Source organism: Peromyscus leucopus, chromosome 20 (assembly GCF_004664715.2).
Source record: "Peromyscus leucopus breed LL Stock chromosome 20, UCI_PerLeu_2.1, whole genome shotgun sequence".
NCBI classification, from domain to species: Eukaryota; Metazoa; Chordata; class Mammalia; order Rodentia; family Cricetidae; genus Peromyscus; species Peromyscus leucopus.
This window is the reverse complement of record NC_051080.1, coordinates 46,048,003-46,119,195: the sequence shown is the minus strand read 5'-3', so window position 1 is coordinate 46,119,195 and position 71,193 is coordinate 46,048,003. Positions and strand designations below refer to the sequence as shown.

The following is a 71,193-nucleotide window of genomic DNA, read 5'->3' as shown; positions in this document are numbered from 1 at the left end:
CCCATTTATTAATTGTTGTGCTCAGTGTCTATGCTGCTGGTGTTATATTTAGGAAGTGATCTCTGGTGCCAATGCTGTTCAAGAATACTTACCCACTTTCTCTTTTATTAAGTTTAGTATAACTGGATTTATGTTGAGGTCTTTGATCTACTTGGACTTAAGTTTTGTTCATGGGGACAGATATGGATCTATTTGTAATCTTTTACATATTGACATCCAGTTATGCCAGCACCATTTGTTGAAGATACTTTCTTTTTTCCATTGTATAGTTTTGGCTTCTTTGTCAAAAACCAGGTGTTCATATGTGCATGGATTAATGTCAGGGTCCTAAGGACATTTCTTGCACTATGATATGCCCATGAAACTATGGGGGCCAAGGAGTAGAGTGTGGTGGTTTGGGTGATAAATGCCCCCCTTAGTCTCCAGTATTTAAATAACTAGCCCTAAGTTGGTGGCCCTGTTTGGGGACGCTTAGGTGATGTGGCCTTGCTGAAGGAAGTATGTGGGGTTTGAAAATATAAACTTGTGTTTGTGTCATGCTCGATGTTGGACATGTGAGCTCTTAGCTGTTCCTGCTGCTATGGCTAGCGCTTGCTGCCATGATTCCAAGCTATGATGGTGATGGTGATGATGATGTGGACCCATCTCTCTAGAACACCATAAGCTCAAAATAAGCCAGCCCTTCCTTCTATAAGATGCCTTGGCCATAGTGTCTCATCACAGAAATGGAACAGTAACTAAGACGATCGCTCTTGCTGTTTCCTAGGCACTGGATGGACACCCATGCTAGCTGGCTTGTGAGCCTCCAAGCCATTCTGCTGTAGGAGTGCTGGGATTACAGATGCATATTTGCACATCTGACTTCTTATGTGACTCATCGGGTTTGTCCTGAGAGCACCTTCACTTGCTGGCCATCTTGTTCTGAACTGGCATCTTGTTCCGTGAGATACGGTCCCACACTGTAACCCAGGCTCACCTGGAACTCACTATGTAGCTCTAGCTGTCCTCAAATGCACAGCTTCTGCCTCAGGATCCCAAGTGCTGGGAGCATGTGAACTATGTGTTCACATATTGTTCAGCAAAGCCTTCCCTCCCCCAAATAAGTAGTGACTTCCCCTAAAGAGGAGGAGTTGATCAAATGGTCAGTCACTGGTTAAAAGTATCCTGACTTTGACACAGATAAGCAAAAAAATACAAGTTCTTTACATGTTAGTGTCTTATGGTTTTTTTGTTTGTTTGTTTGTTTGTTTTTGTTTTTTGCTGTGAAGAGATACCATGACCATGGCAACTCTTATAAAGAAAACATTTAATTGAGGTGGCAGCTTACAGTTTCAGAGGTTTAGTCCATTATCATCATGACAGGGAACATGGCGGCATGCAGGCAGATGTCGTACATCTTGACCAGAAGGCAGCAGAAAGTCAACTGACTGTCACACTGAGGGAAGCTTGAGCAAAAGAGACCTCAAAGCCCACCCCCACAGTGACACACTTCCTCCAAGAAAGCCACACCTCCTAATAGTGCCTCTCCCTTTGGGGGCCATTTTCTTTCAAACCACCACAGTTAGTATGCATTTAAAATATTGCTAAATTGTTTTTTGAAATATGAAATAAATACATCATGATTAAGGAAGGATAGTGTCCAAGGGGTCCCTCCTGGTCCAACCTGTTCTCAATGCAAACATCCTCCTGGTAAAGTCTACTGACAATGCAGCCTTCTGCTGCATGAGACATTCCATGTCATTGCCAGTAACTCTGTTAGCAAGTCATTAGAGGTCATGCACATGACTCTGTACTGAGTGTTCTGTACAATTGAAAAAGAAAATCAAATATGAGGTGGACTAGAGGGAAGAAATGGAGGTTGATACAATTATATTCCATTATATACACATATTAAATTCTCAAAGAATATAAAAAATGAAGTTCTTGCCCTAAAGAAAATACCTTGTTCACAAAGGTCAGCAATAACTGTTACATCAGACAAGATAGTTAAAGGCCCACAAGAAGGCCCAGACCCAACCTGGTAGAAACTCAGGAGGTACCGAATTGTCTGGCTGGCTGAGAGATCTCACTGACCTCACCCTGACTGTCATTATAATTTCTCATTTACCTGCTGGAGCTTGACACTCTATGGCCAAAGTGATCCAGAGAGTCAATAGAGCCAAAATGCTTGCTTTAAACTGGGCTCTGTAAATTAGGTGTCTTTGGGGGAGAAGTGTTTTACTTTGTAGCTCAGGCCTGCCTGCCTGAAGTTTACCATGTAGTCCAAGCTGGACCAACCAGGATCCTCCATCCTCAGCCTCTCAAGTGCTGGGATCACAGGCCATATCAGACATTTTCAGAACATGAACCCGATCTTCTCTGTTCGGCTACCTGGTCTTGAGCAGGCTTCTGTTTCTGTTTTCTCCTCTGTGAAAGGAGTAATGGATGAGCTACATGACAAGCTTAGAAGATTTACTAACATGAATCACTTAAGCATCATGTCTACCACCTCAGATAGTGTCTTGTTTACACACACACACACACACACACACACACAATTTAGCTGTGGACCTCTTACCACTTGGCCTAGGCTGGCCTCCAGTGCCCAGCCTTCACCTCCGTCTCTCTAGTAACAGAGTATAGGCTGTACCACTGTACCCAATTCTATTTCCCGTTTTCCTTCTAATCTATGATCACTCTTTCGTTTTTCTTGTTTTTGATTTCTGAAACAAGGTTTCCCTGTGTAGTTCCAGCTGTGCTGGAACTTGCTCTGTGCACCAGGCTCATGGATCCCTGAGAACTGGAATTGCACATGGTTGTGAGCTGCCATGTGGGTGTTGGGAATTGAACTCAGGTCCTCTGGAAGAGCAGCAGGTGCTCTTAACCTCCAGGCCACCTCTGCAGCCCCCTTTCTTTCCCAAAGGCTGTGAACCAGCCAGCCCCTTCCTTTCATTCCCTTTTCTCTCCCTCCCCATTTTCTTCTTTTGTTGTTGTGTTTAATTTGTTTTATGTATCTGGGTGACCTGAACGCATGCCTGTTCACCATATGTGTGCCTGGTGCCCTAGCATGCTAGAAGAGTGTGTTGGATGCCTGGGAACCAAGTTACAGTTGTGAGCCACCATGTGGTGCTGGGAACTGAAACCAGGGCCACTTACATCCCAGGTAAACATTCTACCAACTGAGGTACACCTTCAGCCCGTCAGAGTTTTGGGGGTATTGTTGTTGTTGATTTTGTTTTGTTTGTTGTTGTTTATTTTGTTTTGTTTGTGTGAGTAACAGAGGACAGCTTGGTGGAGTTGACTCTCTCCTGCTGTGCAGGTGCCTGAGATTGAACATAGGTTCATAGCCCTGGCAGCAGGTGCCTTTACCAGCTCAGCTATGTCCATGGCCTTGATACCGTTATTAACAATCATTTAGGCAGCAGAATTAGTTCACTGAAGCTAAGCTACTTATAAAAGAATATAGAGCAAACCACAATTCAAGCAGAGAAGTTGACTTCAGAGCCTGTATTTTCTAAGCCCCCACCACAAATGCTAGGCTATCTGCCAGGCAACTGTTTTGAGATAAGAGAGCTACAAACCTATCTGACTATGTATTGTACTACCTCACAAACAATGTACTGCTATCAGACAATGCCTGGCAACAGAATGCAAATGAAATTAATTTTCCAAGGGTTTGCTAACTTCCGAAGAACACAGGCAGACATAACATGAGACTTATGGGTCATGTAAATTGCATTTAATTTGTAAAACTGGATTATCAATTTGGCCTCTGACGTCGATTTCTAAATCAGTCCTCTTAAATTAACAGTGAGTAATCTGTTGTTTCTTGAAGTAACAAAAGACGTCAGAGTATTGCTTATGACTCGCTTATCACAGAAACCATCCAGGTCACTCAGGAAAGTTAAAATGCTGACCTACATCCAGTGACACACACAGCCACTGAAATAAAACAGGACAGTTGTCATTTCCCACACTTGGAGCTGAAACCAGGCTCTGATCCCCTTTGTTGACCATGCATGCTGTCTGTAGGTCGATGTGAATCTGGCTGATGGCTGGTGCTGGTATGCAGGAAATCACTATGCCAGAATGCCATATGACCCTATTGATCTGGCCCTACATTTTGTATAAATAAAAACATAATAAAAGTAATCCTTATCCAAGGTAAAAACCAACCCAAGAAAAGGAATTACATTTATAAAATAAAGGGATACTGATGGTACATGCTTTTAATCTTAGCACTTGGGAAGCAGAGGCAGGTGGGTCTCTGAGTTCAGGTCAGCCTGGTCTACAGAGTGAGTTCTAGGACAGCCAGGGCTACACAGGGAAACCCTGTCTCAAAAAAACAAAAAAAAAAGGGGGGGGGAATACTCTTTTTACATATTCATTTCAGAAGGAACAGTATATAACATGAACTTTATTTATACCTGGTAAAGTATTTTTTAACAATATTTACTTTTATGTTTTTACTATAAATTACTATCAATATTTGTGGTATGTGTGTGTGTACATATATGGCGCATATATGGAGTGCATATATGGAGACCAAAAGACAACTTGTGGGAGTCAGTTCTGATACTGTAACACATGTGCACATATGCATGCATGTGCGCGCGCGCGCACAAACACACAGACACACACACACACACACACACACACACACACACACACACACACAATCTCTAACGTCTCAGGTTGCCCACACTGCTCTCTATCTCGCTATGAAGCAAAGGATGACCTTGAACTCCTGATTCTCCTGTTGCTATCTCCCAGGTACTGATTACACATGCAATATTATACCTGACTACCAGATTTTCCATTTTTTTTTCTTTTTTTTTTTTTTGGTTTTTAGAGACAGGGTTTCTCTGTGTAGCTTTGCGCCTTTCCTGGAGCTCACTTGGTAGCCCAGGCTGGCCTCGAACTCACAGAGATCTGCCTGGCTCTGCCTCCCGAGTGCTGGGATTAAAGGCGTGCACCACCAACACCTGGCCATTTTTTTGTTTTTTTGTTTGGATGTTTTTTTGTCAGTACTAAGGCTCCAACCTGGGGCTTGTACATACTAAGCGATGTTTTACCTCTGAGCTGCACACACTGCCCTCATGATGCTTCAAAATGTCAATATTTTCTCAAAATGTATACATTTCAGGTTTCTATAGAATAGGGAATACTCTAGTAATTTTTTAAGTAATAAAAATTTGCATTAACAACCCCCCTCCCATCAACAGGGTCTTGCTATGTAGTCCAGGCTAGCCTTAACTTCTGACACTGTCCTGTTTTATGTTGCTATAACAAAATATCACAGACTGGATAATTCATAATGAATAGAAATTTATTGGTGCATAGTTCTAGAGATTGGGAAGTCCAACATGAAGGGGCTGGATCTAATAATGACACTCTTGCTGTGAGATCTCCTAACAGAATAAGGAGGTCTGGAGAACAAGAGGAAGGTGGGGGAACTGAACTTGTCCCCTTAGAAGGACCTTGTTCCCTTCATAATGGCATTCATTCAACCACTCTATCCTTCTGATCTAACCACCTCTCATTAAGTCCCACCTCCTAATACTGTTACATCAGGGCTTAAGCATTCAGTCACAGCCCTCATTAACTGATTTCCCCCCTCTCTCAATTCCTATTGGTCACATTTACTTATGTGACTACATGAGATTTCTATTAGAGGACAGTGATTTTAGGCTTACCTATTACCTATTTTTGAGTGACTTACCTTTATCTAAATTGATTTAATCTTTTCTATCTGTTGGCACAAAAGCAAGTAGGTTTGAATCAATGAATCAGAATGATCTAAGTGTGAATGTAATTATGATTTTAACCTTGGGGCTTTCTATTTAATAGTATTTTCACTGGCACTACCTGTGGATTTCTGTATGAGTAACCTGACTTGGCAAAATAATCCAAATCCCAAACCTCAAACATCATTAAATATGCTGCTCTCATTAGACAGTTATCACTCCATTAGTTCTCTACTGTGTTGTCTATTCCAATGTCGCCCAATTTTCACGTTTCCATGTGTCCATTCAAAGGTAACATTATTCTTTCAATTAGAATACCCAAGTACTCATCACATGGCTACATAGTTTCAATTAATGTTGCTGAATCCTTCCTGGTGCAAAGGTTGGATTAGGCCCTAGTCCAGTGCCCTACCGCCAGGAGAGGTCAACATTCCAGACTTCAGCTGTTCATCGTTTGAACCTCTGCAACCCCCTACCCTCCTACGCCACTGAAATTGTGCAATGGAAAGTCTCAAATAACTTCCCAGACCCTTTCCTCCACCAATGACTGCATTTGGTTCTCAAATGCTCCCCCGTCAAAACTCAGTCTATTTTCTTCCCACCTTTGTAGTGTTTTCTAAAATGGGAATAACTTTCAAAATTGTCTTCCCCAATGCCTATGTGATAAACATCCAAACAATATGAGGTTGGAGTTTATCAACATTATTCCATTTGCTAACACTTAGAAGCCTCTTTTCATTCTGTTTCAGGGATATGACAACTCATTCCATATTAGAATAAACACCCTGCTGTGGGATGTCTTTCTGTATGCTGTGAATATATGTTGCTCCCATTGGCTGATAAATAAAGCTGTTTGGCCAATGGCAAGGAAGCGGAATAAGGTTAGGCGGTACATTCAAACTGAAGATGGAGATAAAGAAGGGTGGAGTCAGGCAGACACTGTGAGCCACGGCCAGGAGAATGAAGATGTGGGAGAACAGGTAATGCCATGAAGCCACGTGGCAAAACATAGATTAATAGAAATGGGTTGAATTCAGTTATGAGCTAGTTAATAATGAGCCTGAGCCATAGGCCATACAGTTTGTAATCAATATTAAGCCTCTGAGTGATTATTTTATAAACGGCTGTGAAGCCTTGGGTAGGAGAGATTTGTCTGGACACCGAGGACGGGTGGGACAGAGAAACTTCTGGCCTCAACACCCTGCTCTTAAATGGCTTGATATTACACTATTCTAATTCTCTATTTCCTCAGCCAGTCCTCTTGGCCTTTTCTGCGCATGCCCCTTCCCCCTAGCATTTTTCTAGGTATTCTGCTTATCTTCCACCTCCTAATACTACAACATTTCAATCGTGTCTATAATAAAGACTCCCAAACTCACATCCAAAAGGCTCTACATCTCCCATTTCCAAGGACTACCTGAATGTGGGTCTTCCTTTGAGACAGGATCGCCCATCATCCAGGCTGGACTAGAACTGGTCTTAAATTTATGGCAATCTTTCTGTTTTTTACCGCCCCCCTCCTTGTGCTAGGTTTACAGGCATGTACCACTATATCTGTTTTGGCTGATTTGGGGGATGGTTGGTATCACTGTTGTTTTGAGACAGGGTCTTACTGTGTAGAGCTGGCTGGCCTTGAACTTGCCTGCTGCCCCTGCCTCCCCAGTGCTGGGATTACAGGTATGAACCAACATGGTGAATTTCTTAGTAAGATTTTGCTTGTTTCTGCCAACCATTCTATCTGCCTCTTTGCAATCCACTGAGTGATCTTTTAAAGCATCTTTTTACTTGGATGTGGTGACATGCTCCTAACCCCAGCAGTAGGGAAACAAGGGCAGGAGGACCGGGAGGTCTGGGCTATGAGTGAGACCACGAATCAAATAAAAACAGTAGCATATCATGCGTATTTAGTCACGTGTATGATACGACACTATGAGTATGATATTCTATATTATGTCCCCCTTTTTTTGGTTTTGGTTTTTTTCAAGACAGGGTTTCTCTGTGTAGTTTTGTGCCTTTCCTGGAACTCACTTTGTAGACCAGGCTGACCTTGAACTCACAGAGATCCACCTGCCTCTGCCTCCCAAGTGCTGGGATTAAAGGTGTGTGCCACCACCACCCTGTGGTGATATTGTGTTCCCCAAAATATTGTGCACCCTAATAAACTTAATTGGGGTCAGAGAACAGAACAGCCACTAGATGTAGAGGCCAGAAAATGGTGGCACTCACGCCTTTAATCCTATCACTTGGGAGACAGAGATCCATCCAGATCTCTGTGAGTTCAAGGCCACACTGGAAACAGCCAGGCATGGTGACTCACGCCTTTAATCCCAGGAAGTGATGGCAGGAAGCAGAAAGGCATATAAGGTGTGAGGACCAGGAACTAGCTGTTAAGCTTTTAGGCTTTGGAGCAGCACAGTTCAGCTGAGAGGCATCCAGTCTGAGGAAACAGGATCAGCTGAAGAATTGGCAAGGTGAGGAAGCTGTGGCTTGTTCTGCTTCTCAGATCTTCCAGCGTTCACCCCAATACCTGGCTCCAGGTTTGATTTTATTAATAAGATTCGTGCTACACTGCCTGGCTTATGTCCCTATTTAAAAGGCTTCTAGAATGAAGGCCAAGTTCTAACCCCTTCCTGATCTCACCTTAATGGAACTTTTCATTCTCCTTTGCAACCAACCATGCCTCTAAAGTGGAGCTGGAAAGGCCTCTCTCAGTTTCCCAACCCACCCATTCCTGCGCCTTCCACCCCTTTCCTTTGCCAGAACACTGGCTCTCAGAATCCCGTTTCCCTGGAACACGAGCCCTGGGATTCACTCGGAACTGTTTCCTAGGGAACCCTCAGTTAGCTGAAGTTATTTCTTCCTTCTACTTAGTTCCTTGCAACACTTACCTTGTTATCTGCCAACAATTTGGCTGTTTTATACATGTTCCATTTCTCCTGCTCAATTCTAAGAAAATATCAAATGATGTGTTCAGGGGGGAGGAGCCTCCTTGGGAAGTTGCTGGGTTCTGATCAGAAGTTACAAAAGTGAAGGAGGCTGGCATGGTGGCTCATAACCTCGAATCCTAGCACTCCAGCGGTTAGGTCAGGATTGACATGACTTCAAGGCCAGCATAGACTACATATTAACATCCTGTCTCAAAAAAGGAAGAGGGGAGGGGAGGAAGAGGAGGAAAAAGCTAAGATATGTCAAGAAAAATAGGGAATAAGAACAAACTCAGGAATTGAGCCCACAGCTCCCAACTTCCACCTTAATGCTCTCTACTTTTGAAACATTCTGGCTTTACCAGATCTGCAAGAGCTCTTGATGGTTTTTAATCACCGTGCCGCTTACAAGTTAAATGGAGTGAAAGAATGGGGGGAAGGGGGGGTTCGGAGTCTGTCTTACTGTAAAAGATCTTAACCTTGGAGGGGCATCATAAGCACGGCACAGGCCTGTAATCTCAGCCCTAGAGCTGAGAAGGAGGCTAGTTAAATTGGAGGTCAGTTTAAGCTACATTGTACAGCCCTGACTGCCCATCCGCTTCCATTCATTTCTGCTGAGTGTGGCGTTGCAAAACTAGCAGGGGAGGTCTGAGTGACAGCTAGTGCTAAAATGGCCTCTGTTTGTTTTGCTTTTTTGAGACAGGCTTTCTCTGTGTAGTTCACGCAGTCCTGGAACTTACTCTTTAGGCCAGGCTGGACTTGCACTCAGAGATCCACCATCGTCTGCCTTCACCACGCCCAACTAGAAAATGGCTTTTATTTCGTCCTCCTACCCCACAAGGTGAGGACCGAACCCACGACCTTCTACTTGTTAGGCAAACACTCTACCACTGAGCTAAATCCCTCACCCCAGGAAATGGCTTTTAAACATGAGGGGGGTGGGGAACAAAAACAAACAAACAAAAAATCCAAAACCAAAAACTTAAAAGATACATAGGTCATCTTGATTTGGTAATAAAAGTTATTAAAGAATAGAAAAGTTGTGCCGGGCAGTGATGGCACCCGCCTTTAATCCCAGCACTGGGACAGAGCCAGGAGGATCTCTGTGAGTTCGAGGCCCGCCTGGGCTACAGAGTGAGTTACAGGAAAAGCGCAAAGCTACACAGAGAAACCCTGTCTCAACAAACAAACAAACAAAAAATTAAAAAAGTTTAGGGCGCCGGTGGCACACGCCTTTAATCCCAGCACTCAGGAGGCAGAGCCAGGCCAGCCTGGTCTACAGAGCGAGCTCCAGGACAGGCACCAAAACTACACAGAGAAACCTTGTTTCTGAAAAACCAAAAAAAAAAAAAAAAAAAAAAGAAAGAAAGAAAAGAATAGAAAAGCCAGGTGTGGTGGGTGGCACATGCCTTTAGTCCCAGCGCGTGGGAGGCAGAGGCAGGGAAGAACTCTTGAGTGCAAGACAAACCTGGACTACAGAGCGAGTTCCAGGACAGCTAGGGCTGCACAGAGAAACCTCTCTTGAGAAACAAAAGAATAAAAAATCAAAATGGGGGGCTGGAAAGATGGCTCAGTGGTTAAGGCACTGACTGCTCTCCCAAAGGACCCGGGTTCAAATCCCAGCACCCACATGGTAGCTAATAACTGTCTGTAATTCAAAGATCTGACCTGTAGGCAAAACACCAATGTACATAAAAGTAAATAAAAAAATTTAAGTATATATATATATATATATATTATATATATATATACTATATATGATGCAAAAATACAGGGTGTTAAAGAGATGGGCTTTAAAGTCGTCTAACTTCGGCAATGTCTTCACACTGGCCCTGTTTTAACAGGGCTGGGACTGCATCAACCCTTTTTGAAAATGAAGACAAAGAAAAGTCACACTTAAAAAAATTCTACTGCACCATATTGCAACACGCAAACCCTGAGAAACATTCTGGCGCGATCAAAGGCTCTGTCACCACACCGGACTGGTCCTTGATAGCCACCGGGAAACTCGTTTCCATAAAGGAGCTCCGCATCCGCGGAGAGGCGGGAGCCTCTCCCTCGGAATTCAGTCCCCGGGCACAGTCCACAGCGGCCACACAACCGAGGAGCTGCAGGGAGGAAGCCCAGCGAGGGCGCTCCGCGGCCTCCCCTCAACTACAGGTGTCGCCCAGCCCAGGGCCCGGGGCGGTCCCGGAGGCTGCGGCGAGCATGGACGAGCCGCGGGGCTCACAAAGCGGATCGCTCGCTCCGCTGGCGTGGAGCGCAGGCGCCGCAAGGGCGGGGGCGCGCTCGGCGATCGGGCGGGCAGCGCGCCCTGGGCCCCGCCTCGCGCGTCAACCAGCCGGCTGGGGAGCGGCGGGCCGGGCCGCGCGAGGGCGGGAAGCGCCCGGCCGGCCAGCACCTGCCAGGCCCAGCGGTCCCCGCCCTTCGCTCGGGTCGCTGCGCAAGGCGGGCGAGCCTTCCTCTTCCGCCCCTCCCACATTCCCCGGCGGCAGCGGGCCCCGCCCCTCGCGCGCGGCGGCCCGGCCGTCTGTGACGTCGACAGGCCCCGCCCCCTGGCTATAAATACTGGCGTCGCCGGTGCCGCCTTCCCACACTCTCTGGCTCAACTCTCGCCGCGGTGTTTCCGTTTCTCTCCCTGGTCGTCGCCTCCCCGCTCGGCTCCTCTCCTCCTTTCTCGCTCTGCTGCTCTGCGGTGTGGACGAGGCTGAATCCTCTCCCCACTCGGTTCGCGCCTTCCCGCTCTCTCCTCTCTCCCCTCTCTCGCGCCGCCCCATTTCTCCGGTTCGGCTGCCGCCGCCACTGCTGCTCAGCTGGTGTCGGTGCCGCGCGTTCCCCCCACGTCGTCCCCGCAGCCTATGGCCCAGGCCGCCTTGGGTATTTCTGCTCAAGGTAACCACATCCCTCTTTAAAAATTCCGCCGAAAAAGAGAAGACGCTTTACCCGACTCTTTGGGCCGTTATCTCACGTGAGTACCGGGCTTGAGGGGCGCGGGAGGGCCGGCCGGGCGGGCGGGCGCCGCGGCTGGGCCAACGCCGCCCTCGGTGTCCCCGCAGTGCCCCGCAGCCGGCGGCCTCGAACATGGCGGCCGGCGGCGTGTGTGGCGGCTGCCGGTGGCCCCGGCGGCGGCGGCGGCGGCCGGCACCTCGCGACCCTGGGCGGCCGCAGGCAGCCGCGGTTGGGCGAGGGGGCGTGTACGCGTGGGGCCGCGCTCGGGGGCGGGCGGGCGGGCAGGCAGGCAGGCCGGCTGGCGGGGGTCGCCGTCCCGCTGCCGGCGGCGTGCGGCCCCCACCCCGCTCCCGTGGTGCATTGCTGTTTCCGGGGAGGGGGCCCGGCGGCAGCCCCGAGGGGCTCGGGGCCCCGCCGCCCCCTTCCCGGTCTCGGTGGCCCGCTGGGGGCTGTGATGCCGGGTGGCCGGGCAGCCGCGGCGGGCTGCGGCGGCCGGGGCGCCGGGTTATGAATGGAGCGGGGCGGGCCTGGAGCCGGCATCTGGTGACAGCTGGGAGGAGGCTGGATTCTTGCGGGCGGAGGGGGAGTGCGGAGAGCGCGGTCCCCCTCTGGTGGAGGAAAGTTGACCTCACTCCGGGGCCCGGCGGCGGGGAAGCCCGGGTGTCAAGTAGCAAGCCGGGTAGGCCTTTGGCCCCTTCTGGAAACCTCGGCGCTGCTGCCCCGCCCCTGCGGCGCTCCTGATTGGGCCAAGTCGCTTTCATTTACCCCAGTCACCCTGAAGCCTGGAGATTAGTCACCATGGCTTCGTTTTCTGGTCCTCGCCGTGATCGCGGGGCAGAAAGAGGGCGAAGGGTAGGTGGATGAGGCTTATCAAGTACTGCGTTCGCTGCCAGCAGTTAGGACCAAAGTATCATACATCTTGAATGCGTCGGTCGGGGACACCGTTTACCTGCTCGGGGTGTTTGAACAGACTGAACTCAATTTTGTGATGGGTATGTTAGGCTGTTCAGTTGTTCTGCCGTGTTTTATTACCATTATTAAATGCTCGGTTTGAGTGAGAGCTGATTAACTCTTTTCCCCTACCGAGTGCTCAGGAAAGGAGCATGTGGACTATATGAACTAGCCTGGCAGAAATAGTCTGACATACGAGAACATGCTTGTACTTACTTACTGGTCATGCCAGTAAGGCCTGAGGCGTTCATCTTAAGTAGGAAAGAATGTTTAAATAAAATTGTAGATAACAAAGATAAATCAGATAATCTTTGTTTTTCTCCCAGGGTTTTAATATGATTCTTAACAAAGAAATCAGAGTGGCAAGTCCATCTTAGATCCCCCGGCTAACATTGTGCTATGGTTGTCTTAGCTTCCAGCCGTTTTACTAATGTGTATTACAGACCTCAGCACCGTAAGAGCTACACTTTTAGTATTTCCACATATTAAATACAGCTCCATACTCTGATTTTTAAAGCCTCACTTTGTAGTCCAGACTGACAAATTGCTAATTTACCTTCCACCTCAGACTAGTGCTGGGATTACAGGTTTAAGACAAGTCTGGCTTCTGTTTGATAAGTTTTAACAAAGAAGTGATGCACAAGGTTGTACATCTTAATTCCAGGAAGTTTTTGAAGCCAGCCTTGGCCACATCATAGCAAAATCCTGTGTCTGGAGAGGGGGAGAAACAGCTCTATAATCTAAAGCTATCAAAATGTAGAATATTGCTAACACCCACAAAGTTCCCTTGATAGTTCATGTCAGTTCCTGTAGAGGCCTGCCTAGTCCCCCCCCCTTTTTTTAAAAAAAAAAAAATCAAAGAACTTAAATGGAATCAATAGATAAGCATTCTTTTGTGTACAAGGCTTTTACTTAGCATATTTTTGTATATTAATCAGTAGGTTGTTCCTGAGTAGTCATTGTGTGAATATATGTCTGATTAAAAATAAAACTTTGCTGGGTGGTGGCGGTGGCACACGCTTTTAATCCCAGCACTCAGGAGGCAGAGAGCCAGGCTGATCTCTGAGTTCAAAGCCAGCCTCGTCTACAGAGCGAGATCCAGGAAAGGCACTAAAACTACACAGAGAAACCCTGTCTGGAAAAAAACCAAATAAATAAATAAAACCTTTTTTGGAAAAGTTGCAAAGATAGCAGTAACTTTGTAACGATGATGTCAAGAGAAAAACGATTTGGGGCGTCAAAAAGGGCAAGGTGGGCTGGGCAGTGGTGGTGCACACCTTTGATCCCAGCAGAGGCAGGTGGATCTCTTGAGTTTGAGGACAGCCTGGTCTACAAAGTGAGTTCCAGGACAGCCAGGGCTACACAGAGAAACCTTGTCCCCAAAAAAGAAAGACAAAGTGGAGCTGGATTTGTAGCTTAGTCAGGTGCTTGCCTCCAATCACAAGCCCTGGGTTGATTTCCCATCACCCTATAAACAGGTGAATAGGTGACACCTGTAATCCTAACGTCCATTTGTAATCCCAGCACTTGGGAAAGGAGGCAGGAGGATCAGGATTTCATTGTCTGTCCATCTTTGGCCCCACAAGAGTTCCAGGTCCAGCCTAAGTCTGCATGGCCTTTCATTCAGCCCATTCCTACCTCCCTAATTTACACAAATCATTATAAATGAGAGTGGTGTGTTTTTCTTTCCTCCTCTCCTCCTTTGTGGTGTTTGAAGACAGTTTCTCTGTATAGCCCTGACTGTCCTAGAACTCGGGGTTAGGGTTAGGTGGACCTCAGCCTGCCTGTACCTTTCTTTCCAGTGCTGGAATTAAAGACATGAGCCATCACTGCCTGGCTAGTAATTTGTTTTTTAATACTGTCTTTGACCTACATTTCACTTACCCTTCCTTTATGCTTTCTTTTTCCAGATAATAAACGTTTGCATTTATCCTGTATGTCCATCTTACCCTGTGTACCACTTTTAGTATCTATTAAAATGTCTTTGGAATTAGGGAGTCGTTATTCCCTAGTAGTATCTCTGTTAAATGAGAAAGTGTAAATATCACTGAAGAACATTCGTGAATGTCTATAGTTTAATGTCCTCGATGTTTCACAGCATTTATCTTGGGTTGCAATGGCCTCAAAATAGCTGTGAATAAAATAGGAAAAATGAATAGTCTCATTCAGGATAATTGTTCTACTCCTTAGGATAGTTAAGAATGACCTGATTCCCAGCATGATTTAGTTTTTTTAAGATTAGGTGTTTGAAGAAGCAGAAGAACGTTTATAGATTAAAACCTGGGAATATATATAGAGAGAGCTCATTGGTCAAGTGCCTGCATCCATGATGGCCATGGGTTCAATCCACAGCACTGCAACAAAAAATTTATAGGTTAGTATATTATTTGGAATCTAAAGGTCATAATCATTTTTACAAGTTGTATGGAGATAGCATCTCATGTAGCCCAGACTAGCTTTTAACTCCTTATATAGATGAATCTGGTCCTCAATTCAACTCAACTCCTGATCTTTCCATCTCTACTTTCCATCATGTGCTGGGGATTAGAGCTCTGGGCCACTCATTGTTATAAATCAGACATGAGTTCTTTCCCTCAGCAACCATGAGTGTTTTTAAGAGTGGTCAGTTTTCCTCACTGGGCAGAACATTTATATTTTGCTCAAAGTTGCCTAGATCCCTGTTTAAGATACATGGAGTACTTCTGAGAGTCTAAAACTCTTGACCTTATATATATATAGTTTCTAGTATTTCTGGCTCCCTTCTTGCTACTTCTTCCTTAGAAAATATAATCAGACTGTAGGAACCATTGAAGCACAAATGAAGTGTAGGTGTGTATAGCATCTCTAAATTTTTAGAGTAATTGCCAAACTATTACTGGGTGGTGACATTTCTAAAGCTAGTATGCCAAGGTTCACATTCATTTGCTTCTGGTGATAATAAAATAGATCTAGAGGGGTTGGATATGAGGAGAAAAACTTTACAGACTTGCCTAGGGCTTATCAAATTACTTTTCTTTTTGAGACATGTCTTCCAAGCTGGTTCAGGCTCTTGTTCTTGACAAAGGATGACCTTGAACTCTTGGTTCCTGGTCCCTTGCGTCCACAGGTGCTGGAATCACAGGTGTATACCAGCTTAGTTGATAAATCTTTTTAGTGTTGTAGTAGGAATTTGTAGCAAAGGATAATTTGAACTTAACCTAAAAGGTATTTCAGACAGTTCCAAGACTGCTAGAACATTATGCGTTGAAAGTCATTTTTGTCATTTTGTTTATTTAGGACAGGACCTTGCTATGCATCGTAGGCTGGCCTTGAACTCAAGTAATCATCCTGCTTAGCTCCTGAGTTTTGGGATTACAAGTATATGGTACCCTGCACAGCTGGAATGTCACTTTAATAGAACACTTATCAGATAAACTTTATTTAGTCATTTAAATTAACCTGTTTGAAGCACGACCTCATTTTTAAAACAGAACTTTCTACTTTCATTTCTTTAGGGCGAACTTTCTGACCGAGTATACAACTACCCAGAAGGCCTAGGAGAAGTGCTGTATAGAGAGCAGTTCGACTTCAACGCCGAGCCACCTTGGGAACCCAGCTGATGATAGGGGGGTTCCATCTCCTAACTTGTCCATGTAAGTAGCTTCACATCGGAGGATATCTGAATAAGATGGAAATGGTGCTTCAGTAGTTACAGGTGTGACTGGTAAGATTGTTTGTGTGCATTGTTTGCCATGATAGGGTCACTTACAACTTTGACTTGCATGAATAATAACAGTACTATATTTAGTGTATTGGGAATATTGGGGTCTGGAGTGGTTAAGAGCACTTGCTGCTCTTGCAGAGGACCCCAGTTAGGTTCTCAGGACCCATGCTAGGTTGTTCACAACTGCCTGTAACTAGCTTCAGAGGCTCTGTCGTTTTTGGCCTCCTACCACCTTCATACCATGCACATACTCATACACAGAGATGGACATATACATAGATACATACTCACATAAGTAAATTAAAAATAATTTAATTGTACTAGCCTGGGTTTTAATATCATTTGGAGAGTGGATTTTGAATTTAGGATATAGTTTACCATATTCAATCATTTACTTAGTAGATATAAGTATTGGCTCAATCGTTAGAGTCAAAACTTAATTGAATCCAGGGCCAAGATACAGATCCTTGGGCTTGGGAGCAAGTGCTGTTACCTGGGAGCCATCTTATCAGGCCCCTTGGTAAAGCAAAAAATCTGCTGCCATTGTTCTTGGTAAAGCTGTAAGTGTGAATATGAAAGCAATTTCAGTTCACGGTTTCCTAATAACGATCATTCTGCCAGTCAGGGGTTTTTGTTTGTTTGTTTTGTGTTTCTTTATTAAGATGGTTTCATATACTAAGTTTTTAGAAAACCGATGGTTTGGGGAAGCTTTTTGGAAAGATGATACCTAAAAACAGCCAAGGACATTTTTTTGGCTACTTGATATTTTATACGTGGATTATTTTAAGACTTGGGCCACTGTACAAAATGTAATTCCTCAGTAAACTGGTTTAAATTTGAGAGGTCCATTTACCTACCTACCTACCTACCTAGAACTCACTCTATGGACCAGCCTGAATTTGTACTCACAGAGATTCACCTGCCTCTACTTCCTGACTGCTATGGTTCAGGGCATACCACCATGCTCAGCTGGTCCACACCTATAATCCAGTCCTGGAGCAGTGGAGAAAAGAATCCTGGGGCTCACTAAGCAGCCAGGTTATCCTAATTGCTAAGCTCCAGGTTCAGTGAGAGGTCGGTCCTATTTGAAATTGTGGGCAATCCCGAGGAACGACACTTGACATTTACCTCTGGCCTCTTGTGTGTACACAGTGACCTACATGTACAAATGATAAATACATTGCAAATTGAAATGTGGGTTTTGAAACTTGAGTGGGTTTCACATGGGCAGAACCAGTGTAGGCAAATCTGAGGGCAGTTTTCAAGCTGCTCCTTGACGCTTGCTACTCCTTGCAGTGCAGTCAGTAAAATATTCCTTTGAAAAAAGAGAATTGGGGGAAACGGAAAGGTCAAAATAGTGTCTCTTTATTTTGGTTATAAAATAGATTTTTATTGAATAAAAATGGTTGTTCTAAAGCCAGGCATAGCTCTAGAACACAACTATAGTCTGAGCATTTGGGAGGTAGAAAATGGATCAGGAACTCTTGTGGCTTGTCTGGGCTACATGAGACTGTGTCTCATTCACAAATAATTTTAGACTCATTTGCATCCACCTCCCAACTACTGGGATTACAGGCCTGTGCCACCAAACCTTGCTTAGACTAGTTCTTTTGGTCCTAAGTAGGCACATTAATTTCTCTTTTATTTGTGTATTCCTTATCTTGGTATGGGTGATTATAATTGTGAGAATTCAACAACCTGAATCAACAGTCTGCATTGTTTAACCAGGTGGTTTATTTGCCACTTAATTAGCATGCTTGCTACCAAATTATTTCTAAGCCACATACCTAATTTCTATTAATTTTAATCTGTTCTGTTTTGATTTATCAAAATGTTCTCCCAAGTTGGCTTTTTTGAGACAAGGTTTCTCTGTAACAGCCTTGGCTATCCTGTAGACCAGGCTGGCCTTGAACTCACAGAGATCCACTTACCTCTGTCTCCCAAGTGTTCATGTTAAAGGTGTGTGCCACCACACCTGGATAAATTGGCTTATTTTTAAGCATTTTTTGGCACCAAGAGACTGGGGTAGAATGTTTGGAAGTTCAAGGCCTTTGTAGGACATACAGTAAGAGCTTATCTCAACAAAGTAAATATATATCTTTTCAAGTGGGTCTGGTTGGCATTATAATCACTAATAGGTGGATTTTTAAAATTCATTTTGATCAGTGGACAACTGACCTCATTGTTCTCTTTCCACCATGTGAATCTCAGGTATTGAACTCACTCAGGTTTCCATCCAGGCTTACATGTCAAGTATAGTTTCCTGAGGAATCAGTGCCAGCCTGTTAAGTTTTTTAACATTTTAGAATAGGATGAATAGGTGGTGGCGCACACCTTTAATCACAGCACTCGGGAGACGGAGGCAGGCGGATCTCTGTGAGTTTGAGGCCAGCCTGGTCTCCAAAGTGAGTTCCAGGAAAGGCACCAAAGCTACACAGAGAAACCCTGTCTCGAAAAACTAAAAAAAAAAAAAAAAAAAAAAAAAGGATGAATAAAAATGCAGGTGCTTTGGGAAAGAGGAGAGACATGCCCAGGTATGGGTGTGTGCTTCTCAGAGAAGAGCAGCTGCAAGGTAGAAATGTAAAAAACAAAAACCTGTTTCTTTTTTTTTTGAGGACAGGGTCTCTGGGTTTCTTTGTAGCTCTAGCTGCCCAGAGACTATGTAGACCAGGCTGGCCTGAGAGTCACAGAGCCTGCCTCTGACTCCCAAATGTTGAGATTAACCTAACTCAAATTTCTTGATTCAGTAATTAAGTATTGGGCTTTGTTTATATATTGTGTGCAGATATTTGTTTATTGAGGTAGGGGCGTGCGTGCGCGCGCGCTTGCGGTTGTGGTTGTGCTTGTACATGTGCTACAGACAGGACAGCCTATAGGAGTTGATTTCTTACCTTGTACCCTGCTGGTCCTGGGAAGTGAACTTAGATGTCAGGCTTACTGCAAGTGCTAAGCCATCTGATGGCCAACCCAACTAATTTGGGAGAAAAGCTTGAATTTGTGCTGACTTGAAGCTATTTTTATTGTGTCTATTTAGTGTTAATGTTCTTGAATTTTACTGTAGAAATACTGTTTACAGAGAGCTGACTCAATCTCTTGTAGAGTATTACATAATATCTAAATGTACTACATGACTACTCTGAAATTTGACAAGTTAGTAGATTCAGAAAGATACATTGTTTCACTAGAGTAGTAAATATAGTACCTCTCAAAAATACAGTATCTGTGTGTGATAGTTCACTGGACACTGGGATCCTAGGAGTAATCTTCTGGGAAGCAACATACTATTGGTAGAACTTCAAACATTGGCCTTCATGGAAATACTTCGTAACATTGCAAAATATGGGACTATATGAACTGTATTTAAGCTGTGTTCAGTACTCCATTAGGATTTTTGTGCAGGTATAATAAGCTATAGGATTGGGCATCGGGATGAGTTTTCTTTTCTCACTGGCCTTTTTTGTGTGACAGGGAAGGTATCACTATTGTAGCCAAGGCTTGCCTAGAAATCGCTGAATCCTGCTTCGGGTATTGGAATTATGTATTGGAATTACAGACATAGATCAATCACCACACCTGGCTTCAGGATAAGATTTTGAGTCAACCATTAATTTTAAACTAGTTCATTCCATTAAGTATCTGAAAACTAGAAATTCTCACACATGTTAGTCTCTCCTAGCCCACAGAAAAGAAAAGAAAAAAAAGTTTTAGGTGGTTAAGGCTGATTTTGAATCCAGATTCTAGCCTAAGTGCTAGAATTACAGGCATACACCTAATCTAACAGAACTCCAGTTTCAGGGGGGATTGATTGGTTCTCAAATTTATTACAGAGGAGAATAGTTAGGATGGAAGAATTAATGTATGTACTTCACCATACCTTTTTACTAAGCTGATCTTGTTTCAGGTGTTTGGGTTTGGGGTTTCCCCCTGTTTTCTCTACCAAAAAAATAATATTTTGAGAGATTAATAACTGATTATGAAAAATGAGGCATTATGTTAGGAGAAAGGTTTGAAAATGTAAATACTAGGTAAATTGGTTGGCTGTTTTAGGATGACCATTTTTTTAGTTAACCTTATAGGAATAATATTCCAGGATCACCTATGCTAATGTTAAGCAATTGGTTAACATGCTCATTGAAGCAGGTTTCTTTGTTTGCTTTGTTTTTGAGACAGTTTCTCTCTATGTAATCCTGACTAGCCTGGAACTTGCTATATAGACCGAACTGACCCCAAACTCTTAAGAGATCCACCTGCAGGCATGCACCACCATATCCAGCCAGAAGCAGAATTTTATCTATGCTTTTCTCTGATAATATTGTTACTTTGTGGCATGAGTGATTTTAAGTATATTCAGGACATGCTGTGGAGTTGTATTTATTACTTTCTAGTTTTTGAAACGGTCTCATTCTGTATTGCCTGCTGTCCTAGAACTGCTCTGGGATAATTACTATGAATGGAGTAGCATTAATTATAGACTTAAAAAAGGCTGTTAACATGATATGATTATCACACTCAGACTCACTGCAGCTATGGTTACCCACATAAGACATAAGATCAGTCAATATGCCAACAGGAAGCACTAATTGGACTCAGTGGTTTCAAAAAATGGGGAAGGAACACAAGAAGGGAGGGTATTTGGGGGAGTACCTAGGAGCACTTAGATGGATATGACCAACATAAATTGTTTACAAATATGAGACTGTCAGAAAATAAATGAAACCTGGTGTTTTGTGTTTTTGTGAGTTTATTTTTGTTGTTGTTGTTTGTTTGTTTGTTTTGTTTTAGCTATTAGGCATGTGGCACACCTTTTATCCTAGTACCAAGGAGGCAGGGGCAGGTGGATTTCTGAGTTAGAGGTCAGCCTGGTCTATATAACAAGATCCAGGACAACCAGAGCTACACCTATTAATACACACACACACACACACACACACACACACACACACACACACACCATATCTATCAGCTGTTAACATAAGCTATAACAAATCCTTCAGGTTTTCCTGGCTTGTACTGGTTTTAGGTTGTATATTCGAGTTGGGATTTTTAGATCAACATTTTTAGAATACTGCATAATAAGACTATGTTCATGTAGAAACTAATATTAGCTTTATATTATAAGTTAAATTTTTAATTTACTTCTTGCTGAGCAAGATACAATGATTATTGCAAAGATCTCACCCAGTTTGTAAAGAATTACTAAAAAATAAGTATGGTTTTGGGTTGGTGCAGTGAATGTCTCAGTTGGCAAGGGTACTTGCCACTGAGAATGCAAGCCTGATGGCCTGAGGTCAGTCCCTGGAATCCATAGAAGATGGAGGAAGCAACCTGACTCTACAGAGACATCCTCGGACCTCTACATGCCTGCCTTGGCATATGCACACACAATGATGAGTAGAGTTAAAATGTGTATTTTCTTTAACTTTTTTGCTTTTTGGTTTTTTTTGTTTGTTTTTGAGACAGTGTCTGTATGTAGCCTTGGTTGTCCTTTGTAGACAGGCTGGCCTCAAACTCACAGAGAGCCACCTGCTCCTGCCTCTCAGTACTGGGAGTAAAGATGTATGCCACTATGTCTGGCTGTCTATATTTTCTTAGCTCATAGTCTAAGCTCAACATAATTATTAGCATGTTAAATTTGGTGTGAATAAAAGTAGGTTGATATTTCCTGCTATGTTCAGCATGACTGAAAGCCATACTAGTCCTGAGATAATCTTCTGAATGAATGCTTTTGTCCCATCAACCCCTGAAGAACTCTGAGTTAGACATATCCTTTATTTATATATTTATTTATATGTATATATCAGTACATAATGGGAAAACAAGTAAAAGACTTCAGCTGTTTGCCACTCAAGTTCTTAATAGTTCTCCTAGTTATGTGCCCTAGACTCTTGAACATTTAATCTAGTTTACCACTTGTACCAGACTATAGAGTAGCATATATCCAAACAGCAGTTCTGTGTGCATAAGTATAACATGACTCTAAAAATCCTTTATTTTGTCATTAAGGTTTTTCCATATTTGAGGCTTGGGGGATGATGGCTCAGCAGTTTAGAGCATATATTGTTCTTGCAGAGAACCCAATTCAGTTTCCAAGATGCACCCGTGACTGGTAGCTCACAGCCACCTGTAACTCCAGCTCTGGGGCATCCCAATGCCTCCCAGAGTCCTATGTTCATGTACATAGCTTAAATGATTCAGGGGCGGGGGTGGCGGGGAGAGGCGAGGGCAACTGGGGGTAGTGTTCAATGGTTAGAGCACTAAATGCTTTTGCAAGGAATCGGAATTGGATTTCCAGCAGCCGTGTCAGATGGTTTTTATGTCAGTCTACCATCTTTCTCCAGGGGATCCAGTGAGTGGTTCTGGTTTCCATAGGCACATGCTCATATGTGCATACAGATACAAACATGGACACATAATTTTAATTTTAATTTTTTTTTTTTTGAGATAGAGTTATTATGTAGACCAGGCTGTTCTTGAAGAGATCTTGCCTCTGCCCTCCAAGCACAAATGTGCACTGCCAGTCCTGGCAAAATACAAATCTTTTAACAAAGATTCTTTGAAGTAAGCTGGGTTTATTTCCTTGTTCAATTCTTCCCTATCATCTGCTCATTCTTGTTCTTTTAATATAACTCTTCATTGAAATTTTTTTTTTTTTTTTGTCTAGGCATAGTGAGCAGATTCATCCCTAGAAAAATTATTTTACTGCGATTATTAGTTTTCCAGTTACTGTGTGTTGAGAAAACCCTGTTCTGGATATCATGAGTACCCCATGCAGGTTGTTTTTGGTCGATTAATCACAAAAGGAACGATTTTTTACCACCCATTGGAGCATCTCTGCTGCCCTGTTCAGTGTGTAGCTTCCTGGTGTTTTTCACCTCCTAGTACCAGTCATTCTTCAGAAGCTCTTCTAGTGGTTTCTAGTCAGTTACTTCTGAAGTTACCTGTGTGGTAAGTAACATTTTGTTGTAGGTGGAATGCAGAGAGGGCCTTAGATACCTTGTGTATTTTTAAAGCTGAGTGCTGAGCCAGCCAATGCTTACATGAAATAGAGTAGAAATGCTTGTAGTTAGGCATCTTTACAGTAACTGCAGTAGTCTGCAGTTCAAAATACACTGTTCTCATTTTTAGTGAATGAAAGTCCTGGTGAAAAGTGGTCAGCCTTTATTAAGGTTGAGCTTCCTGATTGGTGTCTGTGAAACAATGCTCTCAAGCTTTCAGCTCTCCCTGTTCTACTTCCAGGGAGGTCCTCACTTCAGAAACCCAAGACTCACACTCATCCAGCCTGGTGTCCAGTGGGCTGTTGCTGCCAGAGTTATCTTGTGATATATGAAAGATGTATCAGTTTCTTCTGAAGTACAATCAACCATAGAAAGAAGCCTTTGTAGCAGGTGTGTAACAAGGCAAGTGCCCGGCTGCCACCACCACCGTTACTTTGGAAAGGACATGAGGACTCCACCTCATGTAAGACTCCAGGGAACGAGTGTGGCCTTTCGGAGCCATTGTTTCTTTTGGCAGCTTCTTTATGGCGAGTGTGTTCTCAAAACACCCACATACAGGTGTAAATAAGAAATGTTACAGTTATATTTTTTTCCGCCGTGAGTCGGAAAGGAAATTATTTACAAAAGTAGTGTTGTGATTTCAGCAACACTAAATGAGCTTTTCTTCAGTCATGCATTAATAAAGGTTTTCAGTTGCTAAGAGTAGCTTTCAACATGGTAGTGACTAGAGAATGCTTTTTATTAATTGTTCTGGACTTACGGGTTTCACTGTATGTACCCTCTGCTCACTTGATTTAACAGTTAGAACAGTCCTGTCCAGATTTTAGTGCTGGATTACCGGCCTGCACCAGCACCCCACAAGCAAGTCTGTATGGTTAGTGAAGAGAAGGGGAAAGCTTGGAAGACAGCTGTTTGGGACAGATTAACTTGGCCTTTCTGACATGTGGGATGAACCCTTCCTGCTTCCCATCACCACATGAACATTCATTTCTTCCTTCTTGTTTAGTTGGATGGGTTGGTGTTTGGTTTTTCTTTTGTTTTTGAGACAGGGTCTCCACATAGCTCAGGCTGCCTCTGCCACCCAAGTACTTCGTGTTAAAGCAAAAAAATTTGTCTTTTATGAGAGTGGAGTTAAAATGAAGAAAATTGCTTAGCAACTAAAGTTGCTTGCTGCAGCCAAGCCTCACAACCTGAGTTAAATTCCCAGAATCCATGTGGTAGAAAGAGAACTGACTCCTGCAAGTTGTCCTTGTCCCCCACATGTGCGCCCAAGGACACACACACAAGTAAGCAGATGGTTTTTAAAACTCAAAGTTGAAAGCATTTTTGAGTCTTTATACTGCATTTTAGGGCTCCTTCAGTGAAATATGGTCTAGTGGAGGTAGAAAAGATAAGAGTTCAGGGCACCAAGACTCTACTTAATCCCTTTTCAATTGTTTAAAATACTGAGCTGCCAAATGACTTTGGGATGCTGTCTGGTGCTGCTCAGGCTATCCTCCAACTTACTATGCAGCCAGCAATTATTGGAAACTCCAGTCCTGCCTCTCCCTAGTGCTGGACTGTGGGTGTGTGCTGGCTGCCATGCCCTGTTTGTGCTGGTCCAGGGATTGAATCGGAGCCTCAGGCATGCTAGGCCAGCACTCTACCAACTGAGCTGGGCCTACACCCACCTACCCCTCCCCCGAAGCTCAAGCACGTTTTGGGTTTGTTGATTCAAGAGTATCTTAGAAAGGTGGTCTCCTGTGGCATATTCTTCAGTTTTTCTGGACCTAGCATGTAATTTAATAGTGATAGGTAGCTGAGTTTGTCACTTGCGTGATAAGGCTGCAGAGTCAGCCTTCTAACAGTCTTTTTTAAGATTGGAGAAGATAGAAGATTTGCTTTTGTTAGCCCTTTGTTGTGACTGGTTTCATGTAGCCGAGTCTGGTCTTGAACTCATGTAACCTGAGGAAGAGCTTAAGCTTCTGGTCCCCCGGCCTTGGCCCCACCAGTGCTTGGCTTACAGGCGCGTCAGCACATCTGCTTTGTGTTGTGCTGGGGAATCAGACCAAAGCTTGGTGCTTACTAGGCTGAGCTTTAGAAACTGAGCTACGCTGCAGGCTCTGGGAGGTGGACTTCATAATTACACAGAGACTTGGCTGTGTTTAAGACCTTCCAGTATGGCTAGGGATATGGAAGAAGGCAGAGTTCGAGCCCAGACTGCAAAAACCAAAAATCAGAACTTTTTTTTTATTTTTCATTTTTGTTTTTGGAGATATGGTTTCTCTGTATAGCCTTGGCTGTCCTAGAACTTGCTCTGTAGACCTTGAACCCAGAGATCTGCCTGCCCCTGCCTCCCAAGTACTGGGATTAAAGGTGTGCACACAACCCCCACCCCACCCCGCTAGAACTCTTCTAATATGGAGTTCATTGTCCACATGTCTCTGAGACTCTGGTCTGGACTCTCTGGATTCGTAGTTTGTGGGAATCTCAGAAATGAGATAAATATATGAAAGCTTTCTTATAGTATTGATCTTAGTTATTTTATTGTAGTTCTCAGTGTAAGGAAATCAAATAACAGTACCACATTTACATTTGTTTTTGTGGTTTTGGGTGTATAGTAATCAGATTTTTTTTTTTTACTTTATTGAGGCAGGGTCTCCCTGGGTAGATTATGCTGCCCTTGATTGAACTCACAGGATCAGGTTGCCTCTGCCTCCTGAGTGCTAGGATTAAGGGTATGTGCCAACACACCATCTTTCTAACAGTCTTAGGCAGGCAGCCCTCACCTGAACATGTGTGTGTTTGGGAGAGGCTATTAAAAAAAGCTGGCTGTTGGCCAATTAGGTGATGTAAATTTAATTGGAAGTTCCTTACCCTTACTCTTTCTAATGTTTACCTTAATGTTCATCTTTTTGATGGAGTAACTTTCATTCTATTGCTCATAGTGCCTGGTTGATTATATCCCTAAAATTGATGTTCTAGCTGGAGTTATACTGCTAAAAACAGTGTTCATCCTTAGCCTGAAATGTCCAGTCTCAATGAAGAGATTTATTCCAGTTCTAGTATAGCATCGTTTTGAGAATGTCTAGGCAGTGATTTCTCTCCATTGCATCTTAGACATTTAAACTAAACTCTTTTAATAAAAGAAAAATCATCCTTAGTTTTTAGTCTCTATCATAGCAAGAGATTTATTTATTGAACTGAATGTAGTTAGTTGTCTTGGAAATGAATGCTAGTGCCTTCCAGGTTTAAACTGGATGTTATTTGTGTTTCATGAAATTTCACTAATTCTACAGCTTATTGATATTGTGAGTAGTTGATTTTGATGTAGTAAAAAAAAAGTGGACACTGCTTAAGAGCTATTGAATAGAGTCTGTGTTCAGGCTATCACCCAAGGTAATATCTAAAACGGGGTGATGGGGTGGGGGTGGGGGTGGCAGAAGGAACCAAGCACCTGAGAAAGGCTGTCCATGTCTGTGTTGTTTTGTCTCGGGTTTTAATGTCTGTTGTATGAAGTTCTAAAACGGATCCCAAATGCTCACCAAATGGTTATATTATGCAAGGCATGGTGCTTTTAAATTTGTAACAAAAGACAAAGGAAATTCTATCCATTGCACGAAAATCTTCACTTCAGCTTCATTCAGAGCCATAGGCACTTCAAACCCATGAACCTTCCGCTGCTAGGCCAGTCTCTTAGGAGTTGGGGAGGGTTGTTGCATTAGCCGAGTTCTCCATATTCTTAATCCTGAATTGCAGGCAGGCAGATTTCTTAAACACTGTCGTTAGTTAATTGTGGTGACTGATACCTTGGACAGTGGTCTTCAGACCACTTCCCGTTGAATTCTGACTTGGATATGGTTGTCAGTGCCAGCAGGAAGCAGGCCATCGTCCTTGCATCAGCAAAGTGGAGCAGAGAGTCTAGAGAGCAGGCACTTAGATACTTCTCCTGTGGAAAGGCCTGTGTGGACGGGAGTGCAGCTATGAGAAGGTAGGGGGGGAGCCGGAGCAGTTTCGGGGAGCCAGCTGCCCTGTGTCCACTGTTAGTGTACCATGTTGATGCTGTCATCTCCTGAGGTAATTTGATATTCAGCAAGGAAGTTCCAGTTATTATGTCAGGGTATGCAGCCCCAGAGAAGTATTGTCCTGAACCCAGAGGAAGAGTGAATGAAGGTATATTTAATTTATTGAGTCAGAAGAGGACTTGTCCTGAAGACCCTTTAAAAATTGGGGCTAGCTAGACTATACTAAAACAAAGTTAATTTACAGTACCTGGCTTATACCAATTGCCTGTTTTGTTTTATGAAAATAAAAAGCATCTTGCTATGTATCTCTGGCTAGCTAGCTCAAACCTGGCCTCAGACTAGCAGGAATGCTCCCTGCCTCGGGTTCCCAAGAGCTGATAGTATAGGTGTGTACCACCACGCAGCCATCTATGACTTAGTTTTGCATTTTGGACAGTTCAGTTTTAGAGAGCACTTACTTGTGCATGCGTGTGTGTGCATGCACACACACACACACACTTGTGTGTGTTGTCTGTTTTATTTAGACAAGGGTCTCCTAGGCTGGCTTCACTCCTTATGTGGTTGAGGAAGAACTTGAACTTAGGATCCTGCGGCTGTCACCTCTCAAATGCTGGGGCATGTTACAACTACTGTTTGAGAAGTTACTAAATGACATCACTCGAAGCCAGCGGGGTTGGTGCCTATTCAAATCATTTCACCAAGTCACAACCTTGTAAGTGACCTACATTGCTGTAAGAGTACCATTTTACCCTGTGAGTGTGTGTGTGTGTGTGTGTGTGTGTGTGTGTGTGTGTGTGTGTGTTTTACAAGTTTGTGTGAAGCAGAGTCTCATTTTGTACAGTTTTGGATAGCCTAAAACACAGTAATCTTTCTTGCCTTGGCCTTCTAAGTGCCCCAGTGCTGGGATTACTAGCACGAGCTACCAAGCCCACTGTCTAGAATTTTATTAGAATACAAGTATCTGTACTTTTTTTGTTTGTCTATTTGAGACAGGGTCAGCTTTGGCTGTATTGGAACTCAGTATGGCTACAAGTATCTACACTTAGTTTACAGTGTTAAGTCATATGACATGTATGGGATTGCCTTTTTAGTAAGTTAATTGAACTTTTCATTTTTTATCTGCATTTAATTATGTGGTAATGTGGGAGATAGGGATTTATTTAAGTGGCCAAGGCTGTCCTTGAACTCTTGATCCCTCCTGTCTCCACCTCACCAGTGCTGGGATTATATGCCTGCAAACCTGGCCTTTGTGTGTATAGACATGTGTGACTATGTAGACCAGATGTCACTGGGTATCTTAGGCACTGCCCATTTCTCTCTCTCTCTCTCTCTCTCTCTCTCTCTCTCTCTCTCTCTCTCTGTTTGTAGCTTTAGAGCCTGTCCTGGATCTCACTCTGTAGACAAGGCTGGCCTCGAACTCACAGAGATCTACCTGCCTCTGTCTCCCTCGTGCTGGGATTAAAGGTGTGCATCACCGCCACCTGGCTCCATTTTACTCTGAGATAAGCTTTCTTACTAAGCTTACCCATTAGCTAGATTGACTGGCTCCCCAGATTTAGGATTGCTTGCATCTAATCACACCTGACAGTTCAATGTGGGTGCTAGAGGTAGGAATTCAGGCCCTAGTGCTTACATAGAGGGAACATTACTGACTAAGCCATCTCCCCAACTTCATTGAATTTACTTGTGAAACTGTTAAAAGTCTAGTGTTTCTGTAAGTGTTTTTAAACTCTCACAGTTTAATGACACACTCAATGCATCATGTTTTACTTACTGAAATAAATGCAGACTTTGATCTAACTTCTATTTTGACAGTTTGTTGCATATTCTAAGGACCCAGACATAGGCTTGGTGGCCCGTCTCTTGTTTTTCCTGGTTTATGACTTTCGGCTTTGTGGAATACGGCTGAGATGAAAGGATTTATTGACGATGCAAACTACTCCGTTGGCCTGTTGGATGAAGGAACAAACCTTGGAAATGTTATTGATAACTATGTTTATGAACATACCCTGGTAAGTGTGCAGACATATTTGCAAACTTGAAAGCAGATTGTCGGTTATGTTTCTCGGGCATTGATCCAATAGAATGACTCGGTCTAGTCAGCGTTTGCAGCTTTATTTTCATACGCTCTTACCTGGATAGCATTCATCACTTGTCCCCGGTTTACTGTCCACTCCTCAAGGAGACTGCCCCAGAACCCTGTTTATAAATACTTTAGTCATTTGTTTTCATTTTGTTGTGTGATTGTTTCCATTTGTTTATGTGAATAGTGTGGCATAATTTTTGTTTCTTTGTGAAAGATAAGATTTCTTGTGTTCTCCAAGTTTATTGAAGAGTTCTATCGTTACTCTAGTTTTCAGTAAAAGTACTGGCTGGGTGGGGTGGGGGTGGTACACGCCTTTAATCCCAGCACTCAGGAGGCAGAGCCAGGCCGATCCTCTGAGTTAGTTCAAGGACAGCCTGGTCTACCAAGTGAGTTCCAGGACAACCCTGTCTTGAAAAACCAAGAGACCAAAAAAAAAAAAAAAAAAAAAGTGCCCTCACAAATACGACCAAGCCTTCTACCAAAATTTGCTTTTTTCTCTACCTTGTCATCAGGTGCTTGAGGGGAGGTGGCACTGGATGATGCTAGAAATTCCTGAAAACAAAAGCTGTTGACACCATAGTGTTAGAAGACTCTTAGTTCAATCCTGATGACGTTAGTTAACTTGTTTTTCTCAGGTCAGATAGAAATACGACTTCATCCATCCTGTTTGACATTTATAGTCACGGAGTATTTAGTGGAAATTCCACCCTTAACCACTTAATTAAGCACATGTATCTTTTCAGTGTGTTTTTGTGTTTTTGAAACCCTTTTTCTTTTCATTGTCATTGACAGACAGGAAAAAACGCGTTCTTTGTGGGGGATCTTGGGAAGATCGTGAAGAGGCACAGCCAGTGGCGCAGCGTGGTGGCTCAGATAAAGCCCTTCTACACAGTGAAGTGCAACTCCACCCCAGCGGTGCTGGAGATCCTGGCGGCTCTCGGAACTGGCTTTGCTTGTTCCAGCAAAGTAAGCATTTCTCTCCCACTAACAGCAGGATTTAAAATACTAACTCCTCGCTACACTCACCAGTAGAACAAATGCAAAAAGGTTGTGTGTGTTTTTAAATTAACTATTTAAATGTGTCTGGTGTCTTAGGGCTTCTATGCTGTGAAGAGACACCATGACCACGGCGATTCTTACAAGGAAAACATTTAGTTGTGGTGGCAGCTTATAGCTTCAGAGGTTCCGTCCATTTTCATCATGGCGGCACATGACATGACATCGTGTAGGCAGACATGGTGCTGGTATATCAGAAGGCAACAGGAAGCAGATTGTCTGACTGGGCATGGCTCGAACATATATGAGACCTCAAAGCACGCCTATACAGCGACACATTTCCTTCAACCTCCCAATAGTGCCACTCCCTTTGGGGGCCATTTTCTTCCAAACCACCAAATCCACCATGGACATTAGACAATAGTCATTTTTTTAGGTGTATTGATGAAAGGGATGTTACACTGTGATGACTTTGGAGGAATTTCCTTCTTAATCAAGAAATTTTTAAGAAAGATTTATTTTTTTATTTTATGTGATTTTTTTTTTTTTTTAAACCTGTATGTATGTATGTGTCACATTGCTTGCCTGGTACCCACAGAGGCCAGAGTGGGTGTTAGATCCCCCTAGAACTAGAGCTGTGGAAGGTGTAAGCTTCCATGTAAATAGTGAATGCTGGGAATCAAACCTAGGCTTTCTGCAACAGTAGCAGTGTTCTTTATAGCTGGCTGTGATGTTTGAGTCCTTTAACCCTAGCATTTTTTAGAGAGATGCATTTCAAGGCTGATCTGAGCAGCACAGTGAGTTTGAGCCAACCTGGGGTGTGTGGAACCCTGTCTCAAAACAGAATGTCTTCATTCTTAGCTTGTCGTCTTCTCTTTTCTCTCTTGGTACTTTTCTTTTGAAACAGGATCTGTAGTTCAAGCTCGTCTTAAAATTCCCTATGTAGCTGAAGATGGCTTTGAATCTGCTCCTCTTGCCTCTACCTCCCAGGTGCTAGGGACAGGTATGGGCCACCACACCCAATTTATATGGTTCTGTGGATCAGATCCAGGGCTTCAAACATGGTAATTAAGCAAACACTTTGTAGCAACTGAACTACATCCCCAGTTCTGTTCTGACTACAGTAAATGTTCATAAACTGGGAGATTGCTTTTGTTAAAAAGCTTTTTGTGGGGCTGGGGATGACGGTTAATAGTACATACTGCTTTTGCAGAAGAGACCTGAATTTGATTCCTAATACCTATACCCAGCAGCCCACAACTACCTTTTCCCAGGGGATCCAGTGTATCTGTCTTCTGTGGACACTTCTACTCTCCATGAGCACACGCACACTTTAAATAATTTTGTTTTTAAGTTTAAATTTGCATGTGGGAGTTTGCAAGTCCCATGGTGCACCTGTGGAGCCAGGACGACTCGTGGGGGATTTGTTCTTTTCTACCATGTGGGTTCAGGGGATTGAACTTGAGTAAACTTGGTGACATGTGCTGAGCTATCTCACTGATCCTGTTTGTTTGTTTTTTTTTTAAACACGGGGTAGGGAATCATTACCAAAATGAGAATTCTGTGACATTATATTGGTTTAACCAAAAATAACTAATATGTGGAACTGTCTAGAATGTATGTGGTTCTGGTTTCAGTCCTCAGCATTGGCAGGGAAAAGGATAAGGTACTCAAAAGCAATTACTGTTAAATGATAGTGTTAAATCTTTTACAGAATGAAATGGCCCTAGTCCAAGAATTGGGTGTATCTCCAGAAAACATCATTTACACAAGTCCTTGTAAGCAAGTGTCTCAGATAAAGTATGCAGCGAAAGTTGGAATAAATATCATGACATGTGATAATGAAATTGAATTAAAGAAAATTGCAAGGAATCACCCAAATGCCAAGTAAGTATCTACCCAACTTGAAAATACTGTTGCTAATTAGTATTAGAGTTTGTCCCCCTGGAGAAGGGGGGGGGGCTTTAATGGCAGAGCCAGTGGTATGTATTGTAGAATAACCTTATTTAGAATTTATGAAAAATGCTAACAGCATTTTCTTTTCTGCCTACTTTTGATCCTTTTTATGGATGAAATACAATGAAGCATTCTGAGATATGACTTATTAGCTCATGGAAGAAAATTTGGTATGATCATCAAATTAAGGTCATAGCATGTGTGCTCCTAAAAGCTTATATTCTCAGTCTGCGAGTCTCAACCCCTTCGGAGGGCGTCACATAGCCCTTTCACAGATGTCACCTAAGGCTATTGGAAGACACAGATATTTGCCTATGCTTCATAACAGTAGTAAAGTTACAGTTATGAAAAAGCAATGAAATTAATTTTGTAGTTGGGGGTCACTATAACATGAGGAAGGCTGAGAACCACTGGTCTAACTTGGTGACTTCAGTGGAGTTCAGGCATTTATTACCTTGAAAACCTTCGGATAAAGGCCTTTGGAGAAAAGTTATAGAGAAACAATTGTTTTTCTGAAAAAAGATATGCCCTGTGATCTCCAGAAGACAAGCTATGGCTTAGTGGCCATTGTTTGATAATTGAGTCTAACTATAAGGAGTTTTAAACAGCATTTATGCATTTGTAGCTTTTTAGCAGCTCATCATTACTTAACGCCTGATACTGTTTAGTCAATATAAATCATCTTATCTTAGTTGTTAGTAGTTTAAAAAGAAATCACTAGATATGAGTCAGGGATGGAGTTAATATGAATGCAATGACCAAAAACGTTTAGTTTTTCCCATTAGAAACTTAGGATTTGAGAAATTTGTTAAAGATTACCTAGGTAGAACAATCTGGGAACCTTAGTAATTTTAAAAAACCCTACTGTTTTTATTGAAAGACACTGATGGCATTGCTGTTCAATTTAGTCTTTTTGGTGGATTCATGGACTGATGGACTTCATTTGGAAGTAATGTCATCTTTTATTACAGAGCCCAACTGACAATCTTGCTGCTACAACAGAGTTTTAACTTTGCTGCATTTTCCAAAATCCCATCCATGCAAGCGTCATGCCTTAGGCCCTAATTGCTAGTTTTTTCTCTATACAGGATTGTTTTTCATTAGGTTCACTTGATTCATCCATCGCTGGATTTGCGAACATTGGCAACATAATCAACATACTTCCTACAATCTTCAGGCTTCACATGTGCTGATGATGATGTAAACCAACTCTGCCCCAATCATCTTCCCCTTCTCTTAGGGTCTTACTACACATTGCAACAGAGGATAATATTGGAGGTGAAGATGGTAACATGAAGTTCGGCACTACACTGAAGAACTGTAGGCATCTTTTGGAATGTGCCAAGGAACTTGATGTCCAAATAATTGGGGTGAAGTGAGTATTTATACCTTTTTTAGTACAGAAAAGAATAAACATGTCTTTTGTTGTTGTTGTTTTTGCTTTGTTTGTTTGCTTTTTTAGACAGGGTCTTTCTATGTCGTCTTGGAGCTAGCTAGCTAATGCAGCTATGTAGACTGGGCTGTCTTCAAACTCGGCAAGCTCTGCTTGCCTCTTCCCCACGAGTGCTGGGACTAAGGGTGTGCACCACACTGCCCGGCTAACCATGTCTTTACTGTTTATTGAGGTTATCTGTCTCCTTCCTCCTGTAAAGGGACACCTAGCACAGGGTGATGAGATCTGTTGGCTTGGGTTTGCTGTGTGAGGCACTGGACTCAAGCCTTTGCTCTATCACTGCTCCACGTCCCACCTCTACACCATCTTCTCCTACTGATTGATTTTCTTTCCGTGTTTTGAGGCACTCTTACAATGTAGCTCTCTTTGGACTGAACCTGAGATTCTGCTTTAATTTCCCAAATGCTGCAACTGTTGATGAATGAAAGTACCACTTGCTAAATCACCTTTTAATTTAAATGGAAGGAATTTGCTCCCAATTCTAATGCTTGTTAAAATGACATTCAGCCTATAAGTTGTAGGTTTCATTTTGTTTCTATTTCTAATGATTTTTTTTTTCTCCCAATCCTTTATTGGCACTTCAGTAAGTCAGACTTGGAAGCCAGGTATGGTGGTGCCTACAATCCCAGCATCTACAAAAGACCTTGTTTCTAAAAACCAAAAATATGGGCTTCATCTTTTTGTTGTTGTTGTTGGTTTGCTTTTTTTTTTTTTTTTTTTTGGTTTTTTTTCGAGACAGGGTTTCTCTGTGTAGCTTTGCGCCTTTCCTTGGACTCACTTGGTAGCCCAGGCTGGCCTCGAACTCACAGAGATCCGCCTGGCTCTGCCTCCCGAGTGCTGGGATTAAAGGCGTGCGCCACCACCGCCCGGCTGTTGTTGTTGGTTTAATATGAGGAGACCAAGATTCAAGTAGGTAGTTTGTTTAGGACAGAGTCTCACTCTCTAGCCCAGCTAGTCTAAAACTAAGTCAGGTGATTCATTATTCAAATGAAGGAGTTTATCTATCTCTGCACCTCCTGGTAATCTGCCCTTTCATCCCAGTATTCTCTCAGTCTGGTTCTTCCACCTAACCTCTTCCTGCCTAGCTCTTGGCCAGTTAGTTCTTTATTAAACCAATGAGAGCAACACATCTTTACAGTACACTGTAAGATGAATTGCTAAACAATCTTATTAATTTAAAACCTGGAGCCAGATATTGGGGTGAAAAACTGAGAGATCAGAGGAATAGGACAAGCCACAGACAACCTCACCTCACCAACACCTCAGTCTCCAAAGAGACCTACTTCCTGTATACCCACACCTATATGCCTTTCTGTTCTGCCATCTCACTTCCTCTCTCTGCCCAGCTACATCACTTCCTCTTCCTGCCCAGCTCTGTCACTTTCTGTCTGTCCAGCCCTTCAGACCTTTATGGTTAGTGCTGGGATTAAAGGTATGTACCACCACACCTAGGTCTGTTCTCAGTGTGGCCTTGAGCTCACATAGATCCACATGGATCTCTGCCTCCCAAGTAATAGGATTAATGGCATGTGCTACCCTTGCCTGACCTCTGTTTATTATGGTGGCTGCCTTTTTTCTCTGATCCTCAGATTAAACTTTATATTAGGGTACACAATATATCAAGAACACAATACATCACCAAAGTATACAATGGGATTATTCCATAGCAAAGTATGATTGTTCTCTGTTAGCTTTCTGTTGCTATGATAAGCAGCTAGGGAGGAAAGAGGTTTATTTGCCTTACTGGTCAATCAAGGAAAGCCAAGGTAGAAACTTAAGACGGGAGCCTTGATGCAGGAACTGAAGCAGAGACCACAGAGGAATGCTTCCTGGCTCACTCTGCTTGGCTTGCTCAGACTGTCTTCTTATACTATCCAAATAAGGGCATTATTCATAGTGGGCTTAGAATGTGCCCCTGTACCCCACAGACAATGCACATACATGTGCCAATCCGATGGAGGCGATTCCTCACTTGAGTTTACCCTTTCCTAGGTAACTAGTTTATGTCAAGTTAAAGCAAACAAGCAAAAAACAAAACCAGCCAGCACAATCACGGATGCCTGACTTACTCAAATATACAGTATTGTCCAAAAATTGCATCATTATATTGGGTGGATTCTATCCTTGCATCAAATATTTGATAAAGTTAAAAAATGCACTCAATAGTGACATTATACTGAGTGATAATTGAAAGGAATTACAGAAAGTGCCACAAAGCCACGCTGCTTTAAATTATTACTACTTTATTTCTTTCAGATTTCACGTTTCAAGTGCTTGCAAAGAATATCAAGTATATGTGCATGCTCTATCTGATGCTCGGTGTGTGTTTGACATGGCTGTAAGTTCTCTAATTATTCTTTTATTTTAAACTAGGGTGTTATTTCAGAATCATTTTCAACTAGTATGAATTAGTTACTGTTTAAAGTTAGTACAACACACACAATTTTTAAAAATGTTTAGGCTTTATGTATGTGTTTTGCTTGTGTGTGTATATGTATATATATGCACCATGCTTATGCATGATGCCCATGGAGATGAGAATGTGTTGTTGGACCCCCTGGAACTAATGTTAAGGATGCTTTAATCTGGAAACTGAACCCAGGTCCTCCGTAAGAATAGCAGATATTCTCTCTTAACCTTTGAGCCATTTCTCCAGTCTTGCATACTTATTATTATTATTATTATTATTATTATTATTATTATTATTATTGAGACAGAGTTTCTCTGTAATCCTGGCTGTCCTCTGTGGACCAACTTGCTCTGTAGACCATGCTGGCCTCAGATCTGCCTGCCTGTGTCTCTGGGATTAAATGCATGTATCACCACACTTGGCTTCCTGATTTTATTACCAGAAAGCTTGAGGGTGACACACAATGTTGTATTTTAAGTGGACAAGAGATTGAAGTAGAAATTTAATGAATGTCTTAAGAGAGAAAACAAGCAATGGAAAGGAGGCAAAAAAAAAAGGAATGCATGTAATATTTAATCTGTTCCTGTTAGTAAGAACTAAAGAAGCTGAGTTTGGTAGCAGAAATCTGCTAGTAACTTGTACTCAGGAGGCCGAGTCAAGAGGATCAGTTTGAGGCCAGTCTACATAAAGTTAGGGTTAGGGTTAGCTTGTCTGAAAAACAAAACCAAGTTTTGAAAAGTTAAGAAAACAGAAGTAACTGGTATCAATAAAGTTCAGAAATATTTACCTACCTACGAAGAAGGGTTTTTTGTTTATTAATTTTATATTTGTATGCATTACAGTTTTGAAGCATGAAGGGTTTTTTGTTGTTGTTTTTTCCTCTAGGGAGAATTTGGCTTTACAATGAACATGTTAGACATCGGTGGAGGCTTCACAGGAACTGAGATCCAGCTGGAGGAGGTAAGTGTTTTGGGGGGGGGGCAAACTGGGATAATCTTCTTTCTTTGCTACATAATTGGTAGGTACATAGACCAGAATTTTTATGCTAACACAAACTAAAGCCTATTGTAACACTTGTCTTATAGTTTATAAATTAGACCTAACTTAAATGACTTTAACATTTCAAATAATATGAGCCCTATCATATCACAGAGTAGGCACTCCTTTACTTACTGATTTATTGATGTGCTAAGTAAGCATCAAGTTCAGTCTCACACAAGCTCCGCAAGTGTTCTACCACTGAGCTACCCCACAGCCCACAAGTAGTACTGTTTGAGTTGTGTTTTATGTATTAGATGTCACGCCAACTCCCAACTTCATGGCTCTAATAGCAAGATGCACATCACTCCTGCCTTCATTCTGCAGTGTCTAGAAGCTGTGAATTGGAATTTTACTCCTTTACCACCAATCAGACACAGTATTAGAATTGATGTGGCTTTTTTTAATTATTGCTATTGTGATTATTACTAAAAAAAAGCTGATGCAAAAGCTTGCCTAATCGAAGACACCTGCTAAGTAGCTGGGTTTGTTGTTCTGTAATTGGAATTGCTTGGTTGTCTTTGGTAACTTTAGTTAATAGCTATTCAACCTAGACTTCTGTGACCCAGTATTGAAACTTGAATCTGTAATTTAAAACCCACAGGTTAATCATGTGATCAGTCCTCTGTTGGATATTTACTTCCCCGAAGGATCTGGCATTCAGATAATTTCAGAACCTGGAAGCTACTATGTATCTTCTGCGTTTACACTTGCAGTTAATATTATTGCTAAGAAAGTTGTTGAAAATAATAAATTTTCCTCTGGAGGTAAGTTACAAAGTTTATATCTCATGTTTCAGATACTACTTTGACCATGTGATTTGACCAGTGGTTTGTTGTGGTTTCCATTGCCGCCGTCTTGGCTCTGATGGGGAATCTGAGTGTTATTTAAACCCACCTTCACGTCAAACCAACAGAACTGCCCTGAGTCATTGTAGAAATACAGTTTACATTCAAAAGACCTTTTTTAATTTTGTTTTTTTCCACTAGGGAAAAATTGACTTCCTGACTACTATTCTTTACTGTTTTTCCTTTTGTCTTTGTTAGATTTCAGGGTTTGTTTGGTCTGTTTGTTTTTTCGAGATAGGGTTTCTTTGTGTAGCTTTTGGAGCCTATCCTGGAACTCACTTTGTAGACCAGGCTGGCTTCCGAACTCAGAGATTCGCCTGCCTCTGCCTCCTGAGTGCTGGGATTAAAGGCATGTACCACCACTGCCTGGCTCCTTTGTGTTTTTTCCTGACATTTTTAAAGGGTAGGTTTTTTTGGTTTGGTTGGGTTCACTCCAGGGTTTTGGAGTATTCTCTGTGTATAACTTTAAGAAGACACACATGATAATGGTCTCTTCTAATATTGGTGGTGTCAGGTTTGGATTTGATGGATGGGTACTTGACTGGTTTTTGTTTGTTAAGATTTTTACGTGCGTGCGTGCGTGCGTGTGTTTGCTATGGGAGTATAGGTGCCTAAGATGTTGGAGGTGTGGGATCCCCAGGAGCTGAAGTGATAGTCAGTTGTGGCTGCTTTTCAAGGTTAATAGAAGTTAAACTTGGGGTCCTCTGGAAAACCAAGCAGCAGCATATGCTCTCGGCTGCTGGGCCATCTCTCCAGCCCTCTGGGTTTGGCTTTTTTGTTTGTTTGTTTGTTTGTTTGTTTGTTTTTTGGAGACCAGGACTTACTGTCTGGAAGCACAGGCTGACTGGGAAGTCTGTGTAGCTAAGTATTCTCTGTGGGATGCCGGGATTGCTGACATGGCCACAACAGTTGGCCTCGGTGCGCTTGGGTTAGTGAGTAGGAGTGCTGTGTAGTGAGTAAGGTGTGTTCATCTGTCGTTTTCATCTTCCTCTTCACTGTTTGATTTCAGTAGAAAAAGATGGGAGTGATGAACCAGCCTTCGTGTACTACATGAATGATGGTGTTTATGGTTCTTTTGCGAGTAAACTTTCTGAGGACTTAAATACCATTCCAGAGGTTCACAAGGCAAGTTCGTTCATTTGTTTTTCCAAAACATCTTTGATAGTGAAAAAACAAAAACAAAAACAAAAATGAGCTTGCTGAGATGGCTTAGTGGGTAAAGGCGCCAAGCCATGGGCCCCTGTGGCCTGATGGGTGCAGGTTGTGCTCTGCCCTTCAGCCTTACACTCACTCCTACGCACGCACGCACACACACACCATACATGAAGGAATAAATTGTAACTTTTTTAAACAAGTTTTTAATGCAATGCATCAGTACAGCTCAGATGCCATTTGCCTATCCTAGATTCAGTCACCAGGAATCCCGCCTCCTTAAACCTCACCTGTTTACCATGTTTGGAGTGTTTTTGTGGGATCCACGTTCTGTTCTCTTCAGTTTATCTCCTTGTTGTGAAGTTCATAGTAACAATTGAGACGTATACCTGACCCTCAATCTCCCATAGATGTATGAGATCTGAGAGACTGAAATTGCTTTTTATTCACCTGCAGATTCAGTACCTGAAAGCATTTGATAAATTTTCCTTTTCTACAGAAATACAAGGAAGATGAGCCTCTGTTTACAAGCAGCCTTTGGGGTCCATCCTGTGACGAGCTTGATCAAATTGTAGAAAGCTGCCTTCTTCCTGAGCTGAATGTGGGAGATTGGCTCATCTTTGATAACATGGGAGCAGATTCTTTCCACGAACCATCTGCTTTTAATGATTTTCAGAGGCCAGCTATTTATTACATGATGTCATTCAGTGATTGGTAAGGTGATTTTATTTTATTTAAAAGCAGATAGGATCCTGGAAGTGACATTTTAGATTTGCTAATACCTTATGTAACAAACAGATGCAAAACTTGAAGTAATACAAAAAAGAATCACTTAAAAACATTTCATGTAAATTTCACACTTACAGATAAAAGTGATAGTTTCCTTTTTCTTGTTGTTTTTTTTTTTGTTTGTTTGTTTGAGACAGGGTCTCTTACATAATCCTGGTGTCTTAGTATTTATTTACACAAGGCGGCCGGCCTTGAATTCAGAGATACAGCTGCCTCTGTCAGGTTTAAAGATCATCTGGAATTAAAGGCATGTCTGTCCCATTATGCCCATTGATAGTTCCTTCTTGATGTGTATTCAGCTTTTGCATTAAAAGTAGATGAATCTTGAAGCTAGGGAGATGACTGCTACATGGACTCGAAGAACTGAGTTGGGAAATGGAGGGGTAAGAAAGAGGCAGAAATGCGTGGATTGTGGAGCTGGCTGGACAGCTACTCTAGCCAAGTGTTGAGTTTTAGGCTCAGTATAAGAGACCTTGTCTCAAAAAAAAAGGAAGAAAGAGAGAGGAAGGAAGGAAGGAAAGAAGAAAGAAAGAGAAAAAGAAGAAAGAGAAAGGAAAGGAAGAAAGAAGAAAATGAGGTAGAGCAATCGAGAAAGATACCAGAGTATAATTGCTGGCCTGCACACACAAACATAAACTATACCTCCTACTCCCTGGTATATACTTCGCCCCTGCTCCGTGTCTGTAGGTGCATGCCCGTGTATGGGTCTGTGTGGCATGGGTGCTGTTCTCACACAGGCTAGAAGATCCCCTGCATCGTTTGTGAGCTACCTCACAAGTCAGACTCCATTGTCCACAAGAGCTGTGTGTACTCTTAACCTTTCTCCTCCAGACACCCAAACCCCCCTTCTAACAGGGGTTTCAGAGATTAAACTTAATTATCAGGTTTACATGGCAAGCACTTCACCAGCCATCTCCCTGTCCCAGAAACAGATGATCTTTTAGGGGGGACTGAAGACTAGTTGTTTCCTGTTTCCGTTGTGTGGTTTGGTAAATATTTAAATCCCAACTTCTGCTCTTTTCTTAAATACAGGTATGAGATGCAAGATGCTGGAATTACTTCAGACGCAATGATGAAAAACTTCTTCTTTGCACCCTCTTGCATTCAGCTGAGCCAAGAAGACAGCTTTTCCACTGAAGCTTAAACAGGCATTAACGCTTCTTTAGATCTGAAGTCGCAGGTTAAGCTTGTCTGGTCTACATTCCAGTGTGGGGAAAAAATTCAATCAATCTTTTACTCTGTTAATTATCTTGGAAACAAATTCATAGTAATAGCTATTTGGGGACCAGACAAAATCAGCTTTCATCTATAATTCATTGGGGGTAATGGGGGATTTAGATAATGTATCAGATTTAAACATGCCAGTTTGACCCACCCCTTAAGCGTTTAAATAAAATATGCAACAAAATGGATGACTTAGTGGAGATGGAAGCCCATTAATTGGGTTCCCCATCAAATCGTTTACATACAAGTACACAGTTTTTATAATAAGGATTCCTGTTAAAAGTCTTGTAAAGTTGATGTCTTTCACCCAGATATATCACATGTGAGTGGAAGACCAGTGTGACTTCATTAGATACGTTTAGTGTATTTAGAATGTGTAAATTTGTGCTTTGAACTGTAGTTTAATAAATGTAAAATTGCATCATAGTATTTGTCGTATTTGACCTAATGTAACCCTGTATGATTGCAATAAAACTTTGTGTAGATTTTACTGTTTTTCAGGCTAAAACTTTGGGAAAGGGGCTAGCTAGCAAAGGGAGTTTTGAAGTAGTTGTGTGTATGGTCTGTTTTGAGGGTTAGTTTTCTTTATAGCCCATTTAAGTTTGGTTTGGCTCAATACACTTTTAGTTATTTAATTAGTAATTTAAGTAAAAGTGTTTGGTAAATCATTGTGAAGTTGAGATTTATTATGGAAAGTTGATGTGCAGTAAGCATGATGTTTAACAATTTTAACACCAAAAATGTTAATCTTGCATAAAGCAATTGTAATAATGGTAGGTGTTTCTGTATAGATAGGATGCATAGAGTACTTTAGTAAACCTTTGAGTCACAAATCTTTTGGCCGATAGAGAAGAATTTATTAAACACTGAAAACTTGGTGGGGAGGGGAAGAGACTGCAGAGGACTGCAGAACCCCGACCTTAAAGAAGGGCTATGTCTACTTCCAGAGTCCCAAGGCCCCTCGCACAGACATTGACATGCAGAGGCCTTTGGGGAGGTGAAGCACACTTTCTTCAGTTGCTCAACTTGTAATGGCATCCAATCAGAGGGGTTTCCTTACCGCTTTGAACCTGGTCCTTTAGTTTCCTGTTAATATTTCCCTTTTGTTCAGCTTAGTAGTTCTTTTCGTACTAAAGCTTGGTGGTGGGGAGGGAGTCAGCGTCACTAACCTGACACTCTGGCCAGGAATTTGCTTTGTTCACTGCTAGTGTGTTAATCCTAGGTCTCAGAATCACAGTAGGAATGAGACAACTCACAGGGGTCACTTTTCCTCACTCTGTGTTCACAAGTGGAATTTCTGTCCCCAAGAGGAAATGTGACTTCACTTTGGTGCCAATGGACAGAAAATTCTACCTGTGCTACATGGGAGTAGTTTGGGATGCACTTAAATCCTGGTTTTTACACCTTGATTCAAGGTGGAAAGAAATTGATCATGAATCTCTAATCTCAATCTCAAACCAGTAGGTGCTTAATATTTTTGATTTGACTGTTGCCCACTTGAATATCATGGGTTATATTAATTAGAAAAAGAACTAAGAGCCCCAGTCCATTGTCATCTAGCTGCCCTTGGACTCTTTTCCAAGGTGTAGTAAGGGGTTTTAGTCAAAATTCCAAGCTACCATGTAACTTTGAACTAACGAGGAGGAGGAATTGTTCCTTACCTCCTCCGTATTATGCATTGTTGTGGTCCAGAAATGCCAAAACTTTAAAAGGATGATACAACTTGAGTCCTTGGCTTGACTGTATGGGCTTGGGCTTTTGTAGCCTATCAATTCTGCCATCTGCATAGGAGAGTGGTTGTATGTAAAACAGCCCAGAGTTGCAAATCTCACATGTGAATGATAGGTAAACTTAGAGTGTCTGTATTGTATTTGAAGACTGTTTGCTATAAATCTAAAGGTAACCTATGTATTTCAATTTGGAATGCTTAAGAATAATTAATGTAAAATCTTTTTATATGATATTGTAATCTCAGTTCAAAACTTAATTGAAATTATAAAACCCAAATGATTTCTATATATAGTAAATTGAACTGTAAAGGTAACTTGTGTGTGATTCTGAATACACAGATAAAATGTTTTTATTCCTCATGCTTTACTTTGATGGCTTCTATCATGAAATAGACATGAAATTTTATGAATTGTGTGTATATTGCCCACATTCTTTCAGAATCTATTAAAAGTAAAGTGATCTGGGAATTGCCTAGCACAATGAAGGTTTTGATGAGTGGATATTCATGGGACCACCTTTTTAAACTTGGGTGAAGTGTATCACTCACTATTCAGTATAAATTAATCAGTATTGATTCTAAAAACAAAAACAAAAACAAAAAACCGGTAATTACTATACTGTCTTGGCCTGCTGAAATGAAAATCAACGCTTCAGTTTCTTGTAACTGGGTAACCTGATAGGAAATTCATTCTTAGTATGTTTCCCCAGGGAGGATACATTAGGTTTAAACATTATTGTTAGGTAATAGAGTAGTTTATAGGCTGGTCATTAAAGAGGTAAACTGGTTTCATCCTGCCTGCTTCTGGTACTTGCTATTCCAGCAAGGCCAGACACCCAAACCTTGCTGTTCTGATAGTACTATGCATAGGAACTAATGGATCTAGTGGTTGCTAAGGTGCCAGGTCACTGGGGATTATAATTGCTTTGTCTGCCAAATGGTTGCAAATGACAGAAGTCATCATATACTCTTCCTTTCTGCCTTGGCCTACTGTACATTGCTGCCTTGTATTTAAATTAGATGAATTAACATTAACTTGCAGTGTTATCTAAAAATAGTCATTTAGCTGTGCATTGCCTGACAGCCAGTTAGAGAGTATTGATTGCATGAGTTTGTGCGATGCAGCTTTCATAGTGAGGATGAACCTGTCCAGGAATTAAAAGCTATTGGTTAGATTTGGGGGTTTGTTGTTATTTGACATTGGAGCCCAACCTGGCCTAACAAACACTGTGTAGCACAAGGGCAGCTTCAAACTTCACAGTTCTGTCTTCGCCTCCTAAGTAACGGGATGACAGAGGCGTGCACTGCCATATCACGGGGAAACTGAATTTGCTGGAGGCTGGTGTTTTGTTTTCGTTCTGTATTTTGGTTTGTTTGTTTGTTTTAAAAGTCTAAGCTTAAGTAGCTTTAACTGGCTGTTTTCCTCTGATTGAACTAGTTTTCTTTGAAGAAATGACTGGAAAAACTAGGCTAGAAGTCATCCTGCCTGCGGTATAACCAAACCACCCTTTTACCAGAAGACAAAGCCTATGTGTGATATGACTGCTGGAGTATAAAGTGCTTTGCATTAATTCCCTAGCCACAAAGAAAACAATAGATGCATACAGTTGATGTCCATTTAGGAGTAGGATGTTCAGCGAAGACAAGGGGTGGTATTCTTCCCCAGTTTCTGGTATATTTTCTCAGCTTTAAATTTCAAGCCTTTTTATCCTTTAAAAAAAAATAAAAAAAACAACCAAACAAAAACCACCTTGGGTCTTAGTAAGTTGCACAGGCTGACCTTGAACTCTTGGAACTAAGAATGGCAGAGTTGAGGATTTCTTTGCAGTCCCTGTCACCCTGGGTAGTCTGATATATCTTCCATAGTTGTCTGCTTTTAAAGTAATTGGTACCTTTCCTGTAAGGAGGTGTTTCTCAAATATCTAGTAACCCTTGTGTCTGTGTCTGAGTGGGTTTTAAAGTATTAAAAAGGCTTAAGTATAATTTGTTAACTGAAAAAAAAAATCTGCCCTGGCAAATTAATTGGTGAACAATGTGTCGTTATTGTGAAGTCTGCTGATGGTCAGCCTGCCCAAAGGATAACGGACCATCTGGCAGCATTCTTGAAGCCCAGCAGGGTAGGAGGGTTGGTTGGGCTGAAGGCTGGTCACTGCCAGTAGAGCGCCCCTGGATGAAAGAAAGTGCACCCCCACTCCACAGACGGCCTTGCTAGATGGCAGGGCCGTGCCAGCTGGGCAGTGGGTACTGCCTTTGCGGTCAGGCTGCTTCAATATGTGTCTGTACATGGGGCGTGGCCTGCCTGTGGGGCTCAGGACACCACCATGTGGGCCACAGAAAGCCAGCTCAGGTATCTCGGCCTGGGAAATAGATACCAGAGGCTGCTTGCCTGGCCAACCTAGCTAAAACAGCAGGGTCCAGGTTTGGTGAGAGCATTTATTACCGACGTGTGTTTTTACTCTGCCAATGTCTGCCTCCACAGGCATGTACACACAAGGTTTTCTAAATACAGTTGTAGCAGCTTACCATAAAAAGGAAGCAGGGAAGGGTTAAATTATTGCTATGTGGTGGATGGTGAGTTAGCCTGTGTGGAAGGAAGGGGCTTATCACACTGAACTGAAGTAGTTAATATATAATTGAAGCTTCTTTTAACTCTAAAATCATGTAAGGGCACACATAGGTAATCTCAGCCCCTGGAGACCAGCCTGGGCTATAGCCAGTTCCAACCAGTCTTAACTACATAGAGAGACTCAGCAAAAAGCAAATTAGTAACATGGGAGGCAAGGCTTAAATGATAACACAACAAGCCGCACAGTGGTGGTGCAGGCCTTAGTTCCATGTACAGGAGGCAGAGGCCAGCCTGGTCCAGAGTGAGTTATGAGACCATCAGGATTACATAGAGAAACCCTGTCAACCACCACCACCAAAAAAAGTTATGGATAAATGAGTTTTACCTGCAGAGATCATGTCTAAGTCCCTGCTAAATGTGTGTGCAGGCTGCCCTTGGAACACAGAGATCCTGTGCTACAGCAGCCGATAGTCCCACTAGGTGGCGCTCGCAGACCATGTTTGGCTGTGTAGTCTAGTTCCTAAAGTTCTCTTATCATGTCACAGCGCCTCTGCCTCCCAAGTACTGAAATTCAAGTCAGGTGCCACCCCTGCCTGGCTACCTCCCATCCTTTGTATGGCTCTGTTGTGAAGTGTCAGGAAGCCAGGAGGAAGATGGATTTCAATCTCACTTCCCCTCCCAACCCAAAATACACTCAGGAGCAAGAGCTTTTGTAACTCCCAAGTTGCAAACAGAGGTTTCCCTTTAACTAAAAACACTTCTGGGAACATAGAGCTGTACCGAACCACAGAGGATATTGGGACGATGTCTTGTGTCTGAAACAATGTAAGCAGAGGCTTTACAAGTCAACACTAGAAGGATGTCATTGAGCTTGGGTTGCAGTTCTGGCTGTTTCAGATTGGCAACCATCTTCAGGTCCTTCAAGCCTACCAAGGACGTGGGCATCCAAGGTCAAGTTGGAACCCAGGACCCCTTTTTTCTCCAGTCAATAATGGGGTTAAAGTGTTTTTGTGGGGTCTGTGGTTGAGGGGCTTGCAAAGCAAAGAGTGACTGACATTGGTTGGTTGGGGAAAGGGGGGACCTGGCTGTTTAATTCAGGGAGATGGTTTCTGTGTGTCTGTCTGTGGGCGACAGTCTTGACTGGTAGAAACGGGCAAGTCAACAGGGCGTATAGATCTGACAGCTAGTCTGCTTCTCACATCTAAACACAGGCTCACCAAGGTGAGGCATTACCACCTGCTGTCCGCCTTCCCGGCACCTTGCTCTTGGTGGTCCACACTGGCCTTCTGTTTTAAAGGGAGCTTTCCACTGTACTTCACCCCTTAGGGCAGTCTGCCATTGTTTTAAGACAGGCCTCTGGAGCTGGGCATGGTGGTGCAGTGCACACCTTTAATCCCAGCACTCTGGAGGCAAGAGGCAGATGTGAGTCTGAGGCCAGCCACAACTCCACAGAGTTCCAGGACAGTCAGGACTAAACAGAAGCCCTGTCTCAAAAAACCAAGAGAGAGGGGAAAGCTCTTTCCGCGTTGCCCAGGCTGAACTTGAACTCTTAGGCTTGGGCCATCTTTCTAGGGTTCTTGAGGACACAGACTGCAGCTTTTTAATATCACAGGAGTCATGCATGCTGGGCCAAGTACTCTACCGCTGAACCACATGCCCACCCCATTTTGAGGCTGAGGTGGTACTGCCTTTTCTCTGCTGGTTCAGGGCCAACCTAGGCAATGGAGAGCCTGTGGGACTAGAGGTGCTCCATGGAAGAGTGCTCAGCGAATGTGCAAGGAGGCCCTGTGCTCAGCCTCCAGTGCCACACCTGGAACCCTGAGAGGTGGAGGCATGAGGGTCAGACATTCAAGGGCATCCTCCACTACACAGATAAGGCCAAGCTCAGCTATGTGATACTGTCTTTGGGGAGGCAGGGATGCTGGACCTGTTGGCCTGGTCAGGAGCTTTTCCTAGGGAATTGGCAGTTGCACTGAGATGTGAATGAATAACCAGAGTTGACTAAGTGGCAGGGTGCAGGAGAGTTCACTGAGAGAGTACTGTATGTGCTAAAGCCCTAGGGTGGGAATTCAAGAGCCAGAGAAAGTCACACCATGGTGTGTGGAGACCACAAACATGCACGCCATTTCGGGCTCTTAAGCCTGTCTTAGATACTGTTCTGTTGCTGGGACAAAACACCATGACAAAGACAATGTAGAAAAGCATTTAATTTGGAACTTAACCATTCCGGAGGGTGAGAAGCCATATCCATCACAGCAGGGAGCATGGCAACAGACAGGCAGGATGGCATTGGAGCAGTAGCTGAGAGCTCACATCTTGATCCACAAACATGAGGCAGAAAGAGAAAGCTAACTGGGAAAGGTATGGGCTTTTGAAACCTCAAAGCCCACCCCAGTGACACACCTTCAACAAGGTCACACCTCCTAATCCTTCGCAAACAATTCCACTAACAGGGAAGCAAGCGTTTAGATATAGGAGCCTACAGAGCTCTCAAACCATCCCAAAGTCGTCATGGACATCTAGTTTTAAGAGAAAGGGGGTTACATTATTGTTTCGATAGCTTGGGGGTGTGGTGTGTTTCAGAGCTGCCTAGTGATACTGCAGACTGAGCCTCTATAACTAACCACATATTTCACAGAGATACGTCCAGCTTCATCGTAGAAGACAGCTAGAATGGGCCCCAGCAGGGCCAGCATTGGCACTGGGGAGCCTAGGCTCTCCTGTTGGGATCCTATGGGAATTGTAGAGAAAGGACTGCTTCAGGGGTAAAGGTGAAAGGTGGAGGAGGTCAAAGAGGGCAGAGTTTCTAGTGTGTGTAGCTGGATGGGTGCCCGATGGCCTCAATCACTGTGACAAATAAGAGGACAGGTTTGCAGGGGAGATGTATGGCCTTGGGCCTGTGTGAAGTGACAGCCACTGAAATCAAGTGGAGACGCTAGATGAAAGATTCAGTCTGGAGATGGCTAGGGCATCACAGACTTGTTTACTTCTCATGCTTTATATGAGAAATTATAGCCTTTTGGCCACCGAAGTGCGCCATGAAGGGGAAGGCATGCTTGCTGTGGGAACCTCCTTTTATACCACATGGCTTTGGCCTCTTGAAATCAGAGCAGCTGTGCTTGTCTTCCCGGGCCCTCACAAGGCCAGGCACATAAACGTTCTCCCATGAAAACGGGAGAACGGGGTATTGGGGGGGGGGGCTTTCCCTGTAGGGAGTTCGTGACGTCTTGAGGGGATATAGACTGTTTGGCATGGCTTTGCCATGTCAAGGACCAATGCCTCAGCCCCACAGAAATGGCAAAGCCTTCCCCAAGTGAGGCTCAGGGCATGGCAAAGTCTTCCTCTGGTCCAAGTGTAAATGTTGACTTTGTGTAGAAGCTAGCCACTGTGGCCTCCACCCTCCCATCCCACTCCCTGCTCTCCTTTTTTTTTTTTTTTACATCCTTAAGAACTGTTCCCCAGATTAGCTAAACCTGCTTCCTTGTTTGTTGGTATAAAATAACTGCTGCATGTAATAAGCATGCTGAGTGTGGTGGTTTGAATAAGAATAGCCCCCATAGACTCATGTGTTTGAATGTTTGGCCCATAAGTAATAGCACTATTAAGAGGTATGGCCTTATTGGGGGAGGGCTTTGAGATCTCATATGTTCAAGCTACACCCAGTGTGGTACATAGTCTGCTGCCTGTGGATCAAAATGTAGAACTCTCGGCTCCTTCTCCAGCACCATGTCTGCCTGTGTGCCGCCATGTTTTGCTATGATGACAATGGACTAAAGCTCTGAAACTGTAAGCCAGCCCCAATTCAATGTTTCCTTTATAAGAGTTGCCATGGTCATGGTGTCTCTTCACAGCAATAGAAACCCTAACTAGGACACTGAGCTTCCAGGATCCTGTGGCCTCTCCATCAGAGAACCCAGTCCTACCAATCCTAGCTTGTCTGTGTGTCCGTGTGTCAGTTCTTCATCCCCTCCTTGCTCTTAGGGTTCTAGGACCCAAGCCACGGCAGGACTTGGCACCCCCCTCCTCAAGAATATAGTAGCGACTAGCAGTGGCTGGCTTCGAAAGAGGTGCTACTTGTAAATTACCCATTTGCTATAAGTAACCTCTCACCTGTGTGCCTGTGTAACCCGAGGAAACTCGCAGGGTCCCCAAGCGAGCCGGGTAGGATTCTTTGATCTGTTAGTGCTGTACCTGGAGTGGACAGACAGCTGTTGATGTGTCCCCAGGAAAAACCATGCAACAGCTGGTGCCCAAACAAGAACATAATGGAACCAAAGATGCTTTGGGGATCCAGCCATAAAACACGCAACTGAAGCGCAGCAATCCAAGGATGGGGCTGTCTGCGGAGGGGGAGGGGTCCAGAGTGACCATCATCATCTGTGTGCTGCAGAGTGATGCATCTTGATAAATGGGGGTTTGCCACATGAGCACAGCGCGTCCCCGTGTGGCTAGTGGACTAGAGAACATATTGCAATATCTCTCAGTTATACATATAACTATTAGCAGATTATAAGCAGGTGTGGCATCAGTGTTGTGGCTTTTACTGTGGGAGATCAGACATGCTGCTGAGGCTGAAGAGCTTGCCTATGGGAGGAACGCAAGAGGAGCCATGCAGATGCTGTTCTCAGCACTAGCCTCTGCACTGGCAGGGGAAATGGAATGCAGGAAGAGATGGAGGGTCCGGTTGCTTTTTCTATGGGGAGGGGCAGTGCGGAGATACAAATCAAAACTGCTAAAAGCGGTCCCTTCCTGACATCCAAAATCTACGAAACAATGGAAGGCACTGGACAGTGAGAAGAGAACATGGTCAGAGTGAGAGATGACACTCAGGTCAACCTTTCACAGAGAGGAAAGCAAATGCATGAGTCAGTGTGGACAGGACTAGACCGGCAGACCAGCTCAGGAGTCTGTGACAACCAGGGGTACACACTGTCTCTGAACTGCTCGATTTGACCCAGCAGGAAAGACAGACAAATGAAAGAGCCTCTCCCAGCCTGGCTTGTAAGGCTGAAGGACAGGTGGGGGGGCTGGGACCCTGTGAACACTGTGGAAGTGAAGATCTAAGAACTATTGAAGGCTGTGTAAACTGAGGCAATCTGAGAGGAATGGAGATTTGAATGAGGTGCCCCCACCCCCAAGGCTGAGGCATTTGAACAGGTAGCCCCAGTTGGTAGTGTTTGGGGAGGTTCAGAAGGTGTGTCCTTGCTGGAGGAAGTGTGTCCCTGGGGGTGGGCTCACACCACTTCCGGGTCACTCTGCTTTGTGCTTCCAGCTGAGGATGTGAGCTCTCAGCTCCTGCGCCAGCCTCCGTGTCTGTGGACGCCCAAATAAACTCCTTCTTGAACTTTCCTTGGTCACAGTGTTTTTTCACAGCAACAGAAAGTAACTAGTAACACAAGCCATTACAGACACTCGATTATCCCGGAATGAGATTCCCACGAGTATCAGGGACTGGAGACACCAGAGGAGGGACAGGATCAGTGCCACCAGGTCTGATGACCGGAGTTTCATACCCAGGACTTACATGGTGGAAGCAGAGGTGCAAGATGTCGTCTGGTCTCTACAGGAGAGCTGCAGAGCAGAGGCATACACATTCACACACCACCACCACCACCACCCCCTGCCACCAAAACAGTTTTTGGTTTCAGCTTTCCTGAGGGCAGTAGACCTGCATTGAGTAGTGGTTATGGTATCTGATGCCCAGTAACTGGGCCTGAGAGGACTGTTTTCCCACAAGAAGTAAAGAACTGGCAAGCTGGTGAGATGGTTCAGCAGGTAAAGGCACCAGTCTGGACGATCTGAATTTGATCCCTTTTACTCACGTGGTGAATGGGGAGACCTGACTCCAGGAAATCATCCTCTGGCCTCCACACATGCACTATTGGCATGTGTGCCCGTGTACATACAGAGGCATAAGGAAATCAACATAACTTTTAAAAGGAATTTAACTCATCAGAGACCTTGGGGACTGGTATGGAGTCATTTGGGGCTTTGCTGAGTCCCAAGGTGGGTCATGAGCTTTACAAGGTAGAAAAGGCTCCAGCAGGTCTGAATGATGTAGACTGGCATGCAAACGGTTTACACAGAGCTAATGGAAAGAGAAAGGAAAGGCAGACAGAGGAGCCTGGGTCACAAATGTGGCAAGATTTGTCTTGTTAGAATTTGTAAAGAAAGACATTGAAAGCCATATGTGAATTTATGTGTGTCTGTGCATGGGTTTGTGCATGTAGTACTTGTGAGGACCAGAAGAGGACATTGGATCCCCTAGAGCTGGAATTACAGGTGGTTGTGAGCCACCTGACTTCAGTGCTCGGAACTGGACTGGGTCCTCTGCAAGAGCAGTAACTGTGCTCTTAACCACTGAGCCATCTGTCCAGCCCCCAGTGTTACCCTTTTGAGGAAATAATTGATACAAGTAGTGGAAATGATAGGATCTTTTTGTACCCCCTCCTCCCTGCATCCTGCCTCAATAGCTGCTGAATCCCAAGATCAATAGCCCTTGTTTAGAGTATCAGAGTAGGCAGGCGTCCAGGCATCCTGCCCAGCCGTCATCAAAAGGTTTCATTGCGGATGATATGACAGCACTCTGTGTTACCAGTCTAGAAGAGCACCTGACGATGTTCAAGGTACCTAAAGGAATAAGATGATCCAGGGTGTGAGGGTCAGACATAGCTCTTGGAAGTTTTAAGGGTGGGTAGAGTGTAGATGATACCCAACAAGGGGACTGAGGGGAAAAAAAAATCTATTAATGTGAAGTGATCAGATGCAGAGGGCACCTGGAATGAATAGGGAGGGCACACACAAGCCATAAGACTAACTGGATGAAAATCCCAGTGCAGGGGATGATGGGTAAATTCTGGGCCTGGTAAGCCCATGAGGCTCCCAAACAATCCCGGATATTGCTGCTCTTGCTGGTTGCACACCAGAGCTAGATGGAAAAACCTATTCCTGAAGATGTTGCATGTTTTTGGTTGCAGGACTTGGAGAAATCAAGCTAGGACTGAGCTGGACATCCCTGCTCCCAAGCTAGAGTCAGTTCAGGAAAAGCCACCTCATACAGCTGCTCTCCCTCAAAAGCCCAGGTGGGGTCTCCAGGGACAAGGTTAGTCCTAGAAGTGGATCCAAGCTGAAGGGAAAACCACTCCGTGTTGGTGTACTGGCTTGAAGGAGGTCGGCTGGGGGTGGAGAAGGCTTCTGGCCACATTCCCAAAGCAGCCAAAGCCTCCTGTGATGTGACATCTAACCAGCAAGCAGCACTAGAATACAGAGGGGCAAGGTGGACAGACTTGCTCACCGGGTCAACTTCTCCACGGCACGGAGGTTAGTGCAGGTCCACCCGAGCTTCAGGCTGCACCCTCAGGGAAGCAAGACTTTTCCTTAGTGTGAAAACCCTTCCCTGAGCAGACCTGCTGGGCCCGGCACCCATTGTCCTCCTCAGCGAGAACAGTCATACATTCTGCTGTAGAAATTGGGCTGTTCAATTGCAGGGTGTCGCCCCCATACCCCGCTCGGGGACAGGTCATCTGATGGTCATTGTGAGCATCCTTCCATCCCAACTCCACCTGACCTCCAAATCCTAGTTAACCTAGCTGTGGGCCATTTTACCGTCAGCTTCGTGGGTATCACAACCAGAGACCAGGGAATCACGTAGCAAACATTAAGTACGCTAAAAATGGTCCTAGTCGGGCAAGACTTGATCCCATTTCTACAGGAACAATACATGTTTTGTTTTTTGAGCATCCACATCACCAAAATAATGTCTCTGCCTTCTTTCTAAAGAAATCATCCAGGAGTGTGCGATGGCAAATATTGTAATCACAGCCCTCATACGCTGAGGCAGAAGGATTGTGAGTTCAAGGCCTGCCTGGGCAATATAACAAGACCCTGTATAAAAAAAAGCCTATGTACAAATTTGCAGATTTTTCTAGAAAAACGCACTATGACTTCTTCACATTTCAAAATGCCCTGCAGGGCACACGGCTCGTTTTCCAACTCGGTTATCTTCTTTTTCCCTAAGAAGAAGGCAATATTAAGGAGTGTCTGCTTTCAGCGCCCCTCCGCAGCAGCTCTCTGCCGAGGTCCCGGCGGGGTCTCTGCGTAGCTCCGAGGCCTCACCAGCAGAGGGCGCTGCGCCCGCGGGCTCGGGGCGGGGCCGGGCGCGCTTTTCTCCCCAGCAACAGGGGCCCGCGCGGCGCTCGCTCGGGGGCGCGGCCTGGAGGTTTCCCCGGCCCCGCCCGCCCGCCCTCCCGCCCCGGGAGCGCCAGGCTGGGGCGTTGCCTGCCTAGCGGGGACCTCTCCCCAGCGACCAGGGCGCGGCAGGGCTGGGGACCACTCCCGTGCCCGCCCCCGGCGCAGCCTTCCCACGGGCTGGCCCGGCCGCGGCTGGCTCGCACTTCGGAGCCGGATGGGGAGACGTGACCGCCGAGACTCGGGCGCGCCAGGGGCGGGCGGGGTGAGGTGGGGGGGAGGGGGAGGCTGGGCTTTGGGGCACCTGGGGCAGTTCGCCTTCCCCGGGGAGGGAAAAGGGAAACGGGTGCCCCAGCTCCCGGCGCTGTGCGTCCCCGAGTGCGCGCGCCGAGACTGATCCTTCGGTTCCCCTTCCCGCTTCAGAGCCTGGCCTGGGATGGGGTCAGGCCCCCGGTCCTGCCCGCCCGCAGTCACCGGAGTAAGAATTGTTGCATTGGAGTGGATTGACTTCATGCATTGCAGTAGGTTCGCCGGTTAGGGACGGTGGAGGCTCCCTCCCTCCCTCAATTTCCTGATCTACAAAATGAGAACCGTCCAGGTTGATGATCCCCATCCCGCCCGCCCTTCCACCCCGACCTGCAAACCCCAACACCAAGAAGCTGCTGGTGCTTCATGGAAAGGTTCGGGAGGCAATCCCAATGGCAAAATTACCAGAGTGTGTCTGCCACTGGTTTCCAAGGGAGTCAGTCCCAGCTGTAATTAGGCATCTGGTGTCGCTTCTGCTTTTCCCCAAGGACCCTGACAATTTGCTCGCCTTCTACCTCATCCCACCCCACCCCTACCTACCCCACGCCCAGGAAACACACTGCTGTGGGGTTAGCTGCTTTTCAACCACAGGCTTTCTTGGGTTTAACACCCAAACCCCTATGATGAGGGACCTGTAGCCAGGCGTGCGCAGAAAACAAAAAGCCCTGAGACCTTGGAGTCAAAGGTCACAGAGAAGTTGTCCAGTTTCTTTGAACCCAGCTCTGGCACTTGCTGCTCCAGCAGGGTACGCTCAGCCTGTTTCCTCAGCGGCCAAATGAAAACTAGACTGCTTGGCAGGACCAGATCTGGGGCTCACGAAAACCCCCTCGTTTTGCAGACCCCTGTGAGTCCTTTCAATGTTGTTGTGTGTCAAGAAAGGATTCCCGCAGTGCTCCCCGGCTCCGGGCCACATTGCTGCTTTGAGAGAACATCTGGTCACCCACTTGGTAACTAGGGTCTTGGATTAGTTTCTCCCTTGCAGCAGCCGAACTATAAGGACTTAGATGTGACTTCAGGGTCTTTCTCAAACCCCATGAATCAAGAAATGGGGGAGGGGGTAAAAAAAAAAAAAACAAAAAAAACTCATGGAGGAATCTTGCCCAGATTGGGAATCTCCATAAATTTTTAAAGTTACAAGTAAACCAGGATCAAGGGGGAAACTATCCCAGGGCTGAACACGGCTGGAGAGTTTACATCAGGATTCCGTTATCACCCAAAGCCCCCACCTGTCCTTAGCTGTCCCTTTAGTGCCTGCCCGGTAGGCATGGGGATGTTGTAATGTGGCTGCCGTCGCCTTGGGGGTTAACTCCCCACCTCAAGGACGCTCGCGGTAGTTATCACCAGCTAGAAATATCATCTGGTTCTTGCCCTGCTTCCTATTAGAACCTTTGCCCTCGGCTGCCGCGGGATGCCTGGGAAGACATAACTGCTCCCATTGGCCTGCCAGCAGCACCCTGACCAGCCTATCAGAGCCCCTGCTTTGAGTGTGGGGCTGATCCAGACAGCGTTGATGGTGACCATCTCAGTCAGTGGTTCTGTGAAATCACATTTCGGGGAGGTGGGGTGGAGGGTGGGGTGGGCTCTCATACAACACCCCTTTCGTTCTTTTCAAAAGCACCTCTAGGAAATTCCACCGTGCTCTCAGAGTTGAGACGTGCTGGTGTCGGCCGGCACAGTGGCCAAAGGACAGAAGAGGAATAGAATTTGAAACCTGGACTAAAAAGGATCTGCACTAGGCACCAAATCATAAAAAGCCATCTGAGGCCGAGGCTCCTGCAGCTGTGACTGAGCAGGACTGGGATTCTTGGAAGGCACTCATGTGTCTGGGAATGGGCATGACTACACGCTGGGAGAGGAGGCAGAACCGTCTCCTCCAGGTCCCTTGGGCCACTGGGCCTGCTTCTAAGTGCCGCATTAATGCTGCTGTGCTGGGGCACCCAATGCTCCGGGTTTTTCCAAGCAAGTGGGACTGCTTGCTGCTAACAGAACTTACTGTTTCCTGGGGCGTCTGGCGTTTCCTTCAAGGTGTTTGGAATGCCCTTTCCCATCTGTCCAAATCATTCCTACCCATGTCCCCACCCTAACACCAGGCCGCTAGGTTTCTGCGACTGTTTTCCACACCCACCCCACCCCTTCCCATAACTGCCTCCGGTGCACATGTTACACTGTAATGCATGCCTGTGAGGTCTTTTCAGATCCTGCAGTACTGTCCTACCTGGGATGGAAAGCCTTGCACAGAGGAAGGAGCCTCACCTATCTTTAGTTAGAGAATTTGTCCCTGTTCAGGACACGGTGGACACCACACAGACAACTCCTCCAGATCCACACCCCTTTCTGAGAATTCTCTGACCCCTGGCTGCATTTCCTGAGTGCCACGGGGCCTTGCGGTCAGCCTTCAGTGACAGGAAAGATCTGGAGCCAGGCTTTGAGCCAGCGAGTGGCATCCACAGCCGCAGTGTAGTTCCCTGGGGAGGGCTAGGGTAAGAGGAGGGCCAGGAAGGAAAGAACCCAGTCCCTGGTACTGATGCATGCTCTGCTCTTCCCGGATAGACCTGCAAGTCTTAAGACGGGGTGGGGGCGGGGGGGGCAAACACCAACGACCTCGGGTAACACCCCAGCCATTGTCGCAGCCTAGGAACAGCTCTGCGACACCAGGGAGGGAACTGCATGCCTGGCTGCAGGCTCGCTCTCTCTCTTTCTCTCTCTCTCCGGGCACAGGAAACCAGGGAGTGTGGGCAGGGGTGGGGGATGGTCCAGCCTACAGCCGCTCGCAGCCGACCGCGCTGCAGGTGGCTCGGGCAGCTGCCAGCCATGCGGCTTCCCCGCTGCAGCGCCCGCCCGCGTCCCAGCCTCCTCTCGGGGGGTTTTCCGGCTCCGGGCGCCCCCGAGCCACCCGGGCCGCGCACAGCTTTCTGATGAGTCAGCAGCAGCCGGGAGCCTCGGGCATCTGCTCCGTGACGCACCGTGAGTCACGGGCGCCCGGGCAGCCGCAGCCGAGCAGCTTCGCTGCAGCGCCGCCCCCACGGCGCCCACCGGGCCGCTGGCGCGCACCCGCACGGCCGCCCGCGCCCCGCGGGCCTCTCCTTCGCCTCCCCGCCGCGGCCGGCCGGGCTCCAGGCTGACATCAGACGCTGGCCGCCAGGCCACCCTCTGAGTCAACAGTTTCCGAAGCGCAGCAGCCCGCTGCCAGGGCCGGGAGACCGCGCAGCCTCCCGGGGAGGCGCGGCCCGCAGCGCTGCGGCAGCCCGCGGCGGAGGGAGGGCGGAGGTGGGTGGGGACGAGCGGGCCCTTTACCAGAAGTCACGAGGGCGAGGGAGGAGGGCGAGGGAGGAGGGTGAGGGAGGAGGGGAGGGCGGGCCATCGCCACCCCGCGGGGCAGCTGGGCGCCGAGGAAGCCCGCCGCCCCCAGCCACGTGCTGCAGCCCGCGCTGGGTGGCGAGGCTGGACCCGCCCCGAGGGCGGGCGGGCGGAGAGGAAAGGCGGGGCCCCTGCTGGGAAAGGCCCCAGGCCAAGTTTCTAGGAGCAGGAAATGCGCCTCCCTAGAGACTTCTCTCCGCCTTAGGGGACCGACCAGGGGACGGAGGTTCGTGGCTGAGACCTGGCCTACGACCCTTTGATGGGGGGGGGGCAGCTTTGATTAAGCCCTGCTGCTGGGGACTGTCCTTGCTGGGTTGGGATCGGACCTGATGACCTCACCTTACTCTCCCGTCGGCAGCAGACCCTGGAGTCAGCTTGGGATGGGGGAAATGAAGAGGCACCCTCGCTCAGCTGAAGATGTGTATTCGGATAAGAGTTAACAGAGCCCTAGAAAATGGCTGGCAGGTGGCTTCCTACGAAACTGGGCGGTAATGGTATGAAGAAAGGCATAAAACAAGAATTTTGAGAATGTATATTAAACAAATATCACTGGAGGACATAATTCTTCATCCCAAAGCAGGTTTCCAGAAGCTGGGGTGTGGCTTGGTGGTAGAGCAATAGCCTACCCGCAGGTCTAGGTGTCCACGTCGGGGGTGAGGTGGTGGTGGGGAATTGAACTTCTTACCAAGCCCCACATAGTGTAGAATAATCTGGCCTTCCTCTGTGTAGCGAGGCTAGGCGTCGGTGCTTCGGACTGCCTCGGAGTCTGCCCAGTAACCAATCTGAGAGGCTGCTCTGTTTCCAGGAGGCCCAGGAGAGCAAGCGTGTGCTCTGGGGACTGAAGATGCTGCTTAATGATAGAATACTTTCCCTAGCAGGCTTCGTAAGGCTATAGCATCTAGCTTTGTTCTCCAGCCACAAATGCAACAGTTAAAAACAACAGCCTGAGAAACATCTACCGTCAGTGAACTTCAGCTCTGCGAGTTTTCCCTTACCAGGTCAAACAGGAAGGCAGGCCGTGGAGGAGCCAGCACACCGAAGGCGGCAACCGTCTACCGGTGTTTGGTTTTCTCCTTCCCACACGGGCACCGCTTTGACCCGCTCATGACCCCAGGATGAGTAAGACTGTGGGCCTCCAGCTGGAGTTCATCCTGGGCCCCTTTCCTGGATTTGACTTGCTGTTCTTTCCAGAACCACCACTTAGCAAATAATGCCAGTCGGGGAGGGAGGTGTCTGTGTCCCGCCTTAAAGACAGGAGCCGAACACCGTCTGGGTTTTCAGAACGGACCTGGGTCGGATCGGGCCTGTCAGTAACGTTGAGAGGGACCCTGTGAGCTTCCCTTTGCCCTGTGTAAACCCCATCTAGACTCCGGCAGAAGAGGGTGACCCTTCTGCATTTGGGGTGCATTCCAAGGGTGGGTGGCTCCTTTCTGCCAATCCAGCCCAGCTGGAAATAGCATCGCAGCAGACCTCTGGGAAGCCCTGTGCTTTTTACACTTTCCTGCAGAATAGTTAAGAATGGCAGCTTTGGGGAAATCAAGCAGCCTGATTTGCTGATCTGGGACAAGATGCAGAATCCTGTGACATCAGAGGAAGAAACAGTGGCCAAGGATGTGGGACTCGAAAGTGGTAGTGGTCCAGGCCCTAGGCCTGTGTGGTTGCCCTTCAGGGAGTGTTGTGGGCTGGACCAGTGTGTGTTAGCGTTGCAGCTGAGGGCAGGTGTAAGGGGCTGTGCCTGTTGCTCACACCACAGACCCCACAGCTTGTAGCTTCCACGTCATCCAGGCTTAGAATCCAAGCGCTCTTGAAAAGGGTTTCTCCCACTTCTGTCTTAGGCCCAGGGGATGCCTGCCTACCCTGTGTAAAGCTGTTTGTCCCTCTGAGTTTTAAAGGCCCTGGCGCCTCCACCATGGCTCCTAATATGCCCGTCTCGTCCTGCTGTGTTCAGTGTTACCTTCTGCCCAGAGGACCTAAGAAGCAAGAGCTTCATCTGTGCAGTTTACTCCTGCTGGACCTCCTGGAGGAAGTGAGTTAGCCGTCAGCTCTGCCCACCTCTTGCCTCCACATCTGGCCTTGGAAGCATCCTTTGTATCTGACAGAGCTTCCTGTTGGCTGTGGCTGCTTACCAGGCAGCCTTATCTTGGCTTTTGACACCTCCAACTCTTCCTTGTCTGATCAAATAGCCAGCATTCTCCACTTCTTGACTGGCCCCGGCAGCCAATCAGATGGGAGAGTCTCGGCATCTTCTTCTCACAGCTGGAACCAGGGCGAGGAGCCAATGCTGTGTACCTGCACCTCACCGAAACAGTCGTTCAGGAGCAGAGGTGGGTCTCACTCTTCTGGGCTCCTCACTGGCCTGGGCAAAGGTCAGATGTAAGTCTACATCTAGAGCATCGAGACAGGAGCTGCTTCCCATCACAAAATTTTCCCTAAAGATCTTTATAAGATTCCTGGGGCTGGGTTGTAGCTTGGTGGGAAATCATGTGCTTAGCATGTATAAGACCTTAGCGCCCTAGCATCACATAAAAACAATAATAAACTAATAAATAAATAAAGGGGAAAAACAATAATAAACTAAGTAAATGCGATTTCTCATACGCACAATGAAGGGCTCCCTCTCCTCGTGATCATTTTTCTGGGAACTGATGTTAAAGGTGAGATATAATATAGGATAATTATAAATTTTCAATAGTCAAATGGCAAAAGTCTACATTATCTCAGATGCCAGAAAGGCGATGGCTGAGGGAACGAGGGAGACGTGCCTCAGAAGGTTTGGGGCAGATGTTCAAAGCACTGGCACTCTGGTTAGTGTTTGCAGCCGCACTGGAATACTGCTCCCGCCTGGACCGTCTAGCAGGGCAGAGAGCCGGGGTCTCTGTTCCATCCCTTCCCGGGCAAGTGCTGGCACCGTGGGCCACGGGCCGACTTTTTTTGAGCCAGGGGTTTTTGCTTTTGTGTTATTTTTTATTGGCCTGCACTATGTGCAGTACCTTTAAAGGCTAGAAGAGGGGTCAGTCCCCTGGAACTGGGGTTCCAAACAGTTGTGAGCTACCATGTGGGTGCTAGGCACTGAGCCCAGGTCCTCTGGAAGAGCAGCCAGTGTTCTTGACTGATGAACAAAAGACAGCCTGACTGTGTTTTTCTAATTTGTAAAAGAGATATATTTTTTCTTTTTTTAAAAAGATTTATTTATTTATTTATTTATTCATTTATTTAGTATACAGTGTTCTGCCTGCCCACATGCCTGCACTGCAGGCCAGAAGAGGGCGCTAGATCTCATTACAGGTGGTTGTGAGCCACCATGTGGTTGCCAGGAATTGAACTCAGGACCTCTGGAAAACAGCCAGTGCTCTTAACCTCTGAGCCATCTCTCCAGCCCCTCATTTTTTTTTTTTTTCTAAGCAAAGGAAAAAACACAACCCTCTACTCACACTCTGTGACCAAATGTAAGGATTTCCCACAATAAGCAGCCGGGAGCCCTGCCCTTAGTCCTCTTCTGTACTGTCTGCCTGGAATGAAGCCAGATCTGTAAGTTGAAGGCTCAGTATCATAAAATTGTGCCCCTCCTTCAGATGCCGATAGGAAATTCCCCTCTGAAATGTATACCAGCCGCTCTAATAAACCAGAGTCCTCGTCGTCATCTGAGCATTGGTTACAGAACTCAGGAAAGCATTCGACTTCTGTGTACCGTTAAAAAAGGATGGTAAAGGCTGGGCATGGTGGCGCACGCCTTTAATCCCAGCACTTGGGAGGTAGAGACAGGAGGATCTCTGTGAGTTCCAGGCCAGCCTGGTCTACAGAGCAAGTTCCAGGACAACCAGAGCTACATAGTGAGACCTTGTCACAAAAGGGGGTGAGGTAGGGGCAAGGATTGTGAAGGACACCAAAAGCAAGATGAATTGAGGTGGAGAGGTGTGTAGAACAAGGTACAGGGGAAGGGATGCTGACCTTGCGTGCCTTTGTGAACCTCCAGGCCTGCAGCATCCCGGGAACTCTATAGTCCTCATGGTCCAGGGGTTTTTAGAGAGGCTTCATTGGCATGGCGTGCTCCGTTATCACCTGCATTGCCATCTGTGACTGAAGTTCCCAGCTTCTAATTGTGGCCTGGACCCTCTGGAGACCAGGTCCTGTCTAGGAGACTGTAAGACTCCCCTTAGAACAAAAGACATTCTGAGAGCCCAGAAAATTCCTAAGCGCCAAGAGAGGAAAAACTGTCATCCCTGCCATCCAAGAAATGCCAAGATCTCAGAGCTCTGTGCTAGGAGCTAGGGACAGAGACCAAATACGTATTTTTCAAAAAAGAAATATTTTTCATGTATACAGGTGTTTTGCTGGCGTAGTTCTGTACACCACATGCATGCCTGGTGTCTGCAGAGGCCAGAAGAGGGCACTAGATTCCCTGGGACAGAAGTTACAGGTGGTTATTAAATGCCATATGTGTGCTGAGAATCGAATCCTGAGTCCTCTGGAAGAGCAGCCAGTGCTCTTAACCACTGAGCCACATTTCCAGCCCCCAAACATGTATTATCTCAGTCATCCTTGTGAGAGCTCCAGTGAGAAGCAGAAAAGGTCAGTGATACCAAGTGGACAATTCAGTCAGGAACTGCTTCCAAACTGCACGTGCGGCTGGGGTTATAGCTCACTTGGTGAAATGTTTGCTTACAGACGTGAACCTCTGGATTTGATCCAGCATCACATAAGCCAGGTTTTTTGGGGGGTGTTCATGCCTATCATCTCTGCACTCGGGAGGTGGGAAAGGAGGCACAGGAATTCAAGACCATCCTCAGTGTCTTCATTGATTGCTCATCTCATTGCTGTTAAAAAATATCCCGACAAGCAGGTGGATCTCTGAGTTCAAGACCAGCCTGCTCTATAAAGTGAGTTCCAGGACAGCCAGGGCTACTCAGAGAAACCCTGTCTCAAAAAACTAAACAACAAACAAATAAAAAACCCCAAATGTCCTGACAAACGTGAGGTAAGAGAGGAAAGGCTTGTTTTGGCTTACAGATCTAGGATGCGGTCGGTCATAGTGGGGTAGACATGGCCGCAGGAGGGCCGAAGTGGCTGGTCACATTGTATTCCTAGTCCGGAAGCAGCTGTGCTTGGCTGTCGTGGCTGGTCACATTGTATCCGTATTCCAGAAGCAGCTGTGCTTGGCTGTCTCTCTTGGTGTTCAGTTCAAGGCCAGAACCTAGGGAATGGCACCATCCACTTTCAGGGTGGATCTTCCCACTTCAACTGGTTCCTTTTTAAATTTGGGGTTCTGGGGATCAAACTCAGAGCCCCATGCATGCTGAGAAAGTGCTCTCCTATGGCCATGGGGGAGGGGTGTCTTCAGGTCTAAGTTCGCTGAGGGTAGAGAAGGCTGACCACATGGAGCAACCTTTATGAAGCCATCATGAGGAGACCAGCAATTCAGGGGAAGCGAGGCATTTAGGAACGGCATAACCTGTCACCTCACCAAGTGTTCTCAGTGGGAGACTGACCCGGAGACTAGACCCATCAAACTCACAGCCGAGGACAAAGGTGACGGCCCTGACAGACACAAGGTATATACAAGAGCCACTCAAAGAAGGCTTTAATGTATGAGGGGCTGTGAGGGCCTAATATTCTATTGTGTCTAATGCAAGAGTTCAAAGAAAAAATACCAAGTTTATGGCTTTGTGTGTCTTTTTGTCCTGTGAGATATAGTTACATGTAGTGAACAGTGGGACCTGGAGTCTGGCGACATCGCTGTTGCTCCAGGGGCAGACCTGACTGGGGCAGCAAGGGAATGAAGAAAAGACAAGACAGAAAGCTGGGGCTGGGCGGTGGTGGCGCACGCCTTTAATCCCAGCACTCGGGATGCAGAGGCAGGTGAATCTCTGTGAGTTCGAGGCCAGCCTGGGCTACAGAGTGAATTCCAGGACAGCCAGAGCTACACAGAGAAACCCTGTCTCAAAAAAACAAAAAAACAAAAAAAAAAAAAAAGAAAGAAAGAGAGAAAGCTGGGATTGGGTGGTCTGGCCTCAACGTGTTTATTGTATGTAGTTGACTGGGAGTCAGCATTATTGCATACAGCTGGACAAGAAGGCAGGTTGTTGCATATAGATAAGGAGGGAGGATGTGTGGCGTGCAGCCGGCTCGGGGAGGAGGAGGAGGGTTGGCTACTCTCCGTAGCAGATGTCTGTAGGAGAGCAGTCTTCCGGCCAAATGGGGGTGGGGCGGGGCATGGCGGCCGTTTTCTGCGCACATGGATGACTTTGCCATCCTTCTGAGCCGGATGGAGGCTGTGGGGTCCTTGACATGACTCTGCAGTGTCAACAACGCCTTCACTCAGGGCTTCCTCTGCGGCCTACAAAAGTGAAATCCTTTATCCACACCTTAAACAGGTTGTGGGCTGACTGTGGCGAACCCAGGGGTATTCGTTCCACTCCATGCTGGTGAGGCAAGCTGCAAAATGGAGCAGGAAGTTGGTGGTATGTCTGCTAGGAGTCTCTAAATCACCCCACCCCCACCCCCCTTTTCTCGTGCTGGAGAAGTAAACCTAGGACGCTGCACATCCTAGGCAAAGTGTCCTGATGCCGAGTTATGTCCCTAGCCCACACTCACACCTTTGAATTCAGTGATCCATTTCCATCTAAGGGAAGCGAAAAAGAAAAGGAAGAAAAAAAGAAATGTTGATAACGACTGAGGATATGACCCAGTGGTAGGGTGGTTGCTTAGCATGCGCAATACCCTAGGTTCAATTTTTTATTCTTGTAAAAAAAAAAAAAAGTTAATTTTACAAAGGAAGTTGATGAAAGAGGACAGGCATGGTGGCATGTGACCTGTAATTCCAGGACTCAGGAGGCAGAGGCAGAAGGATCAGGAGTTCAGTGTCAGCCTCAGTTATATAGTGAGTTCAAGGCTAACCTGGGCTACTTGAAACTGTCTCAAAGAATGAACAAAGAAACAGGGCTAGAGCCATACCTCAGTTGGTAGAGTGCTCGCCTAACGTGTACACAGCACTGTATATACCAGCATGGCCCGGTACCACTTGGGAGGCAAAAGCAGAACTGTCCAGAATTTAAGGACATTTTCAGCAAGTTCTAGGCTGCCCTGGACCACTTTCTTCCGGGAGGTTTCAAGCAGAGTTCCACACAGTTCCTGTGCTTTTTTTTTTTTTTTTTTTTTTTTTTTTTTTAACATTCCTCCCTCTCAGATTGCTCCACATGTATACAGACATTGCCATTCCCAGGATGGCTCAGTTTTTCCTAAGAAGCTATGAGCAACTCTGGATGCAGGAAGTAGTGTGGGCTAATACCTTGAACCATTGCCCTCTGTGGTGTTGAATTTCACCTACTGAGGAGGGAGCTAATTGTGTGGCTGTTGGGACATCTCAGAGCTGCTCTGGGTCTTGACAAGTGGCAGCATCTCAGAGCTGGAAGGTCCTTCTAGGCCAACCCTTTCCTGAACTAGGGTGCAACTGAAATGAAGAATCCTAGGTCCCGAATTTCACTTCCCTACACCACTCAATAAAGGAAACCTCAAGGTTGACTAAAAGTAATTCTGCTGTAGCTTGATCTTGTACTTGGATGGCTGAGGCAGGAGGGTCTAATTATTGTTCAATTATTGAGAATAACTTGGATGTCCAGGGAAGGATTATAACAGTAAGACATATCCACTTAATGGAGACATTGTGCAGACCTCAGAGTTAAAAAAGTACAGGAGACATTGATATCAAATCATATATTGAGTGTGTTGTCAACTTTATTAAAAAAACATGTAAGGAGGAACAGCATAATGTTACCAACCATCCCTCCCCCCTCGGTGAAGGATCACAGGGGTTTATTATGGCACCTTCTGAGCTCACGACATTAATTATAATGAAGGCAGAAGAAATTAGTGCTATTTTAAAAATAGAAATATAAATAATTTCTTAGAACATAATTCCGGGAAAGCTCTGGCTGGGAGGAGGAAGGCAACTGTGGTTTGTCCAGCTGATTCCTGTTTTAGCTGCAGTTTGGATCCACGTGGGATAGTGTGGTCGCTTGTCCAGAATTACCCATGATGCTTCTTAAAAATGCATACCACAGAGTTCCCCAGATCGGTTAAATCCGAATCTCCACCAGGGGCTCGGGAGTTTACATCTGTCTTCCATCCCTCCATGATTTATTCATTTGTTTTGAGACTTACTGTGTAGCCCAGACAAGCCTAAAACTTGATCCTCTCACTGTCACCAAGTCCTGGGATCACAGGCCTGCACCATCACACTAGGTGAGGCATTAGCATTTTAACAGGTTTTGTACATTTGAATTGTAGCTCCCGCCTCCCCACACTATCGACAATGAGTATGATAGTGCACACCTGTAATCTTAGAGCTTGGGAGGCAGAGGCAGGAGGATCACTGAACGTTCATGGCTAACATTTATGAGCCCAGCCTAATTAGTGAGGTGAGGTTCAGACCCCTCAGCACGCACTACATAGTACGACTTTGTCTCCAAAATTTAAAAAAAAAAAAAAAAAAAAAAAAGGCCAGAGAGATGATGGCTCACTGGATTACTGGACTTGCTTTGCAATTACAAGGAGCAGAATTTGTACCCCAGAACCCATGTAAACAGCAGGATGTCAGTTGGGCAGTGGTGGCATACACCTTAATCCAGCACTTGGGAGGCAAAGCCAGGCAGATCTCTGTGAGTTTGAGGTCAGCTAGGTCCACAGAGCGAGTTCAGGGCTACACAGAGGGACTCTGTCTCGAAAGAAAGAAAGAAAGAAAGAAAGAAAGAAAGAAAGAAAGAAAGAAAGAAAGAAAGAAAGAAAGAAAGAAAGAAAGAAAGAGGGAGGGAGGGAGGGAGGAAGGAAGGAAGGAAGGAAGGAAAGAAGGAAAGAAGGAAGGAAAGGAGGGTATGGTTGCATGCACTGGTAACCCCAGCTTTTCCAGAGGTAGAGACAGGAGGTGGGGAGACCCTTCACAGGGAATAAGGCAGAAAATGATAGTGCGGGACACCTGGCGTCCTTCCGTGGCCTCTGTATATGCAAAGGTACATGCACCCACACAAAGAAGAGTTGACTCAATGAGAAGACGCCCCCTGCCCAGAGAAGAAAGAAAAGTGACTTCTGCCCCCTTGTGAGAGGCTGTAGACAACACACTCACTAGCATCTAGTGTGTCTCCCCACCCCCCAGTCCTTTCCAAAGGCTGGAGTGAGGATCCTGTGTCTCATTCACTTTGTCCAACTTCCTTCCTCCATTCTTGGTGTCAAACCCAGGGCCTTGCACGTGGTAGCCGGGCACTCGACCACTGAGCCCGCTCCAGGTCATCCTCCGGTTCTTCCAGCATCCAGCATTGCACCTGGAAGAGAGAAAGCAAATAATCAGAGAAGTTGCTCTTTTTATAAAGCCAGTTCTTGGCGAGGTCTATAAAAAGGTGAGCGTGCTGAGATGCCGTCATTGCTGGCTTTCTTTAGATTTCTTTCTTTACTCCCGCTGCATATCCCTGTTTGGCTTCACACTCACTAGTTAGCCCAGGCTAGCCTCTGACTCATGACAATTTTCTTGCCACAGCCTCCAAACACTAAGATTATAGGAGTGCATTATTAAAAATTCTCTATTATTATTATTATTATTATTATTATTATTATTATTATTATTGTGTGTGTGTGTGTGGTTGTGTGGTTGTGTGGTTGTTTCTTTCCTTCCACCTTTATGTGGGTTCAGCTCAGGTCCCAGGCAAACACCTTTACCTGATGCTGGGCCATCTCCCTGGTACCTGCCTTCCTTTTTTTGTTTTTTCTCTCTCTAAACAAGAGATTGCTAAATTGCCCAAGTTGGCCTCAAATTTGTGACCCTCCTGCCTCAGCCATCCAAGTACAAGATCAAGCTACAGCGGAATTACTTTTAGTCAACCTTGAGGTTTCCTTTATTGAGTGGCGTAGGGAAGTGAAATTTGGGACCTAGGATTCTTCATTTCAGTTGCACCCTAGTTCAGGAAAGGGTTGGCCTAGAAGGACCTTCCAGCTCTGAGACGCTGCCACTTGTCAAGACCCAGGGCAGCTCTGAGATGTCCCAACAGCCACACAATTAGCTCCCTCCTCAGTAGGTGAAATTCAACGCCACAGAGGGCAATGGTTCAAGGTATTAGCCCACACTACTTCCTGCATCCAGAGTTGCTCATAGCTTCTTAGGAGAAAAACTGAGCCATCCTGGGAATGGCAATGTCTGTATACATGTGGAGCAATCTGAGAGGGAGGAATGTTAAAAAAAAAAAAAGCACAGGAACTGTGTGGAACTCTGCTTGAAACCTCCCGGAAGAAAGGGTCACATTCTATTCCTGGGCCTTCAGGAAGTGATCTTTACCCCTTTCTCTCCTTGGGAGCACGAGGACCAGGCTGTGGTGGGGCCTCGTGCTGGGTGCATGTAGGTAACAGGTCAGGATCCAGCCCTGGCAGAGGTGGCATCTCCTGAGGGTGGGAGATGAGGTCTGGCCTGGGAGGATGCCTCTGGCTCAGCAGCAGGCAGCCCCAGGCATCCAGCAGGGAGAGGCAGGCTCCCCGCAGCAGAGGGCTGGAGGTCAGGCAGAATGGGGGGCAGGGGAAAGAGCTGAGGGGCTAGCACTCATCCAGAGGGAAGATTTGTTAAAGGAAGGTCTGCATCTTTTACACGGTGTGGAATTAACTCCCAGCAGAAGATGCCATGGATTCATAATAGGAGCCGACAGCGGGGGAGGGAGACTGGCAAGCTGGAGGTTCTTGTGGGCTTTTTAATTTAATTTTTAAAAGAAACAAGAACAGTTGCAATTATAACTGTGGACCTTTAGTGATGGTGTCTCCCAGCAACAAGCCAGAGCGCGCTGTATCCACCCTCTTCCCAGGCAGAAGGAACTGGATGGTGCTGCCTGCCACAGAGCAGCTCCATTCCAGCCCTGACCTGGGCCACCCATGTCCTCGCCTCTGCTCCGTGCTCCCTCAGCCTGTGGCTGTCCCCTGAGGCCTGTTCTCTTTACGGCAGCAGCCCTTGAAGTCTCCCCAGCCTCCAGCCTGGGGTTCTCTGGGTCACGTTCCATCAGAACTAGGCCTCCTCCTGAGTTCCTGCCCTGGGTAGGGTGGCTGTGCCCTGGGAGGAAGGGAGGTGCAAAAGGAGAGGAAAGGTGGGGAGCCCCAGGGTGTGGTGGCTGGAGGTAGGCAATGTCTGGCCGGCTGCCAGAATCAACAGGCTGCCCCTCTCCCAGGCACAAAGGGCTCTCTGTGAGGACACTCCCAGACCCATATGGAATCCTGGAGGATCAGATTTCTTAAAAGGTGCCCATTCCCAGCCAGGCCTGGGTGTGGCCTGTGGTTTGAATCCTGGTGGGCGGGGCTTGTGGACTCCCAGTGACCCATCTGGATGGTGTCTGTCCTTGCTAAGAGCTCTTCAATGGGAAGAGGCCAGGCAGCCAGCTTCTCTTGAAGGGCATGGGTAGTTTGCCTGCCTCTGGACTGAGTCTTCTGGTGTCTGCTTCCCCGCATCTCCCCAGTGTCTGTCTGTCTGTCTCTGTCTTTCGCTCTCATATGTATGCACATGCATGCTCAGGATGTAAGGATTTGATCCTTAATTACGTCATCAGCCTTCGCCGGCTTCCCAGCCTAAAAAGAGGGTGAGCCCTCTGTGGGCTTTCTGTCCCCTCTCCGCTCCTTTCCCCTGTCAGCCCCCCTCTCTCCCTCACCCCTTTCTCTCTGTCTGTCTGTCTGTCTCTCTCTGTCTCTCTGCTTCTGTCTCTGTCTCTCTCTCTCTCTGTCTCTCTGTTTCTGTCTCTGTCTCTCTCTCTCTCTCTTTCTCTCCCCCCCCCAAATAAAGCTCTAAAAAGGTAACCATGGCTATGATTCTTTTAATCAGCACGCTGCTCCACCGACATGGTCGCCGCGGGCAGCGACCAGCCACGAGGGGCAGCGCCGCGGCATAACCAACACAGAGTCCACATGAGAGAAGATCTCTAGTCAAACTACACCTAGACGGCCTTCTCTCCTACTTCAAGCCATTGTCACAGAGAAATTAAACTAGGATTCAAAGAAAGTAGGCTGTGTCTGTGCAGACCCTTTGTTCACAGGGTGTGTCCCTCAGCAATGCCTGAGGCTCCTCTGGTTGCCTGTGGGATGCTGTTCATAAGATATATCCCTCAACAATGCCAAAGGCTCTTCTGTGTGCCCATGGGATGCACTGTTCACAGGATGCATCTCTCAGCAACGCCCAAGGCTCCTCTGGGTGACCATGGGGATGGACTGTTCAGAAGGTTGCTCAACCCTCTGTAGACCTTGTGGGCTTTTTGTTTGCAGGTGAAAGAGTTGGAACAAAATATTCAGGTCTCTTCAGTTCTCAGCCAGGCTTCACAGCCATATGAATGGACAACCAACCACCAGAGGCTGTTGCCACACAGCTCTGAAGTCTTTTTCCATTGTCTCTGAGGCCTGCAACACGTACCTTGGGAGTGACTGATGTTTCCTCCCTAGACTGCAAATGAGGCAGGATCTTTGACCATGTGGCCTCTGTCTATCCTGTGCATTTGGCTGTCTGAACTACAAAGGAGACATTTATTGAACAAACTTTTCTTTTTAATAATTTTATTTATTTACTTTTATGGATATGGGTGTTTTGCCTGTACCTATGTCTATACTGTGTGTGTGTCTGTTTGCCTGCAGAAGCCAGAAGAGGGCATCAGATCCACTGGAACTGGAGTTACAGACAGTTGTAAACTGCCATGGGGGTGCTGGGATTTGAATCTGAAGCCTCTGGAAGAGCAGCCAGTACTTTTAACTGCTGAGCCATGCTCCAGCACAGACCTTTCTTGGGCACCAGCTGTGGGCCAGTAAATGAAACCTTCAATAGCCTCTGCAGCTCGCATTTGAAAAGATACAATTCCCCCCTGTACTGGTTTGCTAGGTGGCGCTCACAAGTAGTCCTCAGTCCCAGTGGGCTACAGAAAAGAAACACTGTCCAGCAGTTCTGTGGGCAGCTGTCTGCACGGTCATTTCCTCCCGAGGGCGGTGTGGGAGGAGCTGTCAATGCCTTTCTGGGAGCTCCAGCCTCAGGGTCTGCAGTTCCTTGGCAGGTGAAAGTATAACTCAGACCTCTGCTCCATCTTCACAAGATGTCTTCCTGCCTGTGTGTTTGACTCTTTGCCTGAATTTGTTATTGTTTGTTTTGTTTTGTCTGAGACACGGTTTCTCTGTGTAGCCTCAGCTGTCCTGGAACTCACTTTGTAGATCAGGCTGGCCTTGAACTCAGAGATCCACCTGCCTCTGACTCCTGAGTGCTGGGATTAAAGGTGTGTGTCACCATGCCCAGCTGAAATTTTCTTTTTTATAAGGACACAGTCATTGCATCAAAGCACATGTTGGTGACCACATCCTAACCTGATCATTTACCTGTTGTGGAATATTAATTGAAGATGTGTTACATTTGTTTATCCTGTGGAACATTTGTTTAATGATGCCAAGATTTGTTGCATTCTTTTATGTTGCATTTGTTTAACTTTGTGAAGCTGTGTTACTGTGTCTGTCTAAAACACCTGATTCCTCTAATAAAGACCTGAATGGCCAATAGCAAGGCAGGAGAAAGGATAGGCTGGGCTGGCAGGCAGAGAGAATAAATAGGAGGAGAAATCTGGGAGGAGAAGAAGAAAAAGCAAGAGAATAAGGAGAGGATCATGCTAGAAGCCAGTCATCCAGCCACCCAGCCACCCAGCCAGCCACAGAGTAAGAGTGAAAGTAAGATTACAGAACTAAGAGAAAGGTAAAAGCCCAAAGGCAAAAGATAGATGGGATAATTTAACGAAAGCTGGCAAGAAACAAGCCAAGCTAGGGTCAGGCATTATAATTAAGAATAAGCCTCTGTGTGTGATTTATTTGGGAGC

General features: G+C 45.6%; 1 protein-coding gene across 8 annotated transcripts; it reads left to right on the top strand.

Moving 5' to 3' along the window:
• Nucleotides 1–11,215: 11,215 nt before the first annotated feature.
• Nucleotides 11,216–43,344, top strand: Azin1 (antizyme inhibitor 1). Of its 8 annotated transcripts, XM_037197736.1 has the most exons (14): nucleotides 11,224–11,618; nucleotides 16,045–16,182; nucleotides 23,490–23,638; nucleotides 27,777–27,964; nucleotides 29,068–29,264; nucleotides 30,131–30,304; nucleotides 32,049–32,221; nucleotides 33,531–33,665; nucleotides 36,000–36,081; nucleotides 37,039–37,113; nucleotides 37,796–37,958; nucleotides 39,049–39,164; nucleotides 39,691–39,905; nucleotides 41,013–43,344. In XM_037197736.1, the coding sequence occupies exons 5-14, from the start codon at nucleotides 29,163–29,165 to the stop codon at nucleotides 41,122–41,124; spliced, it is 1,347 nt and encodes a 448-aa protein (XP_037053631.1). In that variant the 5' UTR covers nucleotides 11,224–11,618; nucleotides 16,045–16,182; nucleotides 23,490–23,638; nucleotides 27,777–27,964; nucleotides 29,068–29,162; the 3' UTR covers nucleotides 41,125–43,344. The 8 variants fall into 8 exon arrangements, with proteins under 8 accessions (XP_037053633.1, XP_037053632.1, XP_037053635.1 ...); XM_037197738.1 differs by lacking the exon at nucleotides 27,777–27,964 and having other exon boundaries at nucleotides 11,216–11,618; nucleotides 39,052–39,164; XM_037197737.1 differs by lacking the exon at nucleotides 27,777–27,964 and having other exon boundaries at nucleotides 11,216–11,618.
• Nucleotides 43,345–71,193: the final 27,849 nt, after the last annotated feature.

What these genes read in the sequence shown, in the direction of transcription:
- Azin1 (XM_037197737.1), top strand. Translation starts at nt 29,163, where the DNA reads ATGAAAGGATTTATTGACGATGCAAACTACTCCGTTGGCCTGTTGGAT. An exon ending in GTCCAAATAATTGGGGTGAA is followed by an intron (nt 33,666 to 35,999) that starts GTGAGTATTTAT and finishes TATTTCTTTCAG; the next exon opens with ATTTCACGTTTCAAGTGCTT. An exon ending in TAATAAATTTTCCTCTGGAG is followed by an intron (nt 37,959 to 39,048) that starts GTAAGTTACAAA and finishes GTTTGATTTCAG; the next exon opens with TAGAAAAAGATGGGAGTGAT.